At 40.5% G+C, this 72,089-nt stretch overlaps 1 long non-coding RNA gene across 1 annotated transcript; it reads right to left on the bottom strand.

The window, feature by feature from the left end:
* Positions 1 to 26,984: 26,984 nt before the first annotated feature.
* On the bottom strand, positions 26,985 to 57,971 carry LOC132521648 (uncharacterized). Its single transcript, XR_009540927.1, has 3 exons — positions 57,870 to 57,971; positions 28,054 to 28,124; positions 26,985 to 27,061 (listed from the first exon to the last, which is right to left on the bottom strand). It is a non-coding gene; the product is annotated as an uncharacterized LOC132521648 (long non-coding RNA).
* Between the last annotated feature and the right edge of the window lie 14,118 nt (positions 57,972 to 72,089).

Genomic DNA, 72,089 nt, shown 5'->3' with positions numbered 1-72,089 from the left:
CACCACCACAATGACCTCACCACCTCACATTGTGGATCATTGTGGCTAGAACCTGCGTGTCCATGTGTGGCCTTGAAATTACTGGCAGTGTTCATATCTGGGTCCACAAGGGTATGGCCACAGCCTTAGTAGTCTGTATCAGGGAAGCTTTTAACAAAAGCACTCATGGAAGGAGCTGAAACAACATGCATCCACAATTGAACGGACTGTACACTCAAGTTCTCTCTCAGACCTGTATCTGGAAACAGGACTGTGCACTTTGGACTATGTCCCTGGAGTTCTTGTATCTCAAGAGAGAAGTCTTCCTGCTAATGAGGACTCAACCAGTTAATTGCAAATTAAAAGATGTGACCACATTCTTTAGGTGATGAAGTGGTTCCTCCTGGTCATTGCACGACTTGCTAAGCCATCTCCAAGAAGTACACTCTGTTGACCACAGCCTTTCTACTGTACCAGGTGTAGCTGTGTCTTGCTGGAAAGTGTGGCCCATGCAGAGAAAAACAAAACAGGAGATGGGCAGAGGAGAGGAGCTGAATAACTGCACCTGTCAAAAAGTGAGGGTAACAGTTAAGCATACATCAGCGGAAGCTTTGAGTTCTACGGAGAAAGACACCAGGGCAAACATGAGGAATTGTTTGTCCTCAATCTCCGCTGGAGAAGGTAGCATTGATTGTTTGGGCCTGGTGGCCTGTATCACCTTCCAGCCAACACTGTTAAAAGTGCCTTCTAACACTTGGTGGTTAGCACAGTCATTTCACAACCCCTGACCTGCTGCCTATCCTGCAGATAAAGGCAGCTCTAATTTTGCAAAATGCTATTTTTAAAACAACCAAATTGTTCCACATTGCCCTCACTGCAGCCCAGAGGAAGGAGCTGTTTACCTCACCACGTCTTTGGCACCAAAGGACTTCACTGTGGATGTCTTTTTTCTGCTATCATACCATCCTGATTAAGATTAATTATTCCAATAGAAGTGAGTCACTCAGAAAGGATGGGAAGGATAGAAGAGGGCAGTTTGCTTTTATTTTTTCTACTTCCATGTTTGTTCTGAGTGATCCAGAAGAATACAGAAGTGAAGCAAAGGAATTTAAAGTGTGGAACATGTAATAAAGGACATCAAGTGAAAAAGCTCTTATGGGCTCCATGTTTATCTTCAGCTCAGTGACTTGCAGAAGAGCATGTACTTGGCTGGTAAGCTTGGAGGATGTGACTGCTCCCTGCCAGCTGGAGCCTTGACCTGAACTCTCAAAAACCCAGCTGACCTCATCCAGCCCCATCTACCCTAAATAACAAGGCTAGGACACCCTCCCCTCAACAGACTCACATACATATACCCAACCACCCTCCAGATGTATATTTTGGAATCTCAAAAGCCCTTTCTGGGTGGAGAAGTCATATATAACCAAGGAAGAAACTGAATAAGAGCAAGAAAATATATAAGCTCTAAACTCAAGACTGCACGAAGGTGAAATAAATATTATATATAGAACATCTTTGACTTACTGGGCATTAGTGCAAAGGTTTACTCTTTCTGAATCACTTCTCCAAGGCTCAGACTAGCATATCCCCTCTGAATATGTTCCCTAGGCTCTAAGACCACACCCCACAACTTGTCTGCCAAGCACGTCAGGCTGCTTTGTTGGTAAAGTGGGCCTAGATGAAGCAGCTCAGGCTACTTGGGAGTATTTATAGAATATTTATAGAGATTGCATCCAAACCCACGATCTCTACTCTCATTCCAAATAGAAAAGATCTATCATCTATGCTTTTTCCTCCATCCTATTATCTTAACAAAAGGAGGGAAAGTTTGGCAATGAAGGAAATGTATGGCTTTGCCGATTTTGTGCATTCAGTAGGAATCAAGTTGTCATGACCTGTTGGGAAGACAATTAGGCAGGGTGTCAAGAGACCAAAGCACACAGCATTCAGCCCAGAATATGGTACATTTGACATCTATTGGAAAACGAGCGAAGTAACTTGGGTATGAATTCCAGACCACCAACTAACAAGTTGTGTGACCTTAAAAAAATTACTTCTATTTTCTGGGCCTCAGAGATTATCTAGTCCAACTTTCTCTGGTTTCAGGGGCTCTAACCTAGGGGATGACATACCTGTTTTTGCCAAATCCAGGTTACTGGCGGATGACTCTGCAGCAACTCACTACCCAAACAATTACTCATCTGAACTCCCTCTACCTCTCAGCCCCATAGATGCGACCTGCCACACAATGATTGATGGTAAATCAAATACATTGCCTCTTTGGGAGGTTTGTGTGGCTACATCCTTAAGGTATAGAGAAGACACTTTTTATCCTCAAACAAGAAACCAAGGAATGTTATCATAATTCTGTCTGCCCCAGTATTTGATATCTCCACCATAGTTATTCTTCTTACCCAACCGAGATGTATTCATTCTTAAAATCAATATCTCTCTCTCTCTCTCTCTCTCTCATCTCTCTCTGGCTCTTGTTCTCACTTTCTGTCTCAAACTCAAAAAATTAGAAGGATTTCCAACCGAGATTTATTCATTCTTAAAATCAATCTCCCTCTCTCACTCTCTCTCTCTCTCTCTCTCTCTCTCTCTCTCATCTCTCTCTGGCTCTTGTTCACACTTTTTGTCTCAAACTCAAAAAATTAGAAGGATTTCCAATTTTTTAGAATTATCCTTCTAAAAAATTAGAAGGATAAATTTGTCCATTTATCTAACTCTTGGCCAGAGTTAGATAAATGAACAAAATTCAGGTAACATTTGGTCATTCAGAAGGTCGAGCCTAGATAACTTCAGTCCCCTATTGTCCCATGATGCTTGTCCTACCAATCCATCCTTTTCTTCCCTGAGTCTCAGACCTACTTAAGAACTAGAGAATATCAGACAAAAAAATCTCAAGATCCATTTCAGCCTCAGTCTCTTCCTCTTAGGGATGAGGCAGCTGAGATTCAGAGAGGTTAAAGTGACCTGTCAAAGTCACAAAGCCAGCATACCCCAGCCTTGTCTCCCAAACCCCCTCCTGTATCTTTTCTACTACCCACAGGATTCACCCAGTCATCCCAGTTTCTGCAGGGCCTTGGGCTTCCATTTCCAGCTGAAACTATTTTGGCAACAGTCTTTGCTAGTAACCAGCTCAAGCTTCCCTGAAATGAAAAATCAGGAGGTTAAGCTTAAGCACACAAGATGGTCAAGGGATCCACAGAGAAATAAAGGGCCCAGGAGGGAGGCCGTTGTCACCCAAATGTTCCCCTAAAAGGCCAGTACACACTGGGTATTTTACTTTGTGTTGCTTCTTTTTTGTTGAACTTCCCCCTCATTTGTGCCCCAACTTAGTTTTGTGTGGGAAAGAGATGGTCAAGGATCTGGAAAGGCAAAGAAGATATTTTATTGGTCAGAAATTGGCAAGGCCTTATATTCCTGCTTCATCAGTATGCCTGACCTGTTGGTTGGAGATGGGTCTTCACCTTCTGGCTCCTTTTGGCCCCTGTAAATTCACGCTTTTTAATTTTTACAGAGCAGTTTATGGGCTACACAGAGGGGGAAGCTGGGGATCTGTTGTCAGGGGATGCATTGAGCAATGAACTGTCTTCTCGGTGTTCTTTTTCTTCCTTCCCTCTGTGAGTCTTGTAAATGAGCATTTAGACCCTCTGGGAAAGATGGGAAAGGCCTCTTTGGGGACAAGCCATGAAAAAGCAGAAGGGTCATGAAGAGGCCTTCAGGGAAATCTGAGACACTGGTCTGTCTCTAATCAACTTGGTTATTCAGGGAGCAGGAGAACATTTAGCAGATCATCTTCACAGCCCACTCTGAACAGTCCAGCCTATGAGGGGAAGGGAAATGTGTGACCTGATGATTTAAGCCAGAACTTCTCAACATATTTAACAGCTCACATTTTGAAAGGAGTGCTTTGGGAGGAATGTGGTGGGATCTAAAGAAGTATAAGTTAGAGAATTCTCTAAGTCTCTAGAGTTACTACCCAGGGTATCATACTCTACAAGTAACAACCCCCAGAGCAGCCAGATAGTCACTTAGAGATGATGACTGATAGAGACCAGCAAAGATGTAACAGAGAACTGAAGTTGAACTTGAGAAAAATGTTGTATATAGGCCAGTTTAGTAAGGGACAGTGTAAGTTGCTAGGATTTTATTTATTAGTAGAGCAAAGTTTGGGAAAAAGACTAGGAGTTTTTCTAAGTGTCCTCATCTTTTTAAAGCTTGAGAACCCAATGAGAAGGACAGGTTAGAACAACTGAAGAGTCATCGTTGTCATCATCATCATCATCATTTTCCTGCCTCTTACTGGACATTTATTAAAAGCTTTTTGGATGCCAAGTATCTTATAAGTGCTTTAATACATTATCATACATCATCTCTCTTGAGATAGGGCATGATTATCTGACTCTTACAGACCATGAGAATGGGAGGGGTCTCTCTCTCTCTCATACCCTGCAAAGGGGTGGCAAAGAGAAGAAACCTCAACCTCTTCCAAGGTCTAAACTCAGTCTCTACAAGTGAGAAAACAGACTCTCAGAGGATTTCAGCTCCTATTCAGGTGTTCAGATTTTCCCTTCTTCCCAAAGGATAAATCAGTTCATGCTAAAGTATAGAAGCTCCAAAGGGAAAGAAAAAAAACCATGACTTTTAGAAGAAAAAAAAAATTAGACCTATGGTTCCACAATGAATTTGGGAAGATCCTGATGATGATGGTTTGAATCCCTCTCCGTGCTTCTTTACTGCGATGTCTCTGTTTGGTTTAGGAAGACTTCCAGGAAAAGCCCCAGGCGATTCATGGAATCTTCTACATTTACCCCATCTTCTCATGACTCTGAATCCTTGGGAAGGTATTATGCATGGAACTGGAGAGAATTTGAACTCTGTGGGCGGTAGAGTGGCAGAGAGGTGGTCTTGTGTCTACATGTGCAGAGTACTGCCAACAGCAGCTGTCCACTTAGCCTAACAGGCCTGAGAGGTGGGGGTGGTATCTCTTCTCTCTACTCTCCCTTGATTTCTGTTACTAAAGGCCCCTGAGTTTTCTAATATGTATCCAGTACCAGAGGTGGGGTGGTTATGTTTTATGCCTAAGGAAAGTGAAGAGGGAAGAAAAAAATATATGACCATAAAAGCAAAGTGGAAAAACTGGAATTGGAAAAATTCTACTAGGGAAACGTACAATATGATTAAAGCACTTTAGATTCTTTGGGGAAGAGGTGAGTGTGAGGGGGTGGATGGTGATGCTAATAAACAGCACATACTTGGAGCCTCCAAAAGAGCAGGAAACCAGACTCTTTCCAAGGACAGGGGTGATGCATTTAGAGAAACACCACCCCGGGATTGTCATAGGCAGCCCTGCTACAGACACAGCAAGGCATAGTGCCGGAACCCATGTACTTTCAAATTCGCAACTCCCTTGGATTATCAGGAATTTTATTTGCCTTTGGAGTGGACCAGCCTTATACACCATAAACATTTCATTCAGGCATAAAGTTTTGGGCACTGCCTCTCATTTCCTCAGCACTGCTCCTGCTGAGAGCTTACCTTCCATCCACTTTCTATGGCTGAGTCTGATACAGTTAAGCTACAAATCTCCAGTTGCCCGAGGCTGCCAATGTCTTTTCATACACCACTTTTCCTCTAATTCCTCCTCAGGTTTAAATACAGATGCTCTGGTATTACCAGTAGAATAATGACTCCCCAAAGATGTCCACATCCCCCAAAACCTGTGAATACGTTACCTTACGTATCAAAAGGGACTTTGCCAATGTGATTCAATTAAGGACCTTGAGATGGTAAGATTATCATGGGTGATTCAGGTGGGTCTAATGTAATCACAAGGGACCCTTAAAGATGGGAGAGAAGGGCAGAAGAGACAGAGAAGGAGATATGATGATGGAAGCGGAGGTCAAGCATTATTTCCTCTGGGGACCTTGCTGTGTCTTCCTTTACGAGGTCAAATCTTTTCATACAGCCTCCCTTTGTACCATACACTTCTTCTTCACAGCAATCACCATCACAACTGTGGATGAGTTTGTGTGACTATTTGATTAATGTCTGTGTCTTTTATTAGCACACATGAAGGCAGGGACTATGCCCGATTTTGCTTCCTTCTGAAGTCCCAGCCCACACCAGGCACTCAATAAATATTTATTGAATAAATGAGCAAATGAAAGGGCGAACAGGATCTAAACCTCCTATGGTTCTGAGTATTCTTTAGTGTGGGTGAAAACACAGCAGTGCATGAGGTATCCCACGGATTTGCTCTTTGCTTTCTGTTTTCCTACCTTTGCTCCAGCCAGAATATTTATCTTTACATATGGTCTTAATACATTTCTGCTGCGAGAACAGCAGTATCTGTAATTCCAATCAATGGCTCAAGGAGTTTGGAGCGATGGAAGATTTCCTTTTTCTAGTTTATGATGTGTATTCAGATTATTCTGATTTTAACTCTTGACCCAGTTGCTCCACCAGTGTACAATGATCTCTGTTGTTAGACTGGAGATCTCCTGTTGCTTTCCTCTCCTCTGAATGTGAAAGATCATCCACTTATTCCAAGACCGAGGTCCCAAGCCCAGTTTTGCAATACCCCAGGGGGATCCCATTTTCAAATTAGCAGAACCAACTTTGTTGAAATTCACTTCAACCTCGGTTTTCTCCTGCATATATTTTTAAAGGAATTTGTGAAGTGATTGCAAAAAATAAGCAATTATAAATACTGAAAAGGCAGATACACTCAACTCAGAGCATTATTGCATACCAACTATGTGTCAACCTCTGAAATAAAGTCTTTTTCCAGCACTCTCCTATTCCCCAACAATTGATTGCTTCTGTCTGTAGGGCACAGCTAGAACATCTGCACATTTGACCCTCACAACTTGCCTGGGAGGGAGAAAAGGCAGGTGTTACTAATCTATTCAAGTATAGAAGTCACAAAGTAATTGCTCACTCTCTGTTTACCTGGGCATTTCATCTTTGTTTCCTGGTGCCTCTCATGCTGCCTAACACATAATTGTCTCGGGTAAGTAATTTTTGAAGGATTAAGTAAATGTCTGGCTTCTTTTTAATAGGAGCATTTTTGACTGACTTTCTCAGCATTACCCAGTTAGTAGATGAAGGGCTGTGGACTTGCAATCCAGCCATCTGGATTCAGTGCCCTTTCCTCTCTGCAGGCTAGGAGTGCATTCCTCTTGAGGGGCGAGGGATAGTGGGGACATGAGGTTTAAAACTACTTTGTACTTAAAGAGTCCTACGTGAACAGTGGACACATGGTGGGGAGTTTAAGTCTCTCAAGGCAAAGAAAAGTAAGCACAGAAGTCAGAAATCATTCAGTTTATTCCGTCAAGCATCAGGAAAAAATGTAGATAGACAACAGACACAAATAAAGGAACAGCGATACCTGGAATCTTCTCCCCACCCCGGCTATGCCCTGCAAACCAGAGAGAACCCCTCAAACCAAGCAAGTCGGGCACACTCCTGACATGGCATTCAGTCCAACCCAGAGGATTTTATTGCCCAGGATGTTTAGAGAAGCAAAAGACCTGGAGGACATGTATTTCTGGCTCATTAAAGAAAGTTTATTTTCAAATATTTAACATTTCTTTATTAAAGGAGAACAGGCAGGATATAAGCTCTATAAACTTTCTGAGGAGAGAACACTGCTAACATTCCAAATGGAGAAATTATTGCCTTGTGTGAGAACCAAGCCTTGAGCCTATTTCACTTTACAGGTGGCTGCGTATGAAATATTTTTCTTACAAGGTTGTAATGCATAATGAGTTTTGAAAATTAAAATTGTAGGTGAATTTTTCTTGCTGCTTCATTACTATATCAGTTAGGGAGGAGGTTTGTGGTTAATCCTCAGGACAGGGTTACCCAAGGCATACCTTATGATACATGGAATGTCAGCTCGGGGCACCCTGTCCTGCAGAGATAAGTTTTCTTCTCAGATTTTCAGGAACTAGGGTAAGAGTACCAATGGAGGCTTCTGGACTAATCCTTTTCTGTTTCATCCCAAGCTCCATCCAGCACCAGGAGGGGCTCACACGTGTGAATATGGACATCTTAGGGTCTAACACCAAACTTCCATCCACATCCTTGCAAACCAAATTCCTTGGCCACTCCTCTGGCCCAGAAATATACACACTGGTGAGGTGATCTACTCTCCAGAGGGACCTGGGCAAGCTGGTTAGGAAGCCAGCTTGGGACGAGTAGGATAGGGGATTCCAGGTCCCACGAATCCAGAAGGGTATGGGTTCCAGATGTGCATATCCCCAACTCTGCAAACTCCTTACTCCACAGGGAGGGGCACCACTGGAGGAGAGCCAGAAAGGGGGCCTCTGAAATGCAGAGCCCAGAAGAGGGAACCTGGCTGCCTCCATCTGGGCTAGTGCTAATCAAATTTAGGAACACTTCACTTAAACTCCCCCAAAGCCCAAAGCTCCCGGCATAACATGTCATTTTCTCCGGGTTTATGTATTCATGGTCCCCTGCTCTGCCTCATCTCCTGGCAAGTACTACTTCAGTTTCGCCTCACACTAACCCAAATTTGAAATGCCACCACTTGACACATTTTTAGGAAAACATATTCTCATGTCAAACATCTTATTTTTTTTATTTTTGCCGTACGCGGGCCTCTCACTGTTGTGGCCTCTCCCGTTGCGGAGCACAGGCTCCGGACGCACAGGCTCAGCGGCCATGGCTCACGGGCCCAGCTGCTCCGCGGCATGTGGGATCTTCCCGGACCGGGGCACGAACCCCCGTCCCCTGCATCAGCAGGCGGACTCTCAACCACTGCGCCACCAGGGAAGCCCAAACATCTTATTTTTAGTCAATTCTACTGAAGACTTGGGTGTCGAACAGTTCTCTTTTTATCTCTGCTTCCTCCTCTTTCCAAGGAACAAAATGAATTCTATTCTTATCATCAGAAAAAGGGTTGAGAGAGAGTGTGTGTAATGAGATTGTAATACATGTGTGTCTATACACAAATACACATGTAACTAAATTTCAATAGAAGCAAAACAGACACACGGGGGTCAGCTGAGGCACATTAATGACAGAATAAATGACTAAAGGTCTGCAGGGCACAGAGGGTCCCTGGGGCTCCGATTCCTCAGTTCTAAGTCCTAGTTAGAGTTGAGTTTCCCTTGGATACCACAAAATGTTTCTGATGAGAAACACCATCATCCATTCACTACCTTTATTTGAGCTAGCTGGAATTTCCATTCTTTGCAAAAAATACTGGTTTGTTTTTCACTATTTTTTCAAATGGGGAAACTGAAATTTAGAAAAATTGTGACTTGCCCAAGGCATGCATCTACTAAGTGTTGGGCCACAAATAAAACAGCATATGTGACTATAATTTCCATGCTCTTCTTCACCCAAAGCCACAAGTTCACTAGGTACACAGGTAGATCGTATCATGCTTTAGCTCATACCTACTGCCTCCCCTACCCATTCCATGGGAGGAGTATATCTCTCTGCTCCTACTTTTCATCCCAAGAAGAACATGCCTCACTTAGCCACTGTTCTGAGGATCTGGAGAAACATAGAGTAGACAAAATTAACATATAGCTGGCGCCAAGCCCAGTTTAGATCAAATGATCCCCAGACAACTTGCAGACACATGAATAAGAAATAAATGCTTACTTTTGTATACCACTGAGCCTCGGGGTGGTTTGTCACACAGAATATATATACATATGCATGTGTGTGTATATACATATCCACACACACATTTTTGTATAAGATAGAGAGATAGAGAGAGAGATACAGAGATATAGATACAGGTATCTTATACAGGAACATAATCTGCCACCCTCCAAGATACTGCAAGTAACAGTTTTACCGAGTGTTTCTCCACTGAATAAGAGAGTCACCAAGAAGTTTCCTAGCTGTGTAACACTTAACGTGGAAGCCAAAGGTGTACATTGTAGGTTTGCTGTTGCACTCCGGTTCTGGTACCAATATTTTTATTAGCCAGCTTTAGTCCTTTATGTTGTAGCAATAAACTACCCAAAAATCTCAGTAGCTTACAACAACAAAGTCTTATTTCTCACTGACCTTCGTGGAAGCTGTAGCTCTTTTCCATGGATCTTTTTAATTCTGAGATCCTGGCTGAAGAAGAAGCCCCTCCCTGGAACGTATTATTCTTGCAAAAGAAGGAAAAGAGCAACAGACCCTGGTGATGCCTTTTAAGGCTTCTGCTCAAAGGTAGCCTACATTTCTGCTCACATTCCACGTGGCAAATGCAAGTCACATGGCCAAAGTTAATCTGTGGGGTGGGTATGCGTAACCCTCTCAAATAGGTCGACATTAACTAATGGAGAACAGCAACACTACAATAACGAGCAACCTCTTCATCATCCTTCAGGAAGCAGCTCAAAATGTCATCTCCTCAGTATCACTCTGAGGACATCTCCCAGTCCTCTCTGTCCTACAGCATACATTAGATGTGTGAAAAAATACCTTCAGGACAATGTACTGTCTCCCCTACTACTTAGTGAGCCCTTTGAGGGCAGGGACTATCCTTTATTTTATTCTATTTTCCCAGTACTTAGCATAGTCCTTGAGATTTCATTTATTTCTATATTAATGCTTCCTTTAAAAAATTATATAATAATACATGGAACCAATTATAAGATCCAAAAGGTGTTAGGAGAAAGTGATACAGGAAGAGAGGGAGGAAGACCAGAAATTGAGCTTTGCACTTTTTAAAGTCGTTATCTAGATCTAGACCCAGATCTAGATATAGATATAGGTGTAGGTATAGATATAAAATACATATACAAGGATAAATATAGAGTAGACAAATGAATTTATAAGCCTAAAGTTTGGGAACCATGTCTGGGATGGAGATACAAATTTGGGGGTCATCAGCATACAGGTAATATTTAAAGCTCTGAGACTTGGTGATACCACCCAGGGAGAAAGCGGAGAAAGAAAAGATTTTTATCATGTTTCCCATTGCTTATCTCAGTTCCTAACCTGCCTGAAGTCAGAACTTCAACTGTTTCCTTGGACAGGCTGATTGGTATCTCTTGAATAGGTCTTCTTCACTCAAGAAGTCAATCTTGAGTGACCACAGGTATCTCATTGAAATGGGAGTATATACTCAGTCTCAAAGCTCAGATTTCATCCTCTTTGTACCCTTAGACTTACCTCAGCATTGGGCTGGTCTATATTCTAGAAGGACCATTAAAGGACATTTCCTTCACCCTTGGACTCCTGCTGCATGTGTCATCCCCACATATGTCTGTCACTTCCTTCCCTCCTCCTCTCCCATTTATCATGTTGGTAGAAGGGCAAACTTGTATTGAATGTGTAATAAGTGTCAGGAATGATAATGTATGCTTTATATATGCTATCTCATTCCATCCTCACCACAAACTGGTAAGGTAAACATTGACCCAAATTTACTGATGTCATAGCTGGAGCTCAGAGAAGTTAGGTAATATGACTACATCACAGCTAGAAAGGAGCTGGACTCTTGAATGGTACTTCAGTGAAGAGCCCCCATCTCTTTACAAACCACTGAGCTGCCTTACAACAAGAAAGGAGCTGATACTTGGGAGCTGATACTGGTACTTTGCAGATAAAGAAACATGCACGAAAGATAGATGATAGATAGATGGATAGATAGATAGTTAGATGGCATATAGATACATGAAAATAGAGATATATAGAAATATTTAGTTTTTTTTGTTTTTTTTTTTTTTTTGCGCTACGCGGGCCTCTCACTGTTGTGGCCTCTTCCGTTGCGGAGCACAGGCTCCGGACGCGCAGGCTCAGCGGCCATGGCTCACGGGCCCAGCCGCTCCGCGGCATGTGGGATCTTCCCGGACCGGGGCACGAACCCGTGTCCCCTGCATCGGCAGGCGGACTCTCAACCACCGCGCCGCCAGGGAAGCCCTGGAATTTTTTAAAACTCAGTACATAGTTCCCTACCTTCTTAAATAGATAATGAACAACATAGTTTAAACTTTCCTTCATACATGTATTTGATGCCCATTCTGTGCTCAACATTGTGTCAAGAGCAGTGTTTTTAATTTATTTCAAATTAAATTTTGTCCTCAAAAACTCTCAAGTGTTTGTAATCTAGTTGAAGAGGGATAAGAAAGTTCCAAGTATTCCCATACATAGACATTAAGAAAGATCATATTAAGAGGAATAGACAATTCTTTTTAAACGTTGAAGACTTGCTAATTTGCAAGACATTTCCCCATACATTATTTCATTTGACCCTCACAATAATTAACACTATTTTACAGGTAAAGAAACTGAGGCTTAGAAATTTTTAATACTTTGTTGAAGATTACACAATGAGTACAAGGCTAAAACTGAGAAATAAAACCTAGGGTGTCATCTAATGTTCTCATTAATACTGTGATGCTAACTCAGCACTAGTAAAAACTCTCTTATTCTTCAAGACTTTCAGGGAAAGAGATGCCACTCCCTCCTTCCATCACCCAGGATCCCAGCTCCTTAGGAGATATTGAGTCTTGGTGTTCGTTTCTGTTAAGCTGGGCTTTTGGATTCAGCTGGGTGATGCCTGAGGGAGAGGGTGGCAGGTGAGAGAATGTGTCTGCTTTGCAGCTCTTGCCAACCCTGGAGAGGTAGCATTTTCTGAAAGAATGCCGGGTTCTCAGAAACACTATTGATAATAAGGTTGCTCATTTCTACAATACTGTAACCAGATATTCTAGGAAAACAGACCTGGTTCCAGGAGGGCAGCCATGGTGTTTGGGTTTAAGGTTTGAGGTGGTTGTTCAAGATGAGCTTTCAGCTGGCCTGCCGACCTGCCACTGGACTGAAACAAGCCTGCACAATCAGGCCATTGTGTTCACGGAGAAATCTCAGGGCTCCTTGGAGCCTAAACCTGGCACGTACTAAAATGGACTTTTCACCTCCTGGGACTCTAGTGAGAATGAAGTGCATGCATGCATGTGCATGTGTGCGTGTGTTTCAAATCAGAGGAAACCAGCTCAGGGATTACACAGAATCCCCTCTAGCCTCAGTAAGCCTTGGAGAAAAATGCAAATGCATTTGGATTGAAGAAGAAGGTCTCAGGCCAACGGGAAACAGGGTGGCACAGAGCAATTTCTCAGACTTGGCAAGGGTGCAATTTTCCAGGAGGCAGAGTTTCAACTCGTGTGTCTCCCACAGGCCGGGCTGGGGCCCCACAGAGTAATAAATGAAGACTCACATACCACGGACAAGCCTCTATTTCTGCTTAGAGAGTCACAGATTCAGAACTGAGCGGGTCATCAATAGGCTGTCCAGCCCAACCCCCTACCTCCTGGACCACTTTCTTTCCATCATACCTCTCACCCTGTATCTATGTTCTTCATATTGAATGAGACAGGAAATGAATGCTTACTACATTTAATTATATGCCAGGTGTTTCACTTAACTTATGATGGGAACAACACAGCATGACAATAGCTAACATTTATGGAAAGCCTACTAGGTGCAGGCATGGGTCTAAGTGTTGGATACATACTAACTTATATTTAATTCTCACATAGACCCAAGTGGTGGGCTGGGTAAGTATCATCATTTTACAGATGAGGAGGCAGAGGCACAGAGAAAGACTCTTGGCTAGCAAGTAAAGGAACTGGGTTTCTGCCCTTCACTCCAGAGGCCTCCACTTAACACAAAGCCAAGCCTCCAGCCTGGATCCAAACAAGGTTCTCCACCCCAACATGGCACATGGTCTCTTCCTGAGGTCATTCTGGTAAGGTTTCTTCCTCTTCTTCTTCCATCTGCTATCCCCCCTCCAAGGGGCAAAGCCAAAGATGACCGTCTACTCTAGAGCTTGTCAAAATCCCTGCAGACCACCATCTCTTAGCATTACATTACCAAGGACTTTAAAACCCTGTCAACCCTTAAAAGTTCACCAACCCATATGTGTAGCTGATCCACTTTGCTGTACGGCAGAAACTGAGGCAACATTGTAAATCAACTACACTCCAATAAAAATTAATTTTTAAAAAATGTTCACCAACTCTAATGAGTCAATTGACATCTGGTAGTGATAACATTGGTTCTACCTCTGAAGATTAAGATGAGTTGTGCCCAACAGTTCTATTTGGTCTGGGTTCTTTTTTACATTGGTGCTTATTATTCTAAAGAATCTATTAAATTAATGACTTATTAAAGTCATTTCTTCAGGAGCTATGAATGTTAACTGGTAAAACGTGAGCCCAGTTCTTGAGATGATGATGAGTCAGAGTTAAAGAAGAAAAGATCTTTCCAAAATGCAGTCTTGATCATAGTAACCTCTAGCTTACAACATACCTGGTTGTTGTTTTTTTTAACCTTTTAAGATCTTGGTTTTTACCATCTTGCTACTCTATGCACCCTCACCCTGGAGATTCCAAGCACAGAATCTCAGTAGCACAAGTCTTCCTGGGGAGACTGAAAACCACTCTGAATACACTTTCTCAGACCTCCCACTCCATCCCCTCTACCCAGCTAAGTCCTGCTAATCTTTAAAAACTTCATCACCTCCTCCAGGATACCTTCCCCAGAGAATGTCTTGGAGGTCAGGCACACTTCCTGGAGGCTCCCGCCATATCCTGAGCCTACTACTCACAGCACCCATCTCCTCAGACTGCTGTTGCTAGATTCCTCTTAGCAGTTTGAATTCCTTGAGGCAAAGACTGCATTTCTTTTACTCTGTATCTTCAGAGTCTGACATCGTTCCTGGTACATAGCAGATACTCAGAAAGTACTTGGTGAGTGAATGATTCATGTTTATAAATCCACTACTTAAATGTTTTTAAGGCTTTAAAGGGACTAAGATATATGGACCAGGCACCCTAGGTCAAATATGATATTTACAATGATTCACAAGGAGGGCCTCCATTAAACTAATTAGGATGAATATATTAAGTCTATTCTTTGTTTTCATTTTAGTTTTTCTTACTAGGTATATTTTTATTGGGATCATGTTTTGGAGTACCATGGTATAATGTTCAACACCATAAAGAACAGAACTAAATTTAAGCATTTAGAAGGCAGAAATTAAGACTGATTGTAGGTCACACCAAGGTGCAGGCATGTCGAATGTACATTGACAAAGAGTGCAAACACTGAGCCATTATATAAATAGACTATATCTGTATCTATTATATAGATATAGATAGGTAGGTAGATACAGTTTATTGTTACATATAATACAGAGGAAAGCCTTGAACTTAGTTTTAACATTGGAAACAGTGACAATAATTAGCAAGCTCATGAATCAGAACCATGTTTATATAATTCCTGACCATTATAATCACATATTTGTTTGAATGGGGTTCTCACAGATTATTACACTTACTGCCCCCTCCAGAGTGTGGATTTAGGTTTCAAAAGCTCTTGTTAACTTTTGGAGACTTCTCTGGTCTAGCTATTATTTTTTTTCTTTGATTCCTTACTGACTATTCTCTATTTTTACACTTTCATGTGCAGAGTTAGTGCATCCATGGGGAAGGGGACCAAGAGAGGACTGAATCCAGACAGAAAAGGGACAGAAAGTTTTCACATCATTCTTTCTGGAAGCAGGAAATTAGAAGTAGAAAGGGATTGTGTGCGTGTGTGTGTGTGTGTGTGTGTGTGTGTGTGTGTGTGTGTGTGTAGAAGAGAGAAGAAAATCCAGGATCAGGAAGCCCATACCCCCCTCCCTCCACCTCTCTGGCCTTGGAAATTCTGTCTGAAATACAGCTGGCATTCACTTCTTATACACTGAGCCCCATGACCTTGGCTGGTACCCAAGTCTAAACTGCATCTATGGCATCCAAATAGCTAATTTCGTGTTGAGGAAGAAAGGGAAGGCAGGTTGGAATTAAGGAATGGGAAGGAAAAAAACTGCAAAAGTTAGATTTCCTGCCAGGTGGCTTCCAAATCATCCAGCAGCTTTATTCAAGGCTTTGAAGTCTTGAGCCAACAGTTCCAGATCTGTAATATTTACCCTGCAGTCTCCAAAAACAAAAGATGACTGTGTTCCTTGAAGTCAATCTCACCAGCATTTCAGGATGACAGATGAGAGAGTCTGGAAAAGACTTATTGGATGACCTGGAATTCCTCAAACTCCTCAGTAAGTTTCTGTTATGCCTCAGTCTGTCTGTCTGTCTCTGTCTCTCTCTTTCTCTCTCTCCTCTCTCCCCTTCCCTCTCACTAACATTGCTCTATTTCCACTATCAATTCCTGTCCCCCCAAGCCAATCACTTGTTGTGTTATTCATCAGGTATGTCAAGAACTCACCCTGAAACAGCAATAGCTAACTAAACTCTAAATTCCTTTAGCCCAGTAGTTGAATTCTGCCACGTACACCCATGGACTAAGCAAATAATAATATAGAGCCAATTCTGTGTGTGAGGCAGAGTCTCTATCCAGTTATGAACTTATCTAGGATAGACCTTTGTGCAGGGGAAATAGGTGATGGGTCAATATAAAATTCTGAAACTAAAACATACTCAGGAGGAAAAAACTCTATCCCAATCCAGCCATGACAGATACTTTTCACTTACCTTTCTCCCTTGCTATCACCCATCCGTCTTTGTCCCTCCAAACCCTACTCATCTTTTAAGATTCTCTAAAGGTCACCACCACCACACTCACTCAACAAATATATATTGAAAATCTACCATGTGTCAGGCACTGTTCCAGGCTTGAATTAAACAATGTCCTTGCCCTGTTGGAGTTCATGTTCGGATGGAATGGATAAAGAATAAATGCATAAATATAATAAATAGTAGGTCAGGTGGTGAACCATGTTATGGATAAAAATAAAGCAAGATGAGCAGGATAGAGAGAGTGGGGAGCAGGGGCATTATGTGTTGTGTGAGCAGAGACCTGAAAGAGATGAAGGAACAAAGAGGCTGTAATGAGAGAGGAGCCTTCCAGCAGAGGAACCTGCCAGAGCAAAGGCCTAGAAGAGGAAATAGCAGCAAGGTAGATTGGTTGGGCCATGGTGGAGAGAGGTAGGAAATGAGGAGAGAGAAGACAGCAAAAAGCTGGCTCACAGAGGGCCCTGGGAGGCCTTTGACTTTAACTCTGGGTGAGACGGGAACCACTGGAGAGTTTTTAGCAAATAAGTGACACGATCTGACTCCTGTCAGACTTTGAGCTGCTCTGTTGAGAATAGACTATTTAAGGGGAAGAGCTGAAGCAGCAGGACAAGAGTCTTTTTTCATTCATCCAGAAAAGATAATGTTGGCTTAGACCAGGGTGATGATGGTAGAGATTGAATTCTGGATATGTTTTGAAGGTAGGGCCAACTGATATAATTGCTGATGGATTTAGATGTGAAGAATAAGAAAAAATGAGATGTCAAGGATAACTTCTCAGTTTTTGGCTTGAACAACTGGAGAGACTCATCCTTCCTCTGTGCCCCAAGTACTTTTATTAACATCAATATTATAAAACTCTAATAACAGTTGTTCATGTGTGTATCTCTCCCACTAGGTGCACTGACTCTTAATTTTCAGGTCTTAATATGCTGAAACTCTAATGAAAGTTATGGACTCTTGCCCGTGAGGGGAAAAACACACATACACAAATTCATACAAACATTTGTATTTAATTTCAAAAGGTTTATTTATGTCCTGAAGCTCATCCATGTGTTCCTGAGTTGTTCATGGATCCAGGATTTGAAAACCCATATACTAGGTTAATTTATTCTTTTAATTAATTATTATTGAGTACCTGGGGCTCTGAAGACATTGATGATCTGATGGTGACCAAATATAGGTGGTATCCTTTTTTATGGAGATCACAGTTTGATGTGGGAAATAGACAAGATGCTAGTAAGCAAATAAGTAAATAATTATAACTTTTGAGAGAAACTATGGGGGAAAAAAAGCAAGGGGGTGTAATATGCTACTATAGGGTATAGTAGAACAGCGTTTAATCAGGAAACAGAAGTCATCCAGGTATCATAAACAGAGGGGATTTAATACAAGGAGTTGTTGTACACATGATGGAAAGAAGAGAGGACAATGAAAGTCATCAGACATTAGCAACATAGGAAGTTCACTGCCACCCCCAGGGCTGGAGGGGCAAGGGGAAGTGGTGGTAATACCAGAGCCTGGAAGCCAGGACTACCTGCAAGTTAGAAGCATAGAAGGGGTGCTGCCCATGGGAATCAGGACTTGAAATGAGGGCTTATCTATTAGAGATGCCAACCAAGATAGAGCACGAGAGAGAAAAGTACCCTGGCTTCTCCCTCTCTCATACCCCAATGTTCTACTAGTGCCTCCCCTTGGCCAAATCTGGCTAGAGCCAGCTCCCTTGGTTCAGAGTGGAACAGGAAAAGACCAGGGATGGATCAATCAGATGAGAGAGCAATCAGGCAAGTGATTGACACCTACTAGAAAGAGCAGTGATGGATACTGGGACTTCCGGGAAGATGGCGGAAGAGTAAGACGCGGAGATCACCTTCCTCTCCACAGATACACCAGAAGTACATCTACGCATGGAACAACTCCTACGGAGCACCTACTGAACGCTGGCAGAAGACCTCAGACCTCCCAAAAGGCAAGGAACCCCCCACGTACCTGGTTAGGGCAAAAGAAAAAACTAAACAGAGACAAAAGGATAGGGACGGGTCCTGCACCAGCGGGAGAGAGCTGTGAAGGAGGAAAAGTGTCCACACACTAGGAAGCCCCTTCGCGGGTGGAGACTTCGGGAGGCGGAGTGGGGGAGCTTGGGAGCCGCGGAGGAGAACACAGCAACAGGGGTGCGGAGGGCAAAGCGGACAGATTCCAGCGCAGAGGATCGGGCCGACCGGCACTCACCAGCCGAGAGGCTTGTCTGCTCGCCCGCCGGGGCGGGCGGGACTGGGAGCTGAGGCTCCGGCTTTTGTCGGAGCGCCGGGAGAGGACTGAGGTTGGCGGCGTGAACACAGCCTGCAGGGCGTTAGTGCACCGCGGCTAGCCGGGAGAGAGTCCGGGGAAAAGTCTGGAGCTGCCGGAGAGGCAGGAGACTTTTACGTCCCTCTTTGTTTCCTGGTGCACGAGGAGAGGGGATTAAGAGCGCTGCTTGAGAGGGCTCCAGGGACGGGCGCGAGCCGCGGCTAAGATTGCGGAGCCCAGAGACGGACATGGGACGCTGAGGCCGCTGCTGCCGCCGTCAGGAGGCCTGTGTGCGAGCACAGGTCACTAGCCACACGCCCTTCCGGGGAGCCTGTGCAGCCCGCCACTGCCAGGGTCCCGGGATCCAGGGACGGCTCCCCCGGGAGAGCGCACGGCGCCCTCAGGCTGCAGCGTCACGCCGGCCTCTGCCGCTGCAGGCCCGCCCCGCACTCCGTGACCCTCCCTACCCCCCCGGCCTGGGTGAGCCAGAGCCTCCGAATCAGCGGCTCCTTTAACCCCGTCCTGTCTGAGCAAAGAACAGACGCCCTCCGGTGACCTACACGCACAGGCGGGGCCAAATCCAAAGCTGAGCCCCTGGGAACTGTCAGAACAAAGAAGAGAAAGGGAAATCTCTCCCAGCAGCCTCAGAAGCAGCGGATTAAAGCTCCACAATCAACTTGATATACCCTGCATCTGTGGAATACCTGAATAGACAACGAATCATCCCAAATTAAGGAGCCCTGTGGATGAAAGGCTCTTGGTGCTGCAGCCAGGAGTCAGTGCTGTGCCTCTGAGGTGGGAGAGCCAACTTCAGGACACTGGTCCACAAGAGGCCTCCCAGCTGCACATAATATCAAACAGCAAAAATCTCCGAGAGATCTCCATCTCAACGCCAGCACCCAGCTTCACTCAACGACCAGCAAGCTACAGTGCTGGACATCCTATGCCAAACAACTAGCAAGACAGGAACACAACCCCACCCATTAGCAGAGAGGCTGCCCAAAATCATAGTAAGTCTACAGACACCCCAAAACACACCACCAGACGTGGACCTGCCCACCAGAAAGACAAGATCCAGCCTCGTACACCAGAACACAGGCACTAGTACCCTCCACCAGGAAGCCTACACAACCCACTGAACCAACCTTAGCCACTGGGGACAGACACAAAAAACAACAGGAACTACGAACCTTCAGCCTGCAAAAAAGGAGACCCCAAACACAGTAAGATAAGCAAAATGAAAAGACAGAAAAACACACAGCAGATGAAGGAGCAAGATAAAAACCCACCAGACCTAACAAATGAAGAGGAAGTAGGCAGTCTACCTGAAAAAGAATTCAGAATAATGATAGTAAGGTTGATCCGAAATCTTGGAGATAGAATGGACAATAGAATGGACAAATTGCAAGAATCAGTTAACAAGGACCTAGAAGAACTAAAGATGAAACAAGCAACGATGAACAACACAATAAATGAAATTAAAAATACTCTAGATGGGATCAATAGCAGAATAACTGAGGCAGAAGAACGGATAAGTGACCTGGAAGATAAAATAGTGGAAATAACTACTGCAGAGCAGAAAAAAGAAAAAAGAATGAAAAGAACTGAGGACAGTCTCAGAGACCTCTGGGACAACATTAAACGCACCAACATTCGAATTATAGGGGTTCCAGAAGAAGAAGAGAAAAAGAAAGGGACTGAGAAAATATTTGAAGAGATTATAGTTGAAAACTTCCCTAATATGGGAAAAGAAATAGTTAATCAAGTCCAGGAAGCACAGAGAGTCCCATACAGGATAAATCCAAGGAGAAATACGCCAAGACACATATTAATCAAACTGTCAAAAATTAAATACAAAGAAAACATATTAAAAGCAGCAAGGGAAAAACAACAAATAACACACAAGGGAATCCCCATAAGGTTAACAGCTGATCTTTCAGCAGAAACTCTGCAAGCCAGAAGGGAGTGGCAGGACATATTGAAAGTGTTGAAGGAGAAAAACCTGCAACCAAGATTACTTTACCCAGCAAGGATCTCATTCAGATTTGATGGAGAAATTAAAACCTTTACAGACAAGCAAAAGCTGAGAGAGTTCAGCACCACCAATCCAGCTCTACAACAACTGCTAAAGGAACTTCTCTAGGCAAGAAACACAAAAGAAGGAAAGGACCTACAATAATGAACCCAAAACAATTAAGAAAATGGGAATAGGAACACACATATCGATAATTACCTTAAATGTAAATGGACTAAATGCTCCCACCAAAAGACACAGATTGGCTGAATGGATACAAAAACAAGCACCTCAATACATAAGGCAAATACTGACAACCATAAAAGGGGAAATCGACAGTAACACATTCATAGTAGGGGACTTTAACACCCCACTTTCACCAATGGACAGATCATCCAAAATGAAAATAAATAAGGAAACACAAGCTTTAAATGATACATTAAACGAGATGGACTTAATTGATATTTATAGGACATTCCATCCAAAAACAACAGAATACACTTTCTTCTCAAGTGCTCATGGAACATTCTCCAGGATAGATCATATCTTGGGTCACAAATCAAGCCTTGGTAAATTTAAGAAAATTGAAATTGTATCAAGTATCTTTTCTGACCACAATGCCATGAGACTAGATATCAATTACAGGAAAAGATCTGTAAAAAATACAAACACATGGAGGCTAAACAATACACTACTTAATAATGAAGTGACCACTGAAGAAATCAAAGAGGAAATCAAAAAATACCTAGAAACAAACGACAATGGAGACACAACGACCCAAATCCTGTGGGATGCAGCAAAAGCAGTTCTAAGGGGGAAGTTTATAGCAATACAAGCCCACCTTAAGAAGCAGGAAACATCTCGAATAAACAACCTAACCTTGCACCTCAAGCAATTAGAGAAAGAAGAACAAAAAAACCCCAAAGCTAGCAGAAGGAAAGAAATCATAAAATCAGATCAGAAATAAATGAAAAAGAAATGAAGGAAACAATAGCAAAGATCAATAAAACTAAAACCTGGTTCTTTGAGAAGATAAACAAAATAGATAAACCACTAGCCAGACTCATCAAGAAAAAAAGGGAGAAACTCAAATCAATAGAATTAGAAATGAAAAAGGAGAGGTAACAACTGACACTGCAGAAATAAAAGAGATCATGAGAGATTACTACAAGCAACTCTATGCCAATAAAATGGACAATCTGGAAGAAATGGACAAATTCTTGGAAATGCACAACCTGCCAAGACTGAATCAGGAAGAAATAGAAAATATGAACAGACCAATCACAAGCACTGAAATTGAAACTGTGATTAAAAATCTTCCAACAAAGAAAAGCCCAGGACCAGATGGCTTCACAGGCGAATTCTATCAAACATTTAGAGAAGAGCTAACACCTATCCTTCTCAAACTCTTCCAAAATATAGCAGAGGGAGGAACACTCCCAAACTCCTTCTATGAGGCCACCATCACCTTGATACCAAAACCAGACAAGGATGTCACAAAGAAAGAAAACTACAGGCCAATATCACTGATGAACATAGATGCAAAAATCCTCAACAAAATACTAGCAAACAGAATCCAACAGCACATTAAAACGATCATACACCATGATCAAGTGGGGTTTATTCCAGGAATGCAAGGATTCTTCAATATATGCAAATCTATCAATGTGATAAACCATATTAACAAACTGAAGGAGAAAAACCATATGATCATCTCAATAGATGCAGAGAAAGCTTTTGACAAAATTCAACACCCATTTATGATAAAAACCCTGCAGAAAGTAGGCATAGAGGGAACTTGCCTCAACATAATAAAGGCCATATATGACAAGCCCACAGCAAACATCATCCTCAATGGTGAAAAACTGAAAGCATTTCCACTAAGATCAGGAACTAGACAAGGTTGCCCACTCTCACCACTCTTATTCAACATTGTTTTGGAAGTTTTAGCCACAGCAATCAGAGAAGAAAAGGAAATAAAAGGAATCCAAATCGGAAAAGAAGAAGTAAAGCTGTCACTGTTTGCAGATGACATGATCCTATACATAGAGAACCCTAAAGATGCTACCAGAAAACTACTAGAGCTAATCAATGAATTTGGTAAAGTGGCAGGATACAAAATTAATGCACAGAAATCTCTGGCATTCCTATATACTAATGATGAAAAATCTGAAAGTGAAATCAAGAAAACACTCCCATTTACCATTGCAACAAAAAGAATAAAATATCTAGGAATAAACCTACCTAAGGAGACAAAAGATCTGTATGCAGAAAATTATAAGACACTGATGAAAGAAATTAAAGACGATACAAATAGATGGAGAGATATACCATGTTCTTGGATTGGAAGAATCAACATTGTGAAAATGACTCTACTACCGAAAGCAATCTATAGATTCAATGCAATCCCTATCAAACTACCACTGGCATTTTTTACAGAACTAGAAAAAAAATTTTGCAATTTGTATGGAAACACAAAAGACCCCGAATAGCCAAAGCAATTTTGAGAACGAAAGAAGGAACTGGAGGAATCAGGCTCCCAGACTTCAGACTATACTACAAAGCTACAGTTATCAAGACGGTATGGTACTGGCACAAAAACAGAAAGATAGATCAATGGAACAGGATAGAAAGCCCAGAGATAAACCCACGCACATATGGTCACCTTATCTTTGACAAAGGAGGCAGAAATGTACAGTGGAGAAAGGACAGCCTATTCAATAAGTGGTGCTGGGAAAACTGGACAGCTACATGTAAAGGTATGAAATTAGATCACTCCCTAACACCATACACAAAAATAAGCTCAAAATGGATTAAAGACCTAAATGTAAGGGCAGAAACTATCAAACTCTTAGAGGAAAACATAGGCAGAACACTCTATGACATAAATCACAGCAAGGTCCTTTTTGACCCACCTCCTAGAGTAATGGAAATAAAAACAAGAGTAAACAAATGGGACCTAATGAAACTTAAAAGCTTTTGCGCAGCAAAGGAAACCATAAAGAAGACCAAAAGACAACCCTCAGAATGGGAAAAAATATTTGCAAATGAAGCAACTGACAAAGGATTGATCTCCAAAATTTATAAGCAGCTCATGCAGCTTAATAACAAAAAAACAAACAACCCAATCCAAAAATGGGCAGAAGACCTAAATAGACATTTCTCCAAAGAAGATATACAGAGTGCCAACAAACACATGAAAGAATGCTCAACATCACTAATCATGAGAGAAATGCAAATCAAAACTACAATGAGATATCATCTCACACCAGTCAGAATGGCCATCATCAAAAAATCTAGAAACAATAAATGCTGGAGAGGGTGTGGAGAAAAGGGAACCCTCTTACACTGTTGGTGGGAATGTAAATTGATACAGCCACTGTGGAGAACAGTATGGAGGTTCCTTAAAAAGCTACAAATAGAACTACCATATGACCCAGCAATCCCACTAGTGGGCATATACCCTGAGAAAACCATAATTCAAAAAGAGTCATGTACCAAAATGTTCATTGCAGCTCTATTTACAATAGCCCGGAGATGGAAACAACCTAAGTGTCCATCATCGGATGAATGGCTAAAGAAGATGTGGCACATATATACAATGGAATATTACTCAGCCATAAAAAGAGACGAAGTTGAGCTATTTGTAATGAGGTGGATAGACCTAGAGTCTGTCATACAGAGTGAAGTAAGTCAGAAAGAGAGAGACAAATACCGTATGCTAACACATATATATGGAATTTAAAAAAAAAATGTCATGAAAAACCTAGGGGTGAAACAGGAATAAAGACACAGACTTACTAGAGAATGGACTTGAGGTTATGGGGAGGGGGAAGGGTAAACGGTGACAAAGCGATAAAGAGGCATGGACATATATACACTACCAAATGTAAGGTAAATAGCTAGTGGGAAGCAGCCGCATAGCACAGGGAGATCAGCCCGGTGCTTTGTGACCGCCTGGAGGGGTGGGATAGGGAGGGTGGGAGGGAGGGAGACGCAAGCGGGAAGAGATATGGGAATATATGTATGTATATAACTGATTCATTTTGTTGTGAAGCTGAAGCTAACATACCATTGTAAAGCAATTATACTCCAATAAAGATGTTAAAAAAAAAAAAGAAAGAAAGAGCAGTCAAGTAAGCTACTTGGAGAAGCCAAAATTTAAGTTGAAACAAGCTAAATCAGAAGATGACTACCAAGGGAGGAGAGCATACCCAGCAAAGGGAACTGCAATGGAAAGTTCCTGAAGCGGTAAAGAACTCTACCTTTTTGTGGGTAGTGGAGCCTCACCTAAGGCCAATCTGGCTGTTCACTGCTATAGCATTCTCTAGACAATCAGAGTAGGAGGTTAGCCATATGGCTGCTCTTCCACAACCATGTGCCAGGTGGCATATTGCAAAGGAAACAAGCCTCAAACCAAATTCCGCCAGATGCCCAAACATTTATTATTGAGAACACTGAAAGATAGCCACACAACTTGTTCTGTCCTTCGGGGCACCCCACAAATACCTTGTCTGAAATGTGAACCCTGAGGTAGAGGCATATTCTGACAGCAAGAATTTTCTGTCGAGGTCTTCCCCTAAGTGGAGGCACACAGGCTAAATGGATTTCTAGAACAAGGAGGTCATTTAGAAAGTGCTGGTTACTAGGCTTGCTAGGTTCTTATAATTTATGCAAAGGTGGAGGTGCTATACAACCTTCCAGCCAATCACGTATCTTGAACACCACTCATTTCATCACTGAAAAGTTATTTGCAACATTGTTTATAATAATTAATATATCCTTTAATGCAGATTTAGAGATTGATATTTAAAGCAATTGTTGAGGCCATTTCTAGAGCATGGCATTTTTATTAGGGTGATTTAAATATTGCTTAACTGCCCCCTAGAGTGTAGATGGAAGCTAAGCTGCACGGTCAGTTAACATGTACATCACACAGTTTATACGGAAAGTTAACTAGAGACAACGAAACAGATGGCATGACAGGCACCCAGTATGGCTCAAGTTTTGCTAGCAAAGAGGGGAGTAGATCGAGATGAGGCTGCTGGAGTGGGAAGGGGCTAAACCTCATAAGCTACCTTAAATAATTTGCATTTATTTCAAACTGCACTGAAGGATTTTAAACAAAGAGGTAACATAATCTGATTTGGTTTTTAAGAGCTCATGCTGGTGCTTTGGGTAGAATGGGCCATAGAGGAAGGAGATTAGAACCAGAACATTCTAGAGGTTCAGATAGAAGTAATAGCATCCACCCTGCTGATGGCAGTGCAGATGGAGAAAAGTAAGCTGTATTTTGGAGATAGAGACACAAGAATGATGACTGGATGAGAGTCTGGAATGGGAGTGAGGGAGAGTTTGGAATCAAGGATGATTCTGAGTTTTAGCTAATGTACCTAATTATAGAATGGTATCTTTTACTAAGATGGAGGAGACTAAGAGGAAAAGATTTGGTAATAGAGTGAAAAAAATAAGGTAAAAGAGGGATTCCACTGTGTACTTAAAAACAGGGAATATGAGCTGGTCTTATTTATCTGTGTGTTCACCAGCATGACCTTGGTGGGTGCTTAGTGCATGCCTGAGGAATTGAAAAGCACAGATATGCTACTATTTTTGTCATTTATCTCAGTGTTTAACCTCTCACTCACCCCCTTCCCCTTTATCTTACTCCCCACCCCCACTTCTTCTTCTCCTTCTCCTCCTTCTTCTACTCTCTCTCTCTCTCTCTCTCTCTCTCTCCAATTCTAGATGGTGGCCCAAATAATCAAAGACAAGATGAATCAATAACATAATACACTTTAGACAGAAATAAAGATTCTCTAAATCATGAGGACTTGGCTTGAGTTGGCAGGGTGATACCAATAAGGAATTAAAAGGAAATGAGCTCAGTGATCAAGTATGGAGTCTGGATAAAAAGATGTAGACCACGAATTCCCTTGTCTCTGAGATGGCCTCCCGTTGCACTTGAAGTTTCCACCAGCTCTTTGCAACTCTGATAGATGACACCATCACAAATGTTACCATCCCTGTGGGTGGATGTGATGATGGTTTCCTCAACTGTAAAATGAAGGGGTTGGATAATCCCAAAGACTTGAAAGGCTCCTCTCAGATCCATCACATCTACCTTTATTTGCAAATGTCTTCCAGAGAACCAGCAATACAACAGCACCAGCTCTGGAGACTTCTCTGGTAAGGTTTCATGCAGTAGACTGAATAGCACCAGACCTTTCTGTAAAAAATAACAGAAGTTAGGGAGAAGCAGAAAAGGGTCTATATTGGACTTCCCTGGTGGGAAGAAGAAGCTGCCTGCCAATTCAGGGAACAAGGGTTTGATACCTGGCCCAGGAAGATCCCACATAATGCAGCGCAACAAAGCCCGTGCGCCACGACTACTGAGCCTACATGCCACAACTACTAAAGCCCGTGCACCTAGAGCCCGTGCTCAGCAACAAGAGAAGACACCACAAGGAGAAGTCCGTGCACCACAACGAAGTGTAGCCCTCGTAAGCTGCAACTAGAGAAAGCTCACGTGCAGCAACGAAGACGGAACACAGCCAAAAATAAATTAAAAATAAATAAATAAATAAACACACAACCCAATTAAGTAAAAGGATCTATATTTATATATCATTTCTGCAGATGGAGGAAACTCTTATTCTTGCTTTCATTTGGAAAAATACTACACTCTTTTCTGTATTTCGTTATAGTTCACCAAAGAAAAGAGAGAATAGTACTCTATGGTTTACTTAATTCTGAAGCACAGTTTAAGAGTTTTCAAGAAAGAAAAACCTACTGAAAGCCTCAAAATAAATTAAAGTAAAAAATTTATCCATGCTAGTCTCATAACAGCAGATTTCCCAGAGCTGTTCACCATATTAAATTATATATAGCACCTTTTGCCTAGGAAGGGAAATAGATATAGCCCTTTACCGGAAAGAAAACTTTACCCTGAGCAGATTATGCATATTCATGTAGTCCAGGCTATCTAACAAAATATGTTATCATATTCCTCCATTAAATCACTAATCTATCCATAGTTAAAATTGAGTCCAATTTGGTCCCAAGCCTCCTGATAGCCAATGCAAAACAAACACAGAATTGGCTACAAAATATTAATTATAACAAAGAAGGAGGCATATCATTTTGGAACGACAGTAAATACCTCCTTTAAATAGTGCGAGGCTGCGAGGAGCAGTGAACGATTCGGCAGTAGTCAGTAACCTTCTCACTCTTGCCTCTGCTGGCTGTGACACTTCGTATGGCTGTGTTCTTCACCAAAAGTCAAGGGCAGCCTGTTAAAACACAATTCATTGAAGGGTTAGGGCAAAACAGACCTTGGGTGGTGCCACTGAACCCAAGGATAAAAACAAAAGACCTAGAATGTCTGATACAGAGGCTATGATCCATACGTGACTTGAAATGTGACTGGTCTGAATTGAAATGGGCCATAAGCATAAAATACACACCAAATTCTGAAGCCTTTATACAGCAAATAAAGGAAAAAAGATCTCAACATTTTAAATATTAACTATGTGTTGAAAAGATATTTTGGATGTATTGGGTTAAATAAAATATATGATTTAAATTAATTTTACCTGCTTATTTTACTTTTTTAAAAATATTGCTACTAGAAATTTTGAAATCATAAAATTGTCTCATATTTGTGCCTTGCATTGTATTAATACCAGTGGAAAGTGTCAAGCTAGAGGGATGATCTCGCCACTTTACCTTGGATGTGTTGCTTTCTCTCCCCGCCCATCTTTTTCCTTAACTGTAAACTGAGGAATCCTGATACCCATTTCCAAGGGTTAAGTGGACTGGCTTGTATAAAGTGCCTAACGTGTTGACTGACACGTTGTAGGAGGACACAGAGTCTTCCTTCCCTACTTCTCAGCCCAGAAGCCTACCTTTGGGGCCGAAAGTGGGAAAATGACAATATTCTGGCTTCTAAATAGCAATAGTCCTGCTAAAAGATCTGCCTGTAAACCTCCTTCCCCGAGGCTTGGGGCTATTTTCTCTGCCTTGAGGCAGTGCAGTACTCTGTGATTTCAGTGTCTCAAGACAGATAACTCTGGCCCCTGCAGAATAGCCAGCATGATGACAGAGAGGGCCTGTTTATAGAAGAGAGGGCTAGAACACTACTCAGGGACTTTGTTTAAAATTCTTTTTGTAACCACACAGCTCTCTGTTTGGGTTTGCTGTTCTCATTAAATAAATATCTGGAGAGTCTTTAGGGATCATCTCAGATATGTGTGACCGGGGTTTTTAAGATAATGAACCACACTCTTGAGTCAAACTCAGTGGATTCCCAATTCAGCTTTTATGAGTCACTGAAGGATGGTCAAGAGGGGTCGGCAAGGGATGCAATGAAGTTCTTCCCAACGAGACTAAGAGAAAGGGACCCTTGTAGAGTTACATGCAAGGTTCCTACCCACCAGTTCCTTGCATAAATTTCTGACAGACAGTGTTTAGGTCAGTGAGAAGGCACAGGGAGGAGGAGAAAGACAAGACGTATGATCTGAAAGGACAGAATTGGAGGGAACGAGAACATCTTGTTAACTTGAAGTCGGCCTGAGGCTCTGCTTCATGGTTTGAGTGAACATGTGCCAATTACTTACGATTAGCACAGAAACATAAATTTATATGTTTTTTTTAATAATTTGAAATACTGATGATGCAGGAATATTTGGTGATCTAAATTTGACCCTCAGCAAGTCTAAGTCACTTTTAACTCAAACATTCCTGAAAGGAGATAGAGGAAATAGGGAAAAATACTTGGGGTAAAAAGAGCTTTCCTTTTTTAATTAATAAACTTTAGTTTTCAGAAAAGTTTTAAGTTTATAAAAAGTTGAACAGAAAGTACAGAGTTCCCATATATTCCTGCCCTCCCTCTAGTTTTAACACCTTTGCATTAGTGTGGTACATTTGAAAATATTAGTACACTATTTGTAACTAAAGTCCATAGCTTACATTAAGGTTCATCCTGTGCTGTACAGTTCTATGTGTTTTGACAAATGCACATGTCCTTTTCCCCTAATACAATAGGATACAGAGTAGTTTCACTGTCTTAAACATTCCCTGTGAGCCACCTATTCATTCTTCTCCTCTTCCTCTACTCCAGAACCACTGATCTTTTTACTATCTCTACAGTTTTGCCTTTTCTGAAATGTCATATAGTTGGAATCGTACAGTTTGTAGCCTTTTCAGACTGGCTTCTTTCACTTAACCATAAGTACTTAATGGTTCCTCCAGGAGGTCTCTTTTTTAAAAGATCAAGAAAATAGTGCCTTTCAAGAGAGATGAGGAGCATGAGAATAAATAAAAGGAAAATTTTAGGCTGTGCTATTGTTTTTGGCTCCCAGTATCTGAGAGACATACAGGACAAACTCACTCTGGAAGAGGAGATCCTAGGATAAAAGGAGTAACGTTGGCATGAGGTGAAGGGTATGAGCACAAATAAACACAGTCCACACCATGGGAAAATAGGGCTGGAGAGCAGGGGAACCTTGAGTTTGTCCACAAAGAATATAACCCAGTTGTCCAACAAGATGGTAGGTACAATTTCTCCTGGGGGTAGGAATATGAGACGACACTATTTAGAGTTATTACTCTCTTACGTTGTTTTTTTTCTTGTCTAGTTTAATTCACTTTTCAGTCATTGACTCAGAAGGATAACTTGGCTCTACCATGAGTCAAACTGATTTATTTACTTTTCTAGACAGTTTTTTTGTCCATTGATATCTTTTTCTAGAATAACATACTCTAGCTCATTTCATTAGAGGATGCTCACTGTAACACAGAGGGATCTGTCTTAAATGTATACTAAAGACACAAACCTGAAATAATAGTAACATTTTCTTAAGCAAAATTTAACTTGGGGTTTTTCATGTCAGAGAATCCTGATCAGGCCAATGTGGATAGAAGACATAGGTGAAGGAGACCTTTGGGCTGGAGATTAGTACAGCCTGTGAATAGGAAGAGCTGTGGACACCTGTCCTACCACCAAACTACTGTCCATCCTTGAAGACAGCAGTCCTCAAGAAAAGGCCATCGGTTAACCACGAACTAATAACTATTCTTCTGAACTTCTGGGTCACTCAGTGTCAGTTAAATGGAAGGTCCAGGAATCTGACCCGACTGGTAGCACCACCACTCATGCCCTCAACCTCTACTACAGTCTTTGATGGTCACTCCAGGAAAAAATCTCACTCTCCAAAGGGTCTTTGCCTAAGTGAGCCAGTGACACACACTCAGATCTCCTCTGAACAACATGCTCAGGAAGCCATGGACTAAAGGGGCAAAATGTTTCCAACCTTCACCCCTTCAGAGTAGTGTCAAATTTGGAGGAAGAGGCAGGCCATCACACCAAACATCATCAGTGAAATCAAATATCCTGGCAGTGTGAGGAAACAGAATTTATCAGGGCTCACCTCAGGAAGAATATTGTATGTGCTTAGAAGGTATATTAAGGCACTTAGGGGCAAGGAGGTGAGATCTTCCTTCCTCCAAGGGTTAGGCTTAAGGAACCCTAGATACTTGCTAAGTAAGGAAGATGAGTCCATTTAACTTCAGGTCTTTGATTTGTTGAGTGGAATATGAAAGTCTGGGGCTAGAGTGGAATTACCATGGACAAGAGAAAGGGTTTGTATGCCCCCACCTGGGGTCCCTCTTCTCCAACTCCCCCCTACCCACACAGCACTCAGTCTTTTCTTTAAATGAACTGTGAACAACGTTGGAAGGAGTACCAAATTATTATCTCACTCAGAGGACCTAATCAATTTATCCATTTTCCCAGGATTCCTTAATGTCTTTTCAATCCTGAATGAAGTCAAGGTTCCACATCAAGATCCATCTCCTTGAAAGACAATGCCTTCCCATGCAGGTGGCAGCAACCTGAAGTCAAAGGTTTGCTTCTTCTACTTCCTCCATTTGGAACTCTTCTCTTTCTGTCCTCCATATCTGCCTGTCTAAACTCTATCTATCCTTTAAGATCCAGCTCAAATGCATCTCCCCCAGCAGGCCTTATCTGGAATTAATTCATCCCTTCTTTGTATACTCATAATTACTTGTATGCAGAAACAAAGGAAGTGTGATGAGACTTTAGAACAAGGTACAACGTGCTATCTCTCACTAAAATGTAAGTTCATGAACATCAACAACGTCTTCCTTTCTATGTTTATGTAGGACTCAATCTAGGTACCAAAGGCCACACAGAGAATAAAATAAACATTTGATACTGTTATTGCTATTGATTTAGGGGCTACCTAGATTACCATCCATTCTCCAAACTTATCCTTTAAGAGCAAAACAATGGTCCACTTCTCTGTGATCCATGTCAGACTCCAAGAAGCCACTGTGTGATGTGAGGAGTTCCAGAGAGCCCTGCCCTAGAGAATGTCTACTACTAGACCACAGAGTTGATGTCTGGCTAGCATTCATCTTTCTTCTGGTAACAGCACTCTGGTTTGCCTTTGGGAACATGCCTACCCACACTTAATCCACGTGGTTTAGATGGTGCTAACTCCACAACTCAGTTGTAGAGGTAGAAACATGACCCAGATCTAGCCAGCATTTCATCCCCTTGGGCAGAGTGTTTACTTGTGAGTTGCCCACAAGACCCAAGCGAGGTCATTGAGATGCAGCCCTGGGACTATTGCTAGAACTCTTGAGACAAAAGGGCTCTTCTTCCATGGTTCTTGGCTCTGAGATGTGAGTCTAGGGCCTCCAACAGTCATTCCGTCACCTCATGGCTAGAGCCTGCCAGAGAGTAATCCTAACATGAGAAGCAGAAGAAAGCTGACATAGGGTGTCAGGTAGAGATAAAATATAGGAAGCAATATGGGACAAACTTATATTTTAAAAATTATGGCTTTTTTTCTGTCTCTAAAATCAAATCTAACTAGGTGTCCTGTATTTTTATTTACTAAATATGACAACCCGAGCAGCAGGAAGCCAGGATCTTGGTGACCAATTTTGAACCTCTCCATTATTCTACACCTCTGAACTTCTCAGCTATGTGAAGCATTACCTTCTTGTTTTTGCTTAAATTAGTTCGAGCTGGGTTGCAACATAAATTTTCCTCACTAATGTAAAAGTTCTGCCATCTTAAAGACCCATAGGTGTCCTTTTCAAAAAGAAAATATTCTTAGGAAAGAGTCATAGACCAGAGAGATTAACAGCAGGACAAGAAATTTTTGCCAGCTGTTTAGGACATGAAATATACTCAGATTGGGTAATACCTTATGCTTGGGGGTAGTAGAAAATAAACCAGTGAAAGACCACATAGCCTAGGACTATAGGCTTCATGGGCTGCGATCAAAAGTGTGTTACCATCACCAGTGTAATCAGTTCTGAGCATTCCTGCTTGTCCTCCAAAAAACACTTCACCTCCAAAGACTGTACCCCTACCTTAACTTCTGGGCTATCTACAGGGGAAAGGAACAGACTCAAATCTCCAACACAAGCCCCAAGTGATGGAAAGAAGCCAATATGTTCTTGCAGTTTGAGGGGGTAGGAGGAAGAAAGAGAGAGGGGGAAGAAGAAAGATTCTTTTCAAAACAGCCCCTGTCACTTGCCATCACCACCTGGGGGAAAGACAAACTGAGGGCAGTCTGGGTGGGAGAGTAAACAGAAAAGTGTCTCTCTGGCACCTGGAAGCAAGCAATCTGATCCGAGGGCCCCAGAGACAGAGCTTGAGGAGAGAGCTTTTGGGGGTGGGGGAGGGCAATGAGCTGTGCAGATTCCAAAGCCTTCCCTGCCCTGCCCTGTCTCTGGGCGCCAGCGTGTCAAGTCGCTGCAAACAAACAGCATGGGGAAGGCTGCCAGGAGAAATGACAAGGGTGTTTGTGAGTTCAGGAGGTTTGCACCGACCAGGCTGGGCAGGGCCACTGAAGATCTCCCCCTTCTTTACTTGGATTTCTGCTGTGTTAGCCAGTGCCTTAATTAAGCGACTTCTGTATTGGGGTGCTGGGCTTGGTGGGCATTTTAATTCACTTGACAATATTTTTTCTGATTTTCTTGCACCGCTTTTTGGAAAAATAAGTCAAAACTAGTATCATAATTAGGGGAACAGGAAACAGATGTGGATCCCCTTAGATCACACAGGACATCAGTGCAGAGGAAGAAAGATCTTTGCATCTATGCCGTCATTCCCAAGGCAGGACCTTCTCCTCTCCAGTAATCAACATGGTAGCTTACATGTCAACAATGGGGAACCCAGTTTGTAACAATTCTCTACAATTAACTACAACAGAATCAAGTTTTTGTTATTGTTTTCAAAAACTAAAAGTTGTACTGATGGAGATAATATCGAACCCCACAATTAATAAAGAGGGCACTAAAGGTTTTATCAATAGGGTGTTTCATTCAAGTTTGGGCAAGTTCAGGAAATACCACCATTTATTATTGATTTTGGTATTCCGCATAGCCTGTATTTGTGTGGTTCTTTGAATTCTCCTTCAAACCAGTTATAACTTCTTGCTGGTTCCCTCATTAATTATTGAGGGATATAAGATCTTTGATATGTGTTCCTTTTATAATGTCTGAGAATTGTAACTTTACTCTTTAACAATGACTTGGCTAAAGAGAAAGCACAGGACACAATGCATCTGTGTTACAAGATACCATCAAGGCAGATTTTTCTCAAACTTTTGAAAAAAATAAAAGCTTTGCTTCTGCATCATTACATAGTATTTTCTGCACCCTTATCCTCTTAAGGTGAGCCTGATTCCTAGCCCTCTCATTCTCCTCATTCCTCTCCCTGCTAACCCATTCAAACAACCCTCATCCCTTCCCTGGAAAAATTGGTTTTATGTAAAATCTCATACTTGTCCCTAATCAAGTGTAACTGAGAGATAAGCATTAACGAGTGTCCTTTCCTACAGAACTTTTCTAGCATGTTGCTAGGAGACAAAGCCTGAAGTTTAAGAAAATAATTTCTAGAGGTTGAGATTTCTAGGAGAAAATCTCAGACCATTCTGTGGAAAAGAATAAAAGCTTTTCAGAGGCCCTGAAATTAGAATTTGTCACTCTGCCTACGCCCTCCTCTACCCCCTGCCAAAAAGGAATATATTTTGAGTAATAACCTTGAGATGGGCTGTTTACCTATGGAACAATGGCAAGTTATGGAGAATAATTCTGAAGGATAGGGTCCTTGCTGCTAGAAGAATTTTATTTGAGGTATAACACTATCTTAAACAATCAAGTAACAGACACACAGAATACACACGTTGAGTACACAAAGTGAAAAAATATCTTCTATTACATAATTCACCATGACCATATATTGGGTATGAATGTGGAGAATGGCTGGATGGCAGCATCAACTTTCCATTGCCACCCCTCTGGGACAGAAGACGCTGGGTTTTCAGAAGACCACTTTGACTTTCCCACCCTGGCTCACTGTGACCTGCCATCACCAATGGCTATGTTTGGCTACCTGCAGCTAAATCTTCTGAGTTTTCCCACTGAGCACATAGGGGACAAGACAAGCAATATTTTCTGAGAATGAGTGTAATGAGAAGGTTTGATCAGATCAACAGACAAGCTCGTCCCAGGTGCTTCTCCTGATGTGACCCTTCATCACTGTGTAACCTGCCCACTCACCCTCTGATATACAGTTAAATTGCTGAGACAGGCTTTGGGACTGGCACCAGAAGCCCTCAGAACGCAGTGGCATTGTAGATCAGACTCACCTTCCACCAAGTTTAAATGGGGGAAACTGTCTATAAGGAGACTTCCAGGGGTCTCAGACCAGAACCAGCCTGTGAGTATCCAATCTGGGGTCTTAGATGTGATGAGCTGTAGCCAACAAGAGCTCAGTCACCAGCGGTTACCAGATCTATCCAGAGTTATGACTCCATTTATTCCCTTCATCTCACTGCTGCCAACACTCCCACAGACCTTGTGCAGGACGGTCAGTCTATGGGAAAGAGCCAAAAATTCCTTCATCTGGGGCTCTGCCTCCACAACTCTGAGAACTAAGTGCTAGAGATGATCTGCCTTTCAGAACTCATCAGCCAATGTTTAAAAAGAACCTATGACTGAATGGCAACCACGTGGTTTGACCTTCACCCCTCCACTCCCTCTGCCCTCACACCCTTAATTTCCAAATATGGACAGAGTTCATGTGACACTTCTGGAACACATGTGGGTGTACAGTCATCTTTAAACTACATCACTTGAAAATGATTTAGTCTAATTCCATCAGAGAGCAAAGGGCAGACCAACAGCTGCTTGACTGTGCAGTTTTCAGAACAAGAACTAGAACACAGAGCTGGAAGTATTAAGAAACTCATTCATCTGGAAGTCTCTGTCTCTAGTCCCTATCCTGTTTACCTCACTTAAAAATGAAATCATTTAGGATGGTGTATATAAAAGTGCCTTAACAATAAAAATATGGAACATCTATTACATACTGATCAAATGCTTTATATGAATTATCATATCTAATTCTTGAAGCTGAGGCTCAGATAAGTTCAGAAATTTGCCCACAAACACATACATCTATCAGATTCCAAAGCCTCTGTTTCACCAGTGCAGCTATATATCCCCCAAGCTATGTACCTGGTTAGCTCACCCTGACAGCCGATCTAATGCCCTCAGCTTTAGTTCTGGCTCTCTAGTTTAACATGTCTAAATGAGATTAAAAACAACTCCACAGTGTCCCAACACAAACTCCTTCACATGCCTCCACACTCCCAGAAAAGACAACTGCCAACGAGGAGGGAGTGATTCAATGACAAGGTGGGTGGCGTTGTGTGAATAAGAAGGAACAAAGCTCTTGCCCAAAGGGCATTTATACTCCACTAGTTCCAAGGCCTGCAGACTCAGTTCCTTTCAAACACCACCCATTATATAAAATGTATCGCCCTGCATGAGCCCCACCAATTCTGAGACTTTATTTCCCAACCAGGCTGAAACAGTGGGTGTTTAATTATTATTTTTATTACTTCCTGTGTGTCAGCATTTCGATGGATGTTTTCAAATACATAAGCTCATTTAACACATTAGTAGAGACATGCAAAATATTACCCCCATTCTGTTGATATGAAAACTGAGTCCAGTAGAGATCCAACCTTGTATATTCTATATCCCTGATCAGAGCCACTAACCAAGATGCAGAAGGCAATGAAAAACCTGGCTTCTTTTCCACCTGGTCTGGGTGTTGACAACATGTGTGTCTTGGTCGATGGCCAACCTATTTGCCCTGAGTGCCCTCCTGGTTACTGAAGGAAGTTTCTACATGACTGTAGTTCCCTAAGCAGGTTGCACAGCATTTCTGTCCCTTTCTAACAAGCTGATGTCACTTCTCTGAGTGATGCTTTGTGGTATATGAGAGGGCTATATCACATAACTTTTAGGCATCTATTATTTCACTACGTAAGTCTTAGGCTAAAAGGAATTTCAGGGGTCATTTAATAAAATACTATCACGCATTGAATCTTTGAGGCTTTATAACACTTCACCATTTCTAAGCACTTTTACATGCATTAGTTCATTTGATCCTCACCACTCTAGAAATTGTGTAGGAACAAACTTGAAGAGTTCTATAAGGATTCAATGGGAAAATGTATAAGCACCTAGCATAATGCCTGGTATATAATACATGCTTGATAAATTTCACCTTTTATTACTGTTAACACTTTGAAATTGGTAGGCAATGTGGTCCATTTTCTATCACACTCTCAAGGATCTTCAGAGGATGGAGAATCCTGAGTTTTCTTGACCTCTCCTTGCCCTTCAATTTGCTTATTTTCTTTGCTTGTTTCCAGGTGAAGGTAAAACTCATGTTGTTATGTACTAGCATTCTCTAGTCAGACTTGCATCACATTAGGATAAGAAATTTCTCTCCAGTCCGAAAACTGGGGAAGGTCCAGTGTTTTCATGGCTGACAGATCTGAGAAGTTGACATTGGGCTCTGTTGCTCATGATGGCCTTTGGAATGTTCAACCAGCAGCTTTATAGCATTGGGTCAGGTTGGACAATGGGGTATTCTGCTGGAATGAGCTCTCACCTGGGATCTAGGAGTCAGAATTTAAAGGCTTCATCTTTCTCTACTGAGTCACTGAAGCCTTTCCTGCATGAGTTCTTGCCTCTTCAAAACAACCTGCTTCTGCTTCACTCATGTATAATTATAAAGCTTCACTGCATGAAGCTGAAACACCCCAGTATGTGACCTTATCTGAGGATAGGGTCTTTACAAAAGCAATCAAGTTAAAATGTGGTTATTAGGGTGGGCCCCAATCCGATATGACAGGTGTCCTTTACAAAAAGGGGAAATTTGGACACAGAAACACACATAAAGGGAAGACAGTGTGAAGAGACACAGAAAAAAGATGGCCATCTACAAGCCAAGGAGAGAAATTGGGAACAGATTCTTCCCATACAGCCCTCAGAAGGAACCGATCCTGCAGACACCTTGATCTTGGATTTCTAGCCTTTAGAACTGTGAGAAAATCAATTTCTGTTGTTTAAGGAACTCAATCTGTAGTACTCTGTTATGGCAGCCCTAGCATGAAAGGAAGCAGGAGTATCTTCCTAGCCCACAGAAGCCAGGGTTTCTGGGAACTTAAAACACAGACCCTCTCTTTATTATGACCTGAAGCACAAGCTGCTATAAAAGAGCCACATCTGGTGGACAGGCTTCCATGACCAGGTTGAGCACTATTGATGCAGAAGGTTTTAAGACTCCTCCTACTTCCTTCCCCAATATGCACTTTTCTTAGCCAAGAACACAAATGAATAATGACATGTATACTGTGGAAAGTTCTGTGGGTTTTACTCTTTCACCATGGATCTGCCATATGTTTATCTGCATACAGATGTTGGAACTTTATTTTCTGATCAATTATGAGCTCCCAAACAAAGCTCCCAGCACAAGAAAACTTAGAGATGCTCTAATCCCACCATTTCATTTTCTAGGTAAGGATACAGGGACCCAGAGAGCAGAAAAAGAGAAAGCAATTCAGCAGGTTGATAGACCCTGGCCGATGTCCTAACTCCAAGTCCGAGGTTACATCCTATACATCACATTGGTTTTCCTTCACAGAAATACTTTTTAGTATGGGAAATCTGATTAAGTTCTCCCTTACCCTGTATAGGATTCCCTTTATTTACTCCCTTTTTGGTGATTAAGGAAAAAGATAAGGCCTTGCCCTAGAATGAGGGACTCTGAGGTCATCTAACACCTCTACAATATTTTTATCAAGTGGTTTGCTAGTCTCTGATTAAACACTTTCAGAGATGAGAAACTTACTATTTCATTTCAAACAGCTCTAATGATGAGAAATTCCTTAAAAGTGAACCAAAAACATGCCCAGATCAAGAAGGCAGGGACTTTTTTTTTTTAAGTTACTTAGCTTGAGCTGATGCCCAGGGCTTTTGGTCTGCCAAAGTCTCTGCAATGGTCACAATGGTTCAGATGACACCTCCCTTCTATTGGGAGAACTCCCTTCAGGGTGGTGGTAGGACTTGGTGCCCAGCTAGCACAGAGGACACTAAAAATGTCCAGTCTTTTGGGAAACAAGACAAAAAGAGTAACGAGGAGTAGTGATTTCAATTTCAAAGAATCTGCAAAGTGTGTTGAGTTGAAGAGTGGGATTCTGCCATAAGGAGAAGCATTAGCTTATTTGTGAGGAGAATGTAAGGGGGCACCCAGGGCATAGCTATGGCCTGCTCAGGTCTGCTCCATCCTACATGCTGAAAGCTGCCCCTGATCCTGGCCACTGGCCCTTGAGGGAGTGCCACTGAAGGAGACGAGGCGTGGGGGAAGGGCAACAGATCAGGTGACATTTTATAGCTCTTCCACCCAGAGAATTTCTCATGGGTACCATTCTGCCCCTCCTTTACCAATAGTCACAGATGGTTATGCATGGATGGGGCTCTAAATACTTTAAGGGTAGCTTGCTGAAGTCAAGAAACCTGGCTTTATAGTCCCAGCCTTATGAACTAGGACAAGTCACTGAATTTCCATGGACATTGTGTTTCTTATTGGTCTAATGGGAAGACTGAAGTTAGAAGAGAGCATGGCGTTCTATAGGGATGCACGTCTAAATATGTCCACTTCCACCCATTCAGGGGAAATTCCTGATAGACAAGATAGAGAGAATAAAACAAATCCTGGGTTGGAATAAAACAAAATTCTTCACTAGGAAAAGCTGGCTTGGACTGTCACTTTTAACAGTAAATAACTGCTACCATATATTGAGTGATTACTGAGGTGCCAGGCTCTGCTCATCTCATTTAACCCTCCCAAGTTCCTGTGTCCATCAAGAGATGAATGTATAAAAAAGATGTGGTGTGTATATGTATATATACATTATATATGTGTGTGTGTGTGTGTGTGTGTATATATATATATATATATATATATATATATATATATATAATGGAAAATTACTCAGCCCTAAAAAGAATGAAATTCTTCCATTTGCAGCAACATGGATGGACTGGGTGGACCTAGAGAATATTATGCTTAGTGAAATAAGTCAGGCAAAGAAAGATAAATACTGTATGATATCACTATATGTGGAATCTATAAAATAATACACACGAATGTATATAGCAAAGCAGAAACAGTCTCACAGAAAACAAACTAGTGGTTACCAGAGGGGAGACGGGAGGGGGAAGGGGCAAGTTATGGGTATGGGATTAAGAGATACAAATTGGTGCGTACAAAACAGATAAGCAACAGGGATATACTGTATAGCACAGGAAATCATAGCCATTATCTCCTAATAAATGTTAATGGAGTACAATCTGTAAAAATACTGAATCACTATGCTATACACTTGAAACTAATATAATATTGTAAATCAACCATACTTCAATTAAAAAAATAAAATAAAAATAGAGGGTGAAAAAAACAATGTTTCACATTTTGCAAGAATATATACAAATAATACACATTAAACACATGAGGAATGATTGCCTATGGAAATTTGATGTGTGGGCAGAGAGAGGAATGAATGAATGAAGGTAGGGACATAGCGGGATGTAAAGAAAAATATTGTCAAAATCCCTTCCAAAAAGTAATAGCGTTTACGTTAAAACCCACAGTATAAGAGAGTGGCCATTTTTCCATACCATTTCCAGTAGTGGATGTTATTGAATTTTAGAGTAATTTTTCCAAGCTGATGGTTATTATTAAACCTAAATTTGTTTCCAGTCTGATACTTGGGGTTACATTTTTCCGTGATGAGTGGGGTTGAGCTATTCCTTTGTCTTTTTCTGTAACTCAGGATACTGTCCACACCAGAAATGTCTTTTGATCCTCAGGGGGTTGACAGACCTAACAGGACAGTGTCTTAGATCAACAGGTCTTCTGCTATCTACAAGAATGTCACATGGCCAATGACCACACAATCCACAATGAAACTGAGTGTGGGTGCCATGGTCACCTCCAAACCCTCTCTCCAGCTTTTAAGTCACCGGCTAATGACTGGTGACCCCCAAATCTTTCCAAACCAGGAACCCATCTGTGCTTGGTTGGTAACCTCAGCTGCATGTTCAGAACATTTCCAACACTGTTTCAAATTCATTCACACTTAATGCATCAAAAAGCACTGCTCTCTCTGCACTGAGTTAATGTTGTGGAGCTGTTTCCATGAGCCCTTTTTGTTTAGCTGGGCTTTTTTTAAACCTTCCCTTCCACCTCTCCTCCTCCTCTTTTTTTTTTTTTTTTTTTTTTGGCTTTTCTTGGAAGAAGTTGATTCTTTGCCAAAACTAAATGAAACTCTGGCTCCAAGTTCAACTCAGAATTTACTAGCTGATAAATTAGAAGTGGGGTGTGGGTTGTGAAGGTGGGAGGAAAGTGGATGGGGGAGGCAGGCTTTCCTTTGGGAGCAAGTTCAAACTTGGAATCAGAAGCTATTAAAGTGTCTGATTTGTGCTGAATCATATGGGGCGGGAGTCAGGGGATGATGCTGGCTACCTGCCAGCCACACACACTGCCCAGGTTGATGAACGAGCCTCCAAAGGAACTACAACAGGATTATAATTTCACCAACATTTGAAATATATCATGAGAAGCCACGTGCATGACACTGAGGAAAGCCACACCTCCGGGGCCTCTTGTGTTCATCTATCTAACCAGCACCTGAGTTTTCATCTTTGTTTCTTGGGCCCCAGACTCTCATTCAGTTTCTTACCCAAACTTCACCCACTATGATCCTTCCTCTCACCCTTCCCTCCCTCCTCCAGCTGAGTCTTTCTAGAAACTTCTTATTCAACAAGAGGTGAGGTGGAACCATGGAGAAGACTCTAAGCTTTGAGGAGTTGAGAGGAGACTCTTTCCTAAGAAGAAGATGATGATATTAGCTCATCTAACATTGAAAGCAGTCTTATAAGGTAGATAATGTTATCTCTATTCTTATAAAGAATCAAAGCAAAAAGAACTTAAGCAACTTCTCCCAGGTAACAGAGCTAGTGAGTGCAGAGCTGGAATTCGAATCTAGGATGTTTGTGCTCTTAGCCTACAACTTCTGCCCCTCTTTCAAGCGCTCTCATCTCCGCACGGAAGTACTCATCATCTCCCAAAGAATACCTTCTCTCTCATGTTCCTGAGACTTAGCGTTTGCAGTTCTCTCAAAAGGCAGAGAAGTGGAGCAAAGAACAGGTCATTCCAGGTCTCTAGTTCCTTCCATGCCTTTCCTTACTCAAATTCTACTTCAAAGATCATCCAAACATTCAATCACTCCCTTTTCTCTCCCAACACTTTATTATGGAAAATTTCAAGCATGAAACACCCATGTACATACACCCATGTATGTACCCACCATCTAGATTCTACAATGAAGATTTTGCTGTTTTTTTTAATCATATCTATCTCTTCATACCTTTATTCATCTACCTGATCTATCTAGTTTTTTGGTGCACTTCAAAGTAAGTTGTAACCATTATCACATTACGCCTGTAACACTTCCGTGTTCCCCTCCTTTTTACTTTATGCAAAATAAGAATCACAGTTAACAATTATTGAGTATTTACTCTGTCAGGCACTGTGCCAAGCACCTTCTGTGCATTACATAATTTGATTCTATTGGTAATCATATGAGGCAGGTGCAATTACCACACTCATTTTACAGATGAGAGGAACTGAATTATAGAGAACAATGGCCGCAGCCAACATTTATTTAATGCTTTCTATGGACCATGGGCCATGCCAAGTTCTTGTCATCCATTATCTAATTTAATCCTTACAACAACCATATAAGGTAAATATTATTCCAGATGAGGAAACTGAGAGTTGGAGACTAATGTTCTGCAACCTATTAAGCGTTAGAACCTGGGTTTGAATCATTCTGACTCCACTATGCTCCACTTGCTCCCATCTGCTCACATCCTACTGTCACATCTCTTTTTCCTACTGCATTTTAGTTTTTTGCCTCCATTTATGTTTTGTATCAGACCATGGCCTCTCACAGGAAAGAGTCACATTTTAGTCTTCTTAGTCTCAGGTCCTCAGTCTGATACAAATAGGCACTTTGTAAATGTTTCCTGAATGGATTCATAACAATGAATAGTAGTAACTGAAAGCCCCATGTGTCAGAACCAGTGAAGTATTGCTAAGTTCATGACTAGTCTAGAAAAAGCAATGGAAATCTTGAAAGCTGATTCAGATGCTTCTGCTGGTCCCCTGAAGCTTTCTTTATACCAGTAGAACCTGCAACTCATCAAAGGCTCCCCACTTAATGCAGTCTGGGTGACCTGAAGGTTGGGTTGGTAGCCTAGACAATACAAGTGCTCTTGCTTGCCCAGGCTGGAGCACACATCTGTGCTCTTTGATTCACTGGGCATCTTTTATGTGTCCCATACATGGAGGACACCAGGCTACATGCTGGGGAAGACATAGAGGTAAAACATGCAAAGAATTACTTTAGAGTTCCTACTCTAAGCAGGGCACAGTAAAGACAAGAACACTCACCACTAGAACAAAGGCTATGATTGGGTACTTCCTAAGAAAGAGACAAGTCTAGTTTTAAAGGACTTCCAAGGAAGGACAAATCAGATCCCAGCATGGGGAGGAGACTCGGGGAAGGCCTGATCAAGAAATTTTGTCATTTGGGATGGGCACAGTTTTCAACAAGCAGAAGCATGGCAGAAACGAGAGAGTAAGAGTGGGAAATACAGTCCTGTGATGCTCCAATTGCCAATCAAGTTGAAAACAGACCCAGGAAGGCCAAGTTATCCCATGCAGGGTTGGAAAACAGGCAACACTGAGGCCAAACTCAATCACCATGTATGTTTATTACCAAGTACAGCAGTACCATGGACGTAGTGGTGACCACAAACCTGACTTTCAGGTAGAAGCTCATGCAGCAGGTTGCCCAGGATCCTACCTGCTATTGAGATGCAACAAAAGGCACAGTGTGGGAAGAGAAGATCCTGAAGGACCATCTCAAATGTTATGTCCCAGGCACCAAACACGGGCTGTGCAATGTTCAAAGTTCTTTACTATATATCACTTCATTTGATGCCCATAACAAGATGTGAGAGCTGTTATTAGTCCCAGCTTTTCAAATGAGAAAACTGAGGCTAAGAAAACCTGATGACTCACCCAAGGTCAGATGACCAGGAGAGACAAACCATTGACTCCAAATCCAGTGTTCTAGGAGTTAACTCTCAGGACGGAATAGGAAGATCATGGTTTTGGAAATGGTTATGGCATGCCAGAGATAACTTCCTTTCTCCAAATCTGAGTACTTCACAGTCAGTCTGTGTTATTAACTGCCACTACTGGGGTTATAGAGTAAAAAAAAATCTAAGAATTTCGAGAAGTTAGTCAAGCCTGACATTGGGCAAAACTAGCCACTCAAATGGAGTTTACTCAAGAACACCTTGTGATAATGCTTTGTGGTTACAAGTGCAGGCTCTGAAAGTAAATTGCCTGGTTTTGAATCCCATCTTACTACCTACTGGCTGTGTGACCTTGCATAATGACTTCACCTCTCTGCGCTTCAGTTTCCTCATTTGTATGATGAAGATAATAATTGTACCTACACATGCAGCTGTTGTTAGGATTAAATGCTGTTTTACGTATAAAAAAGCCTAGGAGAGGGACTAGGTACATAATAATTGTCCTACAAAAGTAACTTGATGTGTCATTTATATCCCATTTTACAACTTTCGTTAGGCACTTTAAGGTTTCAAAGAATGGAGACCTGTTCAGATGACCTCAGAGAACTGGTGTTTATTATAAAGATATGTGGCATAAACTAAGACCAGGAAACTCCACAGCTGCATGATCAGGCCTCAGAGATCTGGGAAATCAGTCTTCACCTTTTAGGCTATTGCAGCCATAACGGGTCATATGACCAAACACTGTTTGTCTGCTTGTCGCCAACTTTACTGCATGCTCCTCACTTTTTCTCCTTTCCATTTTTTCCTCCTTTTTTGTCAGTTGAATAAAGTGTGTTCATCAGGCCATGGTTATTCTCTATATTATTTATTTACTTTATCCCCTTTCCTGCATCCTTGTCTTTTTTCCTCCACCCCTTAAGCAACCACTCTGATTTGCATTTAGCGTGTATCTTTTGGTTTGTACCTGTTCTTGTAAAACATGCATTTTTTTAATGCATGTACTTTTCATCTTGAAAAATGCTACTTTGTTATATATCTCTTTCCATTTCTTATTTTTTTCACCCTTCACTATTTATAAGTTCATCCATATTATTAGAAGTTCCTCTGGGCTGTTCATCTCACGTTATCTCTCCGATATATACCGACCATACGTTGCCTATCTAATCTCCGCTGGTGCATTCCCAGATTGCTGCCAACTGCCAATCACTACAAACAACACTGTAATGAATATCTCTGCACACATCCCCTTATGGGCCTATGTGAACTCTTGGGAAATATGAGTAGCATTCATTTTAATTTGACTAAGTTTTGTCAGATTTGCTCTGTTTCTGGCAGCACCCTCAACAGCAGTGCATAAATCCACTCCAAATCATTGGCATCTTGCAGCTTTCTAACTTTGAATAAATGGCTTCTCAGTCATTCTCCAATTTCCACAATTCTGCTTCTTTCAGGTGCTGCTTCTGCTTTAATCCTCCACCTGCCCCAACCCTGCTCCCTTGCACTGCAGCTACCTGCTCTTGTTCTTTCTCTAATCTCCTGCACACTCTGCATGGTTTCTTCTTACTCATGGCTTCTATAGCTTTCAGGAGCAATAGTGTCTCTCGGCCTCCTTGTCTTTCTGTTTTACCTTCAAATACACTGACTGGGTCCCTCAGTCATTATCCAGTCTGGTGCACTTCTGTGTAGCAGAGTTCTGCCCCTGGGCCACCTCTCTGACTATCATTGGCTCAGACATCCACCCCTGGTCCAATCGGATGTCTCCATTGTTCTGAGGGTCACCTGGTATATACCTTATTGACCTCTAGGAAAGGGAATATCCATTGCAGACTCTTTCCATTGATGAGGGCTATGGGTATGGCAGGCGTTCAGAGTTTCATGGACTGCCCTGTACACATATTGATTTGATATCTTATTAAATTGTTCAAAATTTACCAATTTTGATGTGAGGTAGCTGCAATTATTCAGGTAGATCATAAATCTCGAAGGTTATTTTATATGTAAACACAGCGGGAAATAATCTTCTAGTTGCCCCTTGTTTATCTTGGGTCTCTCTTTTTCTTCTCCTTACATTCCTTCTTCCAACCCATACACATGTTATTAGAGAAATCCTGTCTTAATCCAAAGGACATATTATTCCCACTGCCTGGAACATTTTTCCCTAACTCTCCTTTTGGCCTGGCTAAAGCAACTCCATTCTTGAGCAGAATTAAATTTCACTTCTCCAAAAAGATCTTTACTGACCTTCACTCTGGACTAAGTTTTTCTGCTGGATGTCCCCATCCCCTTCCATCACACACATCACGTTTTATTATAATTCAGTGTTGTTTTACCCTACAAGATATGAGCAACCTGAGGATATGGATTGTACCTGCCCTGTTCATTGATGCATTTCTTTTGCTTAAAAAAAGTACTTTGCATCTAGTATGTGTTCAAAAATATATTTGGGTGATTTTGTTGAATGATAGAGCAACAATATTTCCAGGGACTGGGTTTAAATCCCAGTTCAGTTATCAGGTCTGGGACAAATTGTTGTTCCTGTATTATCTACCTCACAAAGCTTTATGTACGAAAAGATTTTTCACATTGTAAAGGTCTACAAAAATATGGCAAGGACACTGGATGGGTAAAGATCATTAGATAATGTTATGTTTATTAAGAGGAACGTAAGTGCCAATTACTTGAGTAAGAGAATTAATACTCTGATCCCACTATCATTTCATGAAACAAGGGGACCCTGGAGCTTGTCTTGTCTAGATACTTTGTTTTAGTGGAAAGTAAATTAACCGATAATCTATGACTTGTCACTTAGCTCTATACCAACAAGGCTAAGAAAAGGGGTCTTCTAGAGCTGTCTCTCACATATCCCCAGACATGTGCCCTTGTGAGAGGAAGCACCATCCAGCTGCACGTGGTCTCTGAATGCTTACAGCAGTCAGGCAGCTTCCTCTTTGGCTGCTGCCAAGCCGACCTTGGATTCCAGCTTCCCACAAGCCATTATTTCTTAGAATCATAGACTCATCAAATTCTCTAGTGTTTTTTTTTCTTTCCTCTGTGCCTCTTACTGATCCAGTTCTTCCCACTGACCTATGAAGAAGTAGCAAAAAGAGATACACATACTGGGTCAGAGCTTTCATGTGCTATGATACAATATGTACCCCACTTCCTGCCACCCCACATCAGATGGCTGTGGAAATATCTGGGGGATTCAAACGCTAGACCTCTGATTTCCAGGCAAAGTGTAGTTGTTCCCCAACATACACATGGCTTCCCAGTAAGAAGAATTATAATATTTATACTTTTTGTAGTGGTTACAGGAATTAGAAGCAGTAACAAAAGCTAATCCTAATAAGGAGTCCTTTGTGCCCAGCTGTTATAAAACAGGGTTTTTCACAAGTATTTACTCTCTCTGCAGAATGCAGCATTGAAGTGCAAAAGTTTACCCCAAGCATGCCCACTGCTTCTTTAAACCTTCCAAAAGACACACAAGCCTCTTATTTTTCAGGGCCCATCTGGCTATAAATTGCAATCGACATTAATTTATGAAAACAAATGACACCAGCCTACTCCACAACATTTTGAAATGGGAGAATTAGGCAGGGCAATAAAACAGGAATAAAATAAAAACACTCACTCAGACCCCATAGCTGCCCTGGCAATATTCCAAGCCACACAAAGACCCTGAGTATCTCTATTCCAATACATTTTGCTTTTGCAAAGTTACAGTTATTTGATCACAAGACATGAAATTAGCTCTTTGTCACAGAGAGTGGCAGGAAATTAAGCACATCCAAGTCTTTTCCCCTGTGACTGGAATCACCATTCCATCTGCAGAGTATACATCAATGGTGATAACCACAGAGAGAAAAGACACTGGATCATCAACACTGGCTGATGATGTAGCTAGTGGTTTAATCTATTTTCTCTAGGACCTGCGGAGCTTATTTTGTTCCTGGGACTATTATCCAAGATTTGGAGCATGGAACTCTAAGGAAAGTCAAGAGCATGGTTTATAAGCATAAAGAAGGAATTGAGGCAATTTTGACCTCTTTATTATGGCATCTTTATTTATTGGCATTAAGGAGACAAAATGTCAATACATTGTGCCAACTAAGATACCATAAGAATGATGTGAAGAGAAAGGGCTTCACAATGTGTCTATGACTCTACACAAGGCAGCTGACCTCTCTGGGTCTCCATTTCTTTGGATGCATGAACCTTTTGCTTCTGAGTTTTTCAGTCACGAACACCAAAGGTAGTAAAACACACATATATACACAACAAGAATATTTGGAGCTCTGAGAGACAATCAATTGGCACAACTTTAAAAACCATTTTCATTTTAAAAGGCTACATTTAACATAAAACATTTAGATGGAGGCTGGAATAGGGGCTACAGACTCTTCCTCTAGACTCCACCCCATTGAGAGAAAAGATACAAGGTTCATGAGACCCAAGTGAGCATCAAAGGACCAGACTGTTTATTGGTGAAGAAGGATGTACCCAATCACTCTCTGAAAGTAGGATTTGTAGACAACTTTGGAGAATAGAACTTAGACCTTAAGCTTAGTGGGGCTTCTTATTCCAGCTACCCAAATCTTGGTCCTAGGAGCCATCTGTTTAAAGAGCTGATCTGTGAGTCTGACCTGAATCCACCTTCCAGCTAGTTTCAAGGACAACAGGCTTGTCTCTACACCCTGGCACAGCTAGAAAACAGAGAAAGGATGGAGAGCCTCTTTTCCCCCACCTTACTGGGGCACTTTGCTCAGGGGAATTTACCACATGGAATTTACCACAAGGAGAAGACCCAAGACCATGAGCCCTCAATTCCCATGAGAAAACACAGAAACAATACCATGTGTAAACTGTGGGCAACATTTAACACAGTCACTCCACCCACTAGTAAATGTGGTTCAGTAAAGGTCAAGCCCTCACCAGTCAACTTCACTATCCACCCCCATCCCCTTTAGGGAAGAGCAAATAGGCAGTTGGAGGGATAAGACAGAAGTATTATATTCCTTCTCTAAGAGACAAAGAGCAAACGTGGGGAGAGGAATAAAATAATTTCTTCTCTCAGCTGTCAGAAGGATTTTCTAACTGAAGGAATGGAGAAAACAGAAACAACCAGAAAAAGAAACTTTAGAAAGAACTTTCCTCAGAATATTTAAAGACTAGGAGAGAACCATATCATTGTGCACTTGAGAACAGAGACATATCAAGTGGAACAAAATTCCTAATTTCCCCTCTTGAAATGCATTCATGGTGAGATTTCTCTGATTGATCCCATCTTACAGTCTTCTTGGTTGGTCCTGAGAGATGGACAAAAATTATGAAAGCCGAGTTCTCCCTGATCTTCTTCTGGAAGGTGAAGTGTTGGTCTAAGGCACCTGTGATATAGAGCCTGAGAGCAGAGTCCTCACCGTTAGGGGAAAAGATAGAATGTTATCTAGACTTTCCCAAGACTGACATGAGAGAAATATACAAAATGTGAATCATTCACTTGAGGACAGCATTGGAAGAACCGATGAAAGCTCAGAGAATGCAGGGGGGGGGGGGGAGAAAAACTTACAGGAAAAGATTTCCAGAGATACAGAGAACAATTTCTCAGTGAGCCAGCTTGGAAAAAACAATTTAAAGGAAGCACATCTTCAGTCTGTCTTTAACAGATGTTTACTAACTCACTGTGGTCCTGGAGCCAGCTGTGGCTGAATAGGGAACATTTTCCATCACAGATCCTTTGTGGTGAAAAAGAATAAAGTTGAAAATGGATGGCACCAGACTGTCCATGATTTATCATTTTAGTCTTGTCACCAAGAATCAAAGAGCCCCATTCAGGGACGCTAGAGCAAAGGAAAAGGCAAAGAAATATTTGATTTGATATGAATCAGTTATTTGAGGTCAATCTGGAAAGTTTCTTTAGAGTAAATAAAAACCCAACATTTCAAAGAAATAAAGAATAATAATCTGGTGATCTCTCATGGCAAACTTTCAAGAATAAAGAATTTAATTTATTAAGGATGTACAGCAGCACATTCTAAGGATGGAGCAATATCTCAACAACTTAATAGGGATAGAATTACTGGGAAAGCAAGCTTTCTCCAGAGGTTATTTTGCCCTTTACCCTGACTCTAAGAAGAGCAATAGTCAAGCCAAATATGGAAGTCCCCAGTCCTTATGGCTATTACTTGTTCCTGGACTTTGTAGTATTTGGAATAGCATGCTTCAATGATAAAATTTAGGCCAGTTTTTCTTTCATCTCTTGCCTCTTCTCAGATTCTTTTTTCTTCTCTCCTGCTTCACAGCTTTTGTACTTGTTGTCCCTATGCCTACAGTGCTCTTGCTTCAACTTTATTTGGCTGTTACCTTCTTACCCTTCTGGTCTTGGGTAGAATGTCACCTTCTCCAGGAAGTCTCCCCTTATGGCCTCATCTAAAGTAAAGATGATCTCCTATTATTTTCTATCCCATTGCTCTGTTTATTTACATCATAATAATTATCAAATTATCACATTTTTATAATTAACAGATCATTAAATAGGAACTTAAAAGGGAAATTAGAAAGTATTTTGAACTGCATGAAAATCAAAATTTGTGTTATGTCACTAAAGTAGTTCTTAGGAGGAAATATATAGTGCCAAACACCTACATTAGAGAAATAAAATAAAATCTCAAATAAATTACTTCAGTTTCCACCATAAGAAATTGTAAGAAGAAGAGCAAATTAAACCCAAAATAAGTAAAAGAGTGGAAATAATAAAGATCAAAGAAGAAATCAATGAAATGGAAAGGAGTAAATTATTAGAAAAATAAATGAACTGATGAAATAATAGGTAGTTCTTTAAAAACATCAATAGAATTGATCATTCTCTAACCAGATCAGGAAAAATCAGAGAGAGAAAGAGAGAGAGAGAGAAGGTATGAATTATCAATATCAGGAATGAGAGATGGCATTATTACAGATTCTACAAAAATGAAAAGAATAATAGGGAAATATTATGTACAACTTTATGCCAATAATTTGACAACCTAAATGACATGGATAAATTTCTTGAAAGACACAAACTATCAATGTTCACTCAAGAGAAAACAGGTCACATTAACAGGTATAGCCCTATATCTAATAAAGAAATTGAATTTGTAGTTAAAAATCTTCCCACAAAGAAAACTCCAGGTTTAGATGCCATCATTGGTGAATTAATTTTAGGAAGAAATAATACCAATTCTAGGGACTTCCCTGGCAGTCCAGTGGTTAAGACTCTGCGCTTCCACTGCAGGGGGAGTAGGTTAGATCTCTGGTTGGGGAACTAAGATCCCACATGCCTCGCACCTCAGCTAAAAAAAAAAGTTACCAATTCTATACAAACAATCCCAGAAACTTAAACAGGAAAGACTGTTTTCCAACTCTTTCTATGAAGCCGGAATTACCCTGATACAAAAACCATACAAAGACATTATAGGAGAAGAAAACGCCAGACTAACAGCCATCATGAACATAGATGCAAAGCTTCTAGACAACATTTTAGTAAACCAAGTCCAACAATATATATAAAGAATATGGCACATGACCAAACAGGGTTTATTCCAGGAATACAAGTTTTGATAAACATTTGATAATAAATCAATGTAATTCTCTATATTAGAAAGCCAAAAGAAAAAAATGATCATCTTAATAGATACAATAAAGCATTTGACAAAATCCAATATCCGGTTCTGCCCAAAACTTAAAATTAAAACACCCACACACCTTTTGGCAAGCTAAGAGTAGAAGAGAACGGCCTCAATCATACCTAATGGTGGAAGAATAAATATTTTCCCCCAAAGATCAGGTACAAGCAAATTGTATCTGCTCTCACCATTTCTATTTAATGTTGTACTGCAGCTTCCAGTCAGGAAAATTTGGCAAAAACAAGAAAAAAACTTCTATATTAAAAAGAAGTAAAACTTACTTTACTTACAGATTCCATGATTGTCTGGGTATAAAATCAGATGAAATCTACAAAAAAATCCATTGTATTTCTATATCGTAGCAAGGAACAATTGGAAATTGATATTAAAAACAATATTACTCACAATTTTGAAAAATCAAATAGTTATGCATAATTCTGACAAAAGATGTGAAATACCTATGCCCTGAAAACAACAAAACATTGCTGAGAAAAATTAAAGAAGACCTAAAGAAATGGAGAGATATATTTTGTTCATGGATTGGAACATATATTGTTAAGATATCAATTTTCCTCAGACTGATCTATATATTCAATGCAATACTGATCAAAATTTCAGCAGATTTTTTATTTGACAATATGACAAGCTGATTCTAAAATTCATATGAAAATTCAAAAAACCTAGAACAATAAAAGCAAGTTTGAAAAATAAAAGCAAAGTTGGGTGTCTGTCACTACTAGACTTTAAAACTTATTATAAGAACTACAGTAATAAAGACAACATAATACTGGCATCTAGATCAATAAACAAATCAAGGGAAAAGAAGAAAGAGTTCAAAAATAGACCCAGAGAGACATGCACATTTGATTTTCTTTTCTTTACCAAGGTGCAGAGCTGATTTAATATAGAAAGGGTAAGCATCAAAAAAATATGCTGGAATAACCAAAGATATCGATATGCCAAAGGATGATCTTCAATTCATATCTCACACCATATGCAAATATTAACTTAAAATGGACTGTAGAATGTAGAACTTATACCATAAAACCTTTAGAAGACAACATAGGAGAAAATTTCTGTGAACTTGGATTAGGCAAAAATGTCTCTGTTACTACACCTAAATCACAATACATAAAAGAAAAATATTAATACATTGAACTTCATCAAAAACTGCTCTTCAAACATCACTGTTAAGAGAATGAAAAGACAAACATAGCCTGGGAGGAAATATTTGCGAAAAATATATCTGATAAAGAAGTTGTGTCCAGAATTTATAATGAACTCTCAAAATTCAATAATAAGAAAGCAAAAAAACAAACCAAAAAAACCCCAACAACAACAATAAAAACAGGCAAAAGGTTTAAACAGACACTCACTACAGAAAATGTATGACTGGCAAATAAGCACATGAAAAGATGCTTACATCATTGTTTATTAGGGCCATGCAAGTTGAGTGACAATGAGATACTATTGCACATTTACTGGAATCACTAACATTTAATACATTGACTCATACCAAGTAGTGGATAGGATCTGAGGCAATGTAACTTTCATATATTGTCGGTAGTAATGCAAAATGGTATATCCACTTTGGAAAACAATTTAAGAGTTTTTTAAAAGGTTAAATATACACTTATCATAAAACCCAGCAATCTTTACACAAAAAACCTATACATGGCAGCTTGTTTTATAATTGTCCCAAACTGGAAATGATCCAGATGTCCTTCATTGGGTTAATGGTTAAACAAAATGTGATGTCTTGTACGTATAATGGTAATAAAAAAGAATTAATTATCAATATAATCCATGACATAGATGAATCTCAAAATAATTGTTCTGAGTGAAAGAAACCAAACTCCTCAAAAAAGATGCAACAATAAGGTCGAAGAATATCCAGTGTTCTACCCCAACCAGCCAATAGGATTCAGAAATAATTTTTGTTTGTCAGTTATACCTATGGTATGAAACACGTAGAAGATGTCAGAACCCATACCACTTGATTATGCCTGCAGACACTAGCTTATTTTCTGGTGTGCATTTTGAGATCACATCCTTTTATTTGCCATCACTTGGGTAACTGACATTTCTTTGGACACCTCCCACCCCTTCTACCACTGCCATCACAAGGCAATCTCCAGAGTTGTAACTCAGAACTTGGGAGCTGCTAGACCCATGCTCTGGGAAGATTAGACATTCTGTGATACTATCCTTGAGTTGCAACAATGATGTTTCTAGCTGGAAGTGGGAAAAACTTAATCATATAAGATGATCCCCAAGAGAGTACTCATGCCAGAAACCTCGAAGGTCAAATTCTCCAGAAACATAGCCTTGTCCTATATCCTGACTCATTCATCTCCCTTACTCTTTCCTGAGAATTTGAATCATGGAGAGCTGCTCTTGCCCAGTGTGGACAAATGGGGTAGGTACATGACAGGTGAAACACATGTTCACCTTATGCTCTACATTATGCTTCTGCCTTACCCCTACAGTTTGGCCTATGGATTGTTTTCCTCATAGCTTCTAAAACCAGGATTGACTTATAATTATATTTTTTAATCTTCTACTTAATTTTATGACTAATTTTCTGGTTAAAACCCCCAATTAAATCCATCCCAGGGGAATCTATTCTGTGGTCTGCCTTTATGGTCAACATCTCCTGTTCCATCTGTCACATTCTAATGAGGGGATCCAGCCACCCATCAGTGGTCCTGAGTCTTCCATGCTGCTCTGCAACCTCTCTCTCAGGTCTACCTGAGTTGCAGGAGTTGCACACCCATAGGGATTGGAGAATTCTTAGAACCAGCTTACACACAGGAATTCTTTATACTTCTTCCAGTCCAAACAGCTGCATGTAAAGTACATATTCTTAAAAGGGTTATCATTGGCTAGGTCATCTGTCTCCAAACTCCTCTCCTAGCAGTCTCCAGTCCCTATCACCTCCATCTAATTCAACTCACTGGCATCGTTGCCTTAGGGAAAGTGACAGTGGGAATTTCTGGGCCAGGAGCCATAGCCTAAGTGAATGGGAGAAGGATTTGAATGCATCCTGTTGGCATCTCAGAGAGAGTCAATTAACCCCTGAGGAATCAGAAATACTAGATAGTCCTATGACATTTCAGTAATGCCAACATAGCAATTTGTATTAGTGCCACATACTTATTGAAGAAGGAAGTGAGTGAAGAGGAGCAAAGAAAAGAAAACAAAGAAATAAGTGGGGAAGGCAGGATGCTAGCTTCTCTTTTTCTGCCTTCCTGGACTGTTTGGAAACCAAGAGTCCTAAAAAAGTTTAGTCATGACTCTCCAACTTTGCCCATCGCTGGACTCCTTCTGGGTTACCACTGCCAAATATTTGAAAATTTTTGAAATTATTTTTATGGAAATATAGCCAAAAGTTTCAGGGAAACAGACAAGTTTCTAAGAAGTTGGACTTCAAGAAAGGGTTCAGTGTGAGTAGAAAGGAATATTTTAAACAAATATGGTACTAAGACCTTGGCTATATTCAGGAATGATTAACAGCATTTAAGAATTGGTGAGAAAAATACCAAGGGGTATAAAGTTGTTTATTTAAAAGATGAAACAAAGTTTCTGAAGGGTTGATAAAGAACTACCCCATTTTGATAGAATGATTCTCTTTTTCCTCTTCTTTCTCTTTTTTATTTTCATTTTAATAATGTATATGGCACTGTAATCCACTCCCATTAACTTTCCAGACTGCAGTGGTCAAACATCTCAACTATGGGTTCAGGATTCCATTTGCTTCTTGGCAGCAGTGTAGCCCAAATGGAGGTTCACCTCTTAGAGTGATGGCCAAAGGTCCTGAAAAACCATACAGAAACCATACAAACCAGCTATGCTTCCATTTGTATCTCTTTCCTTGATGACTAGAATCTCTGCATTAGCATGCAATGAGCACAGCTATAAAGATGGACTTCACCACTTTTCCTCTACTTATCTCATCTCCAGACACATGGTTTTTCTACTGTGTAAGATTTCATTCTAGTATGCCCTTTGGACCTGACATACCTAGGTATCAAACATCCTGTGTTTTAGGTTTTTCTATCCCTACTTTATTTCAAAACTAAGAGTATGCCATAAATAAAACAGAGTAAGATTCCTCAGGTAATGTTTATTTTATCTGCTAATCAGTGGCTTCCTAACTTTGTTAGAACAAGCCCTCTAAAGAGCTTGCTACAGGAGAAGGAACATAAAAGGTAAATTAGAGAAAGCAAGTGAATATTCAGGAACATTCCAGGGGTCTCCATGACCCTCAGACACAGAATATTAGAATTTGGAAAGAACTTGAAATTATGGTTTGACTCCTGCCAGTTTCACTGGTTGTGGAGCTAGCCAGGTAAGCCTGGACACCATTTGCACTCTCTAAGTGAGAGTGACAGAGCCAGATCTGGGACCCAAGCTTTCTGATACCTTTCTTCCATGAAGACTTCCAAATTACATTACTTAGATGCTTGCTCACTCTTGAATGCAAATGGAGAAATACAAGCTTTGTTTCCATCTGGGATGAGCATTGTACCCTTTATTCAAAGTGTTCTCAGTCCTCAAAGCTGCAGCTACGAATGGTCAGGTCACCCTTAGAGGGCCACTGGGAGAGAGGCCCCAAATCAATCATACAACATCCACTAGCAGCTCTGAAACCTTCAAGGAGCAGCAAACCTCTTGGGAGAAATCAGCACTGACCAGTGGTTTCCCTTTTCTAGAAACAGGTTTTCTATCTCAAGGTTCTTAGCTCTAAACCCCAATCTCAGCTCTGGAAAAGTAGGTCTTCCTTAAAGACTCAGCTCTTGACCTTGCTCACTAAGGCCTAGAGAGCTCTTCATTTGTCATGGAAAATTTCCTAGGCAAAAGGAATGCAGTTATCTTAATTCTACCCTTATGTTTATATGATTTTTTTTTCCTGGGGATTTCTACTTTTAATTGAAAATAGAGAAAGAGGAAGAAAAGAAAATCTTTGAAGAACACATTTTATAGCTCCCTGTACCCAGGTATCCACCACCTCAAGCAACCAGGATTGTGTGGTCAGATCATTTCCAGAGAGTATTCTCCTCTCCTGAAAGCTCACTTGTTTCAGCCTGCTAGACCTGCTTTGAAATTCATCTAGTTCTCAGGATGTTAGCTGGATTCTGAATAGGTAGGCTGCAGAACTATTGAGGAAAAGACAAGAGAAAACAGGAATTAGCATGACAACAGCAATTTAAGTTATATAATTGGCCAAAGTTTGCCAAGGAAGATTTTGAGTGCTAGAATAGAGTTTTAAATCTCCATGAATAGTTTAAGATTTAGGTCAAGCCAGGGATAGAATAAAATAAAAATAAATCAAATGACAGAGATACTCATCTAATTCATTTTCCCATCTATGAATAACCTGGCATGCAGGCTAAGGAGAGAGTTTGTGCAAGGCAAATATTCTGAAGGGGTGTTTTTTCCCTCTGGTTCTCTATGCTGTCCTTCCTTTTGGATTTTGTCTTTCAGTCCGAAGAACTACCCTCATGTCCTAAACATGTTTTGTAGATTAGTCACTTTCTAACATTTGCTTTCCTTTTCAAGCTCAACTTCTGACCTTTGAAATCTGAGGCTTTCTGTCATCCTTATTTAATACACCCCAGCTTCTCTCTTTTGACCTGTCTGTCCATGTCTCAGACTTGCCTCTCCACCATCTTAGCCCTCAATCACCTAGAACCAGCCCCAACCAGAGATGATGAGGTAAGCCAAGCCTGCTTTCTGAGCCCTCAAATTTCCCCAGCCCTAATCTCCTGTTGTTTTGGGGATTTAATGACCTACCTTATATTAATGTATGAATCCCCAGCATCTTCATGGACAAGACTGCCTTTCCCAGGATGCAGGGTCCAGTTCTGTGGAAGTCCCTATGTTTTTCTTCCTCAGGAATCTGTCAATAGGTAAGAATTTGAAAAAAATTTAGACCTAGTCATGAGTGCCTGAAAAGTAACCTCATAACTTGACAGAGTTCTAAGAATAACAATGCAGTTTTCAACTCTGTAATCTCATACAATTCTCACAGTCATCCTATGAGGTAGCATAGAGACATATTACAGATAGCTGTGGCCCCAGGTGAAAAAGGAATTGTCTAAGGTGATGTCAATAGCTTTTCATCTCAGAGTAAAAACCAATGTCCTCAGCATGGCCTTCAAGGGCCTATGTGATCTGTCCTATATCTTTCTCTCCAACCTCATTTCCCACCACTCTCTGACTCTTCATTGATTTTTTATACTTTCTGTTAACACATAATTTTCCAAAGTTTAAAAATGTCATTCTAATAAATATATAAAATCAAGATATCAAATATTTTATTCAACTCACTAATTAATGAGAGAATCAGTAAGCTCTTAGGACTGGTTCAAAAGAGAATTTTAAGAACAGAGATATATGTATACATATACTGTCAGAAATATTGAAGTGAATTTGTTAATGGATGCAAAACTGGCTAATATTGTATGAGACAATAAAGTGTAATGTTTGAATCAATAAAGTTGACATGCATTTATCCAGGAGAGTACTCAGATTGCTAAAATCAGGAATGAAAGAAGAGACATCACTACAAATCCTATAGAAATAAAAAGATTTATAAGGAAATACTATGAACAACTGTATACCAACAAACTAGATAACTTACATGGAATGGATAAATCCCTAGAAATACACAAGTTAAAGAAACTTCCTCAAGAGATACAGAAAATATGAATAGATCTATAACAAGAAAAACAATTGAAATAGTAATTTTAAAACTTACCAAATATTCAAAGAATTAATAGCAATCCTTCAGAACCCTTCCAAAAAATACTAAAATAGAGAACATTTCTCAATTCAACATTTGAGTCCATTATTACTAGGTCTTCACACATGAAGACACCATAAGAAAATAAAACAACAGCCAAATATCCCTTATGAATATTGACACCAAAAATAACAACAACAGCAACTCAACAAAACACTGGCAAATCAAATCAAGTAACATAAAAAATATTCCCTTATAAATCTTTTTATTTATATAAGATTTGTAGTGATGTCTCTTCTTTCATTCCTGATTTTAGCAATCTGAGTACTCTCCATAAATGCATGTCAACTTTATTGATTCAAACATTATACTTTTTTGTCTCATACAATATTAGCCAGTTTTGCATCTATTAATAAATTTACTTCAATATTTCTGACAGTAACATAAAAAACATACACCAAGACCAAGAGGGACTTATCTCAGAAATGCAAGATTAGTTTAACATCTGAAAATCACTTATTGTAATGCATACCATATTAATAGAATAAAGGACAAAGCCATATGTTCATCTCAGTGGACACAGAAAAAAGTATCTGATGAAAATTTAACACTCTACATGATTAAAAATACTCAGCAAACCATAAAGAAAGGAACTCTCTCAATGTGATAATGACCACCTATGGAAAACCCACAGCTATCATATTTAATATTAAAAGACTGAATGCTTTCACCATAAAATCAGGAACAAGACAAGAAGGTCCAATCCTGCAACTTCTCCAACATCATAATGAAAGTTCTAGCCAGGGAAATTAGACAAGAAAAACAGGGCGGGGCTGGGGGAAGGCACCCAGATTGGAAAGGAAGATGTAAAAGTCTCTCTCCTTGCATATAGCATGATATTGTGTAGAGAAACTCTTAAGAAATCCACTAAAAACTATTAAAACTGATAAATGAGTTCAATAGGTTGCAGGGTACAAGATCAATATACAAAATTCTCTTGTATTTCTATACAGTAACAGTGAAAATTTTGAAAATGAAATTAAGAATTCAATTCTATTTACAATAGTATCAAAAATAATAAAAATACTTAGTAATACATTTAATAAAAACAAGACGGGCTTCCCTGGTGGCGCAGTGGTTGAGAGTCGGCCTGCCGATGCAGGGGACACGGGTTTGTGCCGTGGTCTGGGAAGATCCCACATGCTGCAGAGTGGCTGGGCCCGTGAGCCATGGCCGCTGAGCCTGCCTGTCCGGAGCCTGTGCTCTGCAAAGGGAGAGGCCACAACAGTGAGAGGCCCGCATACCACAAGAAACAAAAACAAAAGACATACATGGAAAATTACAAAATATCATTGAAAGAGATTGAGGAACATGTAAATAAGTGGGAAGATATTCCTTGGTCACCCATCAGACAATGTACTATTGTTAAGATGACTTTACTCCCTGGTTTGATCTACATATTTGAAATTATTACTATCAAGATACCAGATGCCTTTTTACAAAAATTGACAAGCTAATCCTCAAATTCATATAGAAATGCAAGGAACCCAAAAAAGTTAAAACAATCTTGAAAAAGAACGACAAAATTAGATAACTCATTTTCCAATTTCAAAACATACTCTAAAGCTATAGTAACCAAGAAAGTATGAGAATGGAACAAGAATAGACATATTGATCCATGAAATAGGCCTGAGTTCCATAAATAAACCCATAAATTTATGATCAATTGATGCTCAACAATGATGGAAAAACAATTCTGTGGTGAAAAAACAGTCTTTTTAACAATTGGTGGAGGGCCCGCTGAATATCCATAAGCAAAACAATGAATTTGGACCTTTACCACACAACATACACAAAATTAACTCAAAATGGATCTTATATCTAAAGGTAAGAGCTAAAATACTAAAACTCTTAGAAGAAACCATAAGAGTAAACCTTCATGGTCTTGGGTCAGACAATGGTTTCTTTGAAATAACACCCAAAACACAAAGAACAAAAAAAAATAGATAAATTAAACTTAAAATTAAAAAGTTTTATTCTGCAAAAAATACCATCAAGAAAGTGAAAGATAATTCTCATAATGGGAGAACATAGTTGTAACTCATATATTTGATAAGGGACTTTTTTTCCAGAATATATACACATACATTCTTCTTTTAAATTGAAGTATAGTTGATGTACAATATTATAAGTTTCAGGTGTACAATATAACGATCCACAATTTTAAAGGCTAAATTTCAATTTAAAATGTTGGCTATAGTCTCTACGTTGTACAATATATCTTTGTAGCTTATTTATTTTATATATAGTAGATTGTCCATGTTGTTCCAAATGGCAAAATTTTCATTCTTTTTTATGGCTGAGTATTATTCCATTGTGTGTGTATATATATATATATATATATATATATATATATATATATATATATATATATATATATACCACATCTTCTTTATCTTGGACACTTAGGTGGCTTCCATATCTTGGCAATTATAAATAATGCTGCTCTGAACATTGGCGTGCATGTAACTTTTTTAATTAGTGTTTTTGTTTTTTGGGGGCATATACCCAGGAGTAGAATTTCTGGGTCATATGTTAGTTCTATTTTTAGTTTTTTAGGCAACCTCCATATTGTTTTCCACAGTGGCCACACAAATTTACATTCCCACCAACAGCGCAAGGGTTCCCTTTTCTCCATATCCTGGCCAACATTTGTTATTTGATTACAGATGATAGCCATTCTGAGAGGTGTGAGGTGATATCTCATTGTGGTTTTAATTTGCATTTCTCTGATGTTTTAATTTCATTCTTTTACATGTAGCTGTCCAGTTATCCCAGCACCACTTATTGGAGAGCATGTCTTTTCTCCATTGTATATTATTGCCTTCTTTGTCATAGATTAATTGATCGTCAGAATATATATTCTTAAAATTCAATAGTAAAAGACAAAATTTTTAATGGGCAAAAGATTTAAACAGACATTGCTCCAAGTAAAAATATTAAAATGGCTAAGTGCATGGAATGATGTTCAACATCATTAATCCTTAGGGAAATACAAATTAAAATCACAATGACATATCACCTCACAGCAGCTAAAATGGCTATATTTAAAATGATGGATGATAATAAGTGTTGACAAGAATGTGGATATATTAGAATCCTCATACACTGAGGAAATATAAAATGATACAACCATCCTGAAAACAGTTTGATAGTGCCTCAAAATATTAAGCATGGACCTACCATATGACCCAGCAATTCCACTGCTAAGTGTACACCCAAAAGAAATTAAAACATACACTCACACAAAAACTTATTTGTGAATGTTTATAGAAATATTACTTATACTATCCAAAAAGTAGAAAAAAACCCAAATACCCATCAACGAATGAAGAGATCAACAAAATGTGTTATATCCATACAGTTGAGTATTGTTTATCAATAAACAATGAAGTATTAATACACGCTACAACATGGATAAACCTTGAAAACATTATGCTAATGTGTAGTTGCAAAAACCATAAGTTGTATGATTACATTTATATGAAATTTGCAGAATAGGCAAATCTATAAAGACAGAAAGTAGATGAGTCATTGCTTAGGGCTCCTAGGGGGAAAGGGAATGACGGAAGGGAATACAGAATATCTATTAATGGGGTTTCTTTAGAAGGTGGACAAAAATTAGATTGTAGTGATATTTGTACAACCCTGTAAATATACTAAAAAAAAAATTGAATAGTAAACTTTAAAAGAGTGAGTTGTATGGTATAAAACATTGTATCTCAATAAAGCTGCTTGTTTGGGGCCATCTTTTCTATAGGGTAGAATTCAGTTGTATCTGTACTGGACAAAATTCGTTATACTTTGGAAAGAATCACTTGCATCACTCTCAGTTTTCTACAAATTGAATTCTGCCTCTACAGAATTATAAAATAACTTGGGCAATAGGAATTCAGTCAGAGGGGAATATCTCAGTATAATCAGATAATCTCCAGAAAATACCTTAGACAATTCCCAGGGTTCCGCTGAAAGGATACTCAGTATTATCTTGCCCATTTCCAAATCTTGGACAATTTTTTCCTGACACGCCCTTGAAAACTCCAAGCGTGTTCCTACCACAAGGCCTTTCCAGTTTTATTCCCTCTGCTTCAATCTCTCTTCATACATATTATTACCTGGCTTATTTCCTCTTCTCTTTCTGGTCTCTACTCAATTATTACCTTCCAGAGAGAGCTTCCCTAGAGTACATACATTAGTTATTTACTGCTATTTAACAAATCATCCCCAAAAGCTCTGGCTTCAAGCAACAAATATTTAGTATCTCACAGTTTTTCTCAGTCAGGACTCCAGGAGCAGCTTATCTGGGTGGTCTGGCTTATGGTCTCTCATTCAGTTGCAGTCAGGATGTCGGCAGGGACGGCAGTCATCCAAAGGTTTGACTGAGGCTGGAGAATTGGTTTCCAAGATGGCTCCTTTACATGGCTGTTGGCAGGAGGCCTCAGGTCTTTGCCACATGAGCTTCTTAAGCTGCTTGAGTGTCCTCACAACATGACAACTAACTCCCCCCAGAGCAAATAATCCAAGAAAAACCAGTGGAAGACACAATGACTTTATTATTCAAAGTCATACCCTCTCACTTCAACTTCATTCTGCCTTTTAGAAGTGAGTCATTAAGTCCAGCCCCTACTCAAGAGGAGGGAAATTAGGCTTCACCTATAGAAGAGAGTATAAAAGAATTTGTGGACATATCTTAAAGCACCCTAACACACTCTTACACAAATATACCCTCTTGTATGGTACTCTCTATTGCCTTATTCATTTTTGTTTTCTTCATAACATTTGATATGATTACATGTTTATGTGGCAATTACTGACTTACCCACTACAATGTAAGACCTGTGGGAACAGGAAATTTGCACTATACTACACTGAAAACTCAGCACCTAGAATAGCACTAGACGTATAGCAGCTCAATGACTATTTTGTTTCCTAAATAAATGAAAGTGTGGATGAGGTTTTAAGTTACAGGAGGAAAATCAGGCTTGGAAACTAGGTGTTATGACTCCTAACCTGGTATGTTTCCCAATATTTTATCTTAGAGGAATTCTACTGATGAAATGTAACTTAAACTGTGGTTTGTGGGAAGAAAAAGAAAAACCCTCCCAGTCCTCTATGAATTCACTCCAACTGAGGCCTCGTCCACTCTTTCTAGATCCAAGACAAACCCTGCTGACCAAAATTGAGGAAAGACTTTCTCTGCTCCATACACACAAAAACATTCCCATTTTTTAAGCGTCAGTGAGGGGGCTTGGTGGGGGACAGGGACCATGAAAATGTCTCTGTTAGTCCCACATTTCCTCCCCTACTTATAAAGAGAAAGTTGGGGAAGCACTGAAGCAAGCCTAGAGCCTAGGGTTGAACACAAGCATTGCGTCTGGCTTTAGGAGTAAGAGATCTTGAACACTACCTTGCATATTCATTTTGGTTTATTCAGAATTTAACAGCATTTCTGAAGCCAAATGTTGATGCTGCCTGGCTCTGGGGAATAAGGAAATCCACATGCAATTAGGAAGCAGATTGTAATGGAAAGTACACAGGATTGGTACTGCACTGCTAATTTGCTGGAAGTCTTATTTTCCATACCTGTAAAATGGCAGGTGCAATTGGAGAGAGCATAGATAAGTTCAAATTCCTATTCACGTTCTAAAATTCATATAAAGTTCAGAGATGTCTTAATATCCCTTGAATAGTATTTTTCACCTTCTTACCAGAAATTTCAACAAGGATCAGCACAGGACGCACTTGCATTTCTCTCTCCCTTCCCTAGCAGCCTCTAGACTGTAGGAAGATGGGACCACACACACATGCACACATACACACACACACAAACACGCAAAGTCTATGAAAGGAAAAAAGTCATTTCATCGTAATTTTTGTAGAACAGAGAAAGGTGATGGGAGATGTTGAAGACAAACTCCATCCATTCATATTGTATGACACTAGGCAATATGAGGCAAATGCCAACATTGGGACGCTGAAGAATGAAAGTCCTAGATATTCCCTATCACTGCCCAGCCTGAGTGGAGCCAAGAAGAATGCAACTACTCACAGGTTGAGAGGAGGGTGTTATTTCAAAACTGATGGTGAATTCAGCAGGTGTACCATCACACCATTCCCCTTGGTGTCCCTTTAGTGAAGCTTCTAAATTAAGACAAAAGGAGCCCTGGTCCTTGGGGCAATACCAAGCCTCAGGAGTCACCTCATTGAGCCTGGCATTCTGGTTGAAGAGATGGTGATGAACGTGGGATGAGAACACGAAATTGATATTCACCATCTAGTTAATCTGCAGCAGGAAAAAAAAAGTGTTTTAAAATCTCCTGTCAATGTTATCTGCCTCTGCTGAGTGGAAGAGTGGCACCCCAAAACAATGTGTCGATAAAATAAAAACAATGGCCACTCTTTGTAAGCCTTGGCTCCAGGCAACTCCCTTCCCTGCTGTGACAGCAGAAGGAAAGGACACGAGACCATCTCCCTTGGGAATGTCTGGGAAATCACATCCTGGCTAAAGGTTTGAGTCCTAGGGCTGCCACACCGCAATCAAAATCTCCTTTAGCAGGATGGAGAAGGAAGAAGAAGAAAAAGGTTATTGGGAGGTGGGGAATGAGTGAAAGGGCAGAAAATTCAGATTTTTACTTTGGGGCCTGTGATATTTTCAAGCTGACAAATAAATGAATATCAGCACTAAGAAAGCTCTCAGAGATGTAATCCAATGCCCTCGTGTTTTAGATGAAGAAATGGCAAAGAGGTTAAAGGATTCATTCATAGTCATGGTAGTGGGAAGATCAGGTAAGGAAGCTATTGTTAGAGTTGCAGACAGGACTGCAAGGGTCTGAAGAATACAAGAAACAAGTGAGAACCAAGTCAAGGTGCTGGCTTCAACTGGTTTCTACAAACAGTGAGCAACCGTATTTAGTAACTATTAAGGGGGAGTACAGTAAGGTTGGAATCTAGGATGTTGGTAGATTGCTGGCTTAGAGACTGAGTGCATCAACTGTGTGACTTAATAAGATGGGAGACACAGGAGAGGGAACAGGTCAGGAATATGAGACTCTGTTTCCTATTTGAGAGGGAAATTCAGTTGCAATGTCCATTAGTCAGTTAGGCTTAGAGCTCTGGAGAGGTTCAGATTTGAGGGACAACAGCATGTAATGGAAGTCACAGGAGTGGATGAGTTCTTTGAGAACAAATTTGTGAAAGGGGGAGCAGAACACAGCACTTGAAGAGCACTGGTGCTTGGGAGGCAGAGAGAGAAGAAAAGAAATGAGAAAACAGGAGATGCCAGAGGGGTAGGGGAGAACCTGGAGTGGGAGTGGGAGAGCTGAAAGCAGCTCACTCCAGCATCCAAGGATTGTTGGGCCCATGTGTGCATGGCCAGGCTCTGGGAACTTTTGTTCTTTCCTAGTCTGTCTGTCCTTTCCTGGTCAGAATGAGGCAGGAAAATCTTCGATCCATTTGCTGTGTTTTGTCCTCCTAAACTTCCTGGTATGATGAAGTTGTGAGAATCCTGATGCAATCCACAGTTCCTAGATGTAACTCAGGGTGGGTGCCTCTAGACTCAGCCTCCACACAGAGGTTTCCCTGAATGTCCCACTGACCCCACTTTAGGTGTCCTACACGGAGGGTCTGGTGTGCAGATGTGTATCTTCAGGCCAGGTAGATGCTCCATCAATATCTGTGAAATCGCAACCACCTAGACTGTCTCCTGTTTAGCAGACATAGATAGAGATTTGCAGAAAAGATGAGAGGAAAAAGGGAGAAGAGAAAGAGTAGGGAAAATGGATAAAAAGAGCAAGAAAACAACAGTTAAAACCAACATTTAAATAGAAGTCTGTGCTTTCAAGGACTCAGTTTCTCTCTGAATTCTGCAAAGTGTCATTAGCAAATAGGCAGTAAGCTTCCACTATGTCCCCTCAACTCAGTTTGAAACAGGAAATACTTATTTCCAAAGAATCTTAAACTAGTAGGTTTCTCAAATCAAGAAATATAGACAATGGGATGAATAGGTCAGGACTTCAAATGAGCCCTACAAATCGATGAACTAGGAGTCAATGGATGTAGGAGAAAGCACAAGGGTAAGAGTATACCTAAGTTCTAAATTTGGTCCTGCCACCAATGAGCTGCGGGCCTATGGATATCTCTGTTCAAGAAATATTTCCTGAGCAAATAGATGATCAAAGCTCTATGTCAGATGCCACAAGAAGCAATGACACATAAGACATCATCCCTATTGAGATGAAGCTCTTTGATGTCAAAGCAAGCACATAATACTATTGGGAATCAAGAAAAGAGAGTAAAGATTTGAATCCCAGGAAAAGAAAATTAGGTTTTGAAAAGTAAATATGATCTTCAGAGTGGGTAGTTAATATAACTATTTTAGGCAACAACAATTTCAGGAGAGAAAGCACAGAGCAGAGAAAGCATAAAGATGTGTGAGGAAACCCTAAGGATCCATTTTCACTAGACAATTTTCATTTGATCAAGATAGGACTGGGGATCCATTGAAGGTCTTCTGTTACTTGTGAGATTTTTACAGTTGAAGTTTTGCCTTATGAAAATCAAGTTATCCTAGAAACCGCTAACCCATGAAGTGGGAGATACTGTTAACCCATGAAGTGGGAGACACTGAATCTGAAAGGCCATTCAGGAAGCTGTTTCATCCACTTTTCTATGAGCCTCTCTTCTGTCAACTACATGAATCACCTAAGGGAGGATTGTAGCACCTAGTATCCTAGGTCTCCAGTCTGTTCTAACATCCTACTTATAAACTTAACTAGATGTAGGCAAATCAAGAACTAACAGGAAATTCTCAGGAGAGGTAAATGCTGCATTGGATAAAGATGCTAAAAGGAGATTTTGCCACTAATTGCGTGTATGTGTTGTTACTTTTTAAGTACTTGAATGTTTCTCAATATTATTCAGCAATTCAGTCTCATTTGATCAGAGACTAAGTTAATATTTTTAGCATTCCTTAAGTGCAAAAGTCATGTCTTATTCGTTTTTGACCTTCCCAGTGTTTGGTGTCAAATAGGAGCATAATGCATGTCCTATGAATGAACAAACTCAAGGGACTTAATGTTAACTCTACTACAAAAACCAAGCATAAATACCCAAGTGTTTGGTATAACAAAGTTTGAGACCAAACATCCGGTTCCTTCATGCTTCTCTTGGGAGGCTATTCTCCTTGATTATCCACACCCTCACCTGCATTGGCTGCTTCAAGTTCTGGTTTCTCCAACACATTTTAAGAATGAGTAGCCATTCTTGATGCTAACTGTTCATTATTTCAAAATGAAAAGTTGTACAAAGTATGCAGGCAAGCGCAGAGGTATGCATTGATCTCAAGAAGTCTGGACTGTCCCAATGTAATTTTCCCCATTACTTTACACTGTGGGTTCCCAGACGGGTTGGATGGGGCTCAGTATTCTTCAGTTTATTCCATATTTTGCCCTGCCACCTCCTCAGCAAGTACGGAAAATTAGAACATCCAGCCTGGAACCTCAGGTCTGTGGACTGTGTATTTCCCCCACATCTGATCTTCATCCTTAAAAGGGTCTACTCTGTCAAGGACCCATCCTCTTGATTTCAGCTCAACAATCTTGCCTGCCCTGGCAGGACCTGCTCACATCAAGCTTGGATGCAGTGGTGTGTTAGGGGAAGAGGAGGATTAAATACTTCTCCTTGTTTCTTCTTGCCCTCCCTGAAACATTCAACTGAACTCTAACATTTAGTTCGGGGAAGAATTTTATCCTGAAGCCATCTGGCGAGACAGAGGAAATGTTTTTTTTATATTCTGCTTTCCTTGGGAGTACTGGGCCAAGATAGACTCATGCTTGTCCCACAAAGAGGAGATGACAATGGGTTCTTGGGATATCTCATTGTAGGGCAGCAAGGTCAAGGGAAAAAGAGGATGGGAAAGTAGGATGTTGGTCTGTTTCCACTCGTCACCAGATTGGAGACTTCCTTATACAACAGCCTCTAAGGTCTCTCCTTCCACATGGGTAAATTTAGAGTAAGACCCACATATATCACCCCAGTTTGATGAGGCCAGGAGAGGAATAGTGAAAGTTTAAGCAGCACTGATGTGGAAATCATGATCAATAGAGTTCTCTATTAACAGACTCTTGACTGAGTTTTATAGGTTGATTTGTTTATCTAGTTTAGGGCACTCTGATCCATCTAAATGACTCCTAAACTGATTTGATCCAAGGTATACAGCACAATCCTTCTGCATCTTCTTTCTCTCACATTTCTCACTTCTATAGAACACAACATATTTCAGTATATAACTGCACATCAAATAAAATTTATTTGGGGGTACATGGCATCTAATCAAACTTTGAGTCCTTGGCTAGGCACTTGGAATGTATGAAGCAAGAGTTTGGCTAAATATTTTTATATAACACTACAGAGTGAAATGTAGTAGTACCAATAAGGAATTTGGGTAAGTCTTTGAAGCTTCTTATCCTGAGCTACATTCACCTGTAGTGAAGAGAGAACACCCATTAGTGCATCACTTAGGTGGTGACCAAGAGACTGGGTGCTACTTTGCTTTCACACCTTATGAGTGGCCTTTCTGTGTCTGGGCTGTGGGTAGAAGCTGCCATGACGTCATGGCAAGTCCTGCTACTTCGAAGATGCTACTATATCACCCTTACGTATTCTTTTTATTTTTGTAAATTTATATACATTTATATGATCTCCTCTTCTGTCTTGGTGGGAAGCTCATTTTGTGATAGAGCAAAATGAATCAACTGGAGTGTCCATTAAATTACCAGTAAGATACACGAATAGGCTGGGTTGTTACTTCATGCCTAGGAAAAGGGAAATGGTCCTGAATTAGAGACTAGGTGCAGAAGAAATCAGGTCAGATACCCTGAGACCAGGGAAACACAAACATAACATGGATTTCTACTTTCTGTTTCAGGTATAATTCCAAGAAAATGTGTTTTTTCTACTTTACATCCCAAACTCAGGTAATGAGCTAGGAAAATTTAATGTAACTTAATAAGACAGTTGAAGAGAATAGGATCTTTCAGTCTAGTTCCCCATTGCTGGACCTTCATCCCAGCTAAGCCACCACAAACCATAAAGGAGAAGTCTTGAGATGTCAAATAATTGTGTCTAGGCATACGTCACTTCTCCTTGTTTTACTTACTCCTGGCTGCATAACACAGAGAAGGTTGCTACTCTCTGGAATTTTCTATCTATAAAACTATACTAAATTATATTACAGCCAAGGACTGACCTACTAGAGGGCAAGAGAATGTATTCCAGCACCTCAGCACCCCCATGCTACATTTGAGTTGCTCAACCTAAAGGTCATGACGCATGACTCTGGCCACAGAGCATAGTTTGTGTGGCTACAACGTCCTGCTGTGCCTCCAGCCCAAGGCCAGGAAATCTCCCTTCTGTTCTTTGTTGATTTTTTGTTTGCATGTGTTGTTTGTTTTCTCCTTTGTAGGTTATGAGGAGTTGGGGTAAAAGAGGAAGACTGGTGATCTAGAGACCTTGAGGGAACTGGATTTCAGTTATGAGTCTGAGCACTTAGTTACACCAGATACAAGTGTGATTTGGATATTGATGGGTGAGGAAGAGTGTGTCTGGCAAGAAAGGAGGAACAGACAAAGAAGAGAGGGTAACATAGGATGACAGGCAGAAGAATGGACCCTCCTAAGGGTCCTAGGACCCCTGCAGAATGGTCCAGACCTGCATAGATCCCTACAATTAGGAGCTGGCACCAGTAAGGGAATTTACAAGGGGCAGTTGGTCCTTCAGTCCAGAGACTTCCCTTTATGGTCTGGCAGCCAAGTTCATGCGGGTTCTCCAGGTGAGGACATTGAGAGCTGCTGTCCAAGTGGCTGTGGAAAGCATGGCTGGCAGACCCCCCAGATTCCCAAGATTTCACCACTGTCCTTGGTATGTTGGCTAGGCCTGCCTCACTCTTTCCCCTCCTTCTGACTCTCAGAAAGGGATGCCAGCTTGTCTGTCCTGTCTGGGAGACTTCCGCTGTGTTTCTGAGAAATGCTGGCTATTGAGAAGCACCTCCAGGCCTCTGGTTCTCCTCTGGTTCAACCTAGCTATAGGAAGGCTGTTTGTTCCCTGTTTGCACCTTGACAGTAGGGAACCCACTCACCTGCTTCTCCAGTCTCCTCTCCCACCCCCTCTCAAAGCTTACTCAGCCTAGGCTGGAGTGCCCACCTAAATTTGCCAGGGCCAGGATCATTCAATTCAGAAACAAGGGGATGGATAACTTTGTAATTTCTGACACCTTGACCTTTCTGAAAATTTCATTGTGTGTCTTTGCTAGTCATAGCTAACCTTCCTGGTCCCCATTTTTCCTCACTTTCAGTACTTCTGCCCCCTTTGTCAAGCCCTCATTCCATTGAACTCTGACACCACAGTGTCTCCTGGGAACAAATGCACTGAAACACTGCTCTCCCCACCACACACACACACACACACACACACACACACACACACACACACACCCTTATGAAATCTACAGGGAAAAGTCATTGACTTTCAATTACTTCTCAAGACACTAATTTCTTCTTCCTTTTTAAGAAAATTATATTACTACTACAGAAAAGAATACACAGTCTTTATTTTTAAAATCACACAACACTGAGAAGTACAAAAGAAGTAAAAAAAAAGCCTCTTTAGTATTTCATCATTAAAATAGCCCTTATCAATATTAGGTAAGAATCATTCCTCTCAATGCATGGAGATATGTATAATTTTTTTAAAATTGAGATCTTATTACTTTTTACTTTTAAAAAATCAAAAGGATTAATTTTGCTTGAATGTAGAAGAAGAAAAAGGCTATTATGAAACTTAAGGAATTGCTGAATAGCAGAAGAACGTTTCTTTTCCACATAAGACATTAATTCCTAAAAGAACCCTCTTTGTTTAGAGGGGTGGGAGAAAGGAGTTGCTAAACTTTATATGAGAATTACTATCTTTTAAAACTTTTATTTATTTTAGACTGTGGCTTTTCAGGCTAGAGCTTGTATTTTACATGTGTCTTTAAGCTATGTTCTTTAAAAATAAAATCAGAACTCACCAAGTGTTTTAACTATTATTTACATTTCTGCTTTGAAGCTTTTGCATTGTGCTTGCTGTGTAAGCAGCACTAAAACTCCCCTGGCAGAGAGCTACCCAGTAAGAGAAAAGTGTAAGGAAGAGACTAGAAGGATTAGATCTCTGGA

Source organism: Lagenorhynchus albirostris, chromosome 6 (genome assembly GCF_949774975.1).
Source record: "Lagenorhynchus albirostris chromosome 6, mLagAlb1.1, whole genome shotgun sequence".
NCBI classification, from domain to species: Eukaryota; Metazoa; Chordata; class Mammalia; order Artiodactyla; family Delphinidae; genus Lagenorhynchus; species Lagenorhynchus albirostris.
Note: the sequence above shows the minus strand (reverse complement) of the source record. Positions and strands in the feature narration are given on the sequence as shown.